We start from the raw sequence: 72,089 nt of genomic DNA on the forward strand, positions 1-72,089 counted from the left end.
TAGAATAGTAGAATGACAACTCGATACCTCTTTTCCATGTATGGTTGTAAAACTACCCAATCATAATTGTTAATAATACAAAAACACAGCACGAGGACATCTTCACTAATACCTGTAAAATTGGCAAATTAAATCACAACTAATTAGTAACTTTTTTTTTTAATCAATGTTGTTCAATAATACTACCTCCGTTTAGTTTTACTTGACACGTATTTCTTTTTAGAAAGTTTTTTTTAGTTGACACGTTTTCTTTTGGGGTAAATTTTTTACCTTGCATATACAAAGTACCCCACTTACTTTTTCACTCTCTCTCACTCTCTCTCCTCTCCTTAATATATGTGCATAAAATAAACGCGTTAACTAAATAGAAACGGAAGAAGTACTATAAACCAAAGCAGTCGAGATGTAATACCAGCACGAGCAATGTATACACATTATGACTTTGAAATTGAACGGAATATGCAACCTCTATTTCATTCAAACCTGTCTTCGTGCTTAAATGCCCTAAACAACAAATTTGGTTTAAATATTTACTATACAGATATTCAATGGAATCACACTATAACGGAGATCAATATAATAAAAGAACCCTTCCCGTAAGAATAATAATAATTACAACATTCACAATAAGCACTTGGTTGATTGAAATATACCAAATACATGGTTACACAAGGGGCTCAGTGAACAAAGCAAATTATCAGAACAAAGCAAATTATCAGAACAAATCAAGATCCGCTTTTCACAAAAAGGAGAGAGACACCAAGCAGTTACACCAGAAATTATTTCTTTTCTGTAGTGACCCCAACAACAACGTTACTAACCTGCAGAAATTAAACAGCTGCAAGTTAGTTCTTGCTTAGAAAGACCTAGAAAATTACAAATACAATCAGGAGAGGGAGGAAGCAAGGACATTACCAATTTACCACTTCCATCAAATGACATAGGGTTTTCCACCACCACGGTTTGACTTTGGGAATTTGGAACAGGCTGCATAACAAACAAGAATATGACATGGTTAATAAGAATAACAGATACAAACAAGACCTGGTGTCTAAATAATTACGTCAAAGTCCTATATATAGAGTACCGCATGATAATTTTAGAAACAGAACCAAGTCATAACGTCACATATTAGGAAGAAAAATTTATCCTTTTGGATAGTGACTAGAGACTAAGAAAGTCATAGTGACAACTTGTATTTAATCGTGATTCTAGCACTTACTGTGGAAGTTGATGAGGTGGCTACACCATTTTGTCTATGAACTGAACCTGATCCATTGGAAGTCTGGAGAACACATTAAAAGTAAAATTTCAATAAAGACAAATTTTACCTAAAGCACCAAAATAACTGAAGCACTAAGCTCCTGATACAACTAGATATTCAGGCAACTTAAATATCAATTGATTCAAAATGTGATCCATGCTAAAGTGACTTTAAACAGGTTGAAATGACCATATTTAGCTCTACATTAGATTAGATTCAGCTCATTTTCAAGGAAAATATTCAGCTACTTTTCAAGAAAAATCTACCTTATCATAGTATAAAGTAAATGATATAGCACCTTTAATAAGTATTTTTTGTGAAAAAATATTTTACCAATGTTTTTTAAACAAAACCTTAATGCTAAAACGTGGTTAAAAAGTCAGTACAGCTCCTGATGTCTCAAATTTTCCTTCTTTTTTGGCAAGTGATTCACATTTAATTTTTCTCCTCCCCCCTCACATGCTCTCTATCCCTCTCCTCATCACACAGGTCTTTTTCTTGATTTTGCACATGATCTTATCTTCCTCCTTCCTTTCCATATATATAGTCTTCCCATGGCTAACATCTAGAGCCAAATTCCATCACATACAAAGAAAAAGTTTATTCTTTTATCACAATTTTTTCAGTTTATGAAACTTCTCCGATTCAAACCCCAACTTTATGGCTTTTCTAAAATGTAAGCAAAAGGATAGTAAGACCAATTCCAGTGATAAAATTACCTTCAAACAAACATATTACCCAAGCCACAAAAGATTTGGTTAAATAAAAAAGATATTTGGTAAATTAAATATTGCTTCATGACATTTGGAAGGGAACTATGTCATCCTTGTTTCATTAACTGATTTTATTGTGAACTAATGACAATGCCCTTCACAATAACTCCTAAAAATTATCTCCATGGACACACGCTTCTTCCAACAAAATTTTCATAGCTACTATGGAAAGAAGCTTAAATTGGGCCAAAGCTACATCTGCCCATACAATGACTAATTTGAAGAAATTAGCTTTCACAAAAACTAGCCCTAGTTGTAACATTTATAAGTTTAGGCTACAAATTAGGGATAAGGAAGTTGGATAGTTGGCTGCAAAGATGGGTGATAATGATCTTCTCATAAAGACGTTTCATAATAGTTGGTAAGGGGATGAGAGAGATTAAATAAAATTGAGAGACAAAAAAAAAGTGCTAGGCAAGAGAGAGAGAGAGAGAGAGAGAGAGAGAGATGGCACCAAATATTGGTGGTGGCGATAGGTGTATAGGCATCAGGGAAGTGGTGGTTGCAATGGTAAAAACGAGTGAAACAAGCTTAAGGGAGTCAATTATGGCTGCCAAAGTACATACACAAGGGGGAGAAAGTGGAGGAATTGGGATAAAAATAGTTTTAGGATTTTGAGACACAAAAGTGAAGTTTTTTTTTTACTTCTTCATTAGCATGAAATCACAAAATTTAACTAAGAATTTAGCAGGAATCCTTATTAATATCATGAGAAAAATTTAACATAAATGGAAGGTCTTTTGTGATAAGTTATTTATTTGATTGACCAAAGATAATTTAAGGAAAAAAAAAACAAAGGACTACTATTGAGAATTTGCCTTTTAAAAAAATAGCAATAATTTCCATCTTTTGAATTCAACGGTAAAATCTAAAATTAATACATTTTTGTTAGGTTGATATTTCAGTTTTCTAGAGTCATATAAAATAAGCATTAGTTCAAAACAGAGAATTGCTGATGGGAAAAAGGAATATTGACCTAAAATTATTAATTAAAAAGCTTGAGAAGAATGAAAAGCATGTTGAGTGCAAAATTTTGAATTAAAATAAAGGAAAAAAGAGGGAGGAAGGATACATTTACAAAAAAAAGGGAGGAGGGGGGGGGGGAAGATGAGAAGAAAATAGGTAGAAGGTAGAAATGATTTTTCAATTGAAGGGACGAAACGTGGAAGAAATGAGCATGTGAGTAATATTAAAAAAGAGTTAGAATTGTTGAAGCGAATGACAGGAATATAAACTTTTTAGATAGATTGTGGACTCACTCAAAGTCACTATATTTATAACCTTAATGTATTATAAGATGACTGCTGACATTTAAAAAACTTCCAGGATATTGCAGTAGTGCATTTTGATAACTGAGTTTTTTTAGTCCTTGAAAAACTTAGGTCAAAAGACTATCACATCAAAAACTTGGTCCCACAAGACTTTAAAATCTGACAATGCAACACTTGACGATAGCAATTTGCCTCAATTCAATTGTGAATCCTCCATAGGATAAATCTGAAATTACCCTCTAAAGCATCAGAAAATCAAATTCAGGGTGGCATTCTTTATCTAACCATTACTTAAATTTTGGTTGCAAAGGAGCTTTTATAAGCTTTCATGGCTATTATTAATTGGAAATATTGTCTCTTCTAGACAATTACCATGAATTCCAGCTATTATGCGTTTCTTTCAATTGGACTTCAATTCGGGTCACTTATACAAAGTGCTATCCTTCTCCAAACTGCACCTTATAAAAGGACATGTGATCCTACTTTTCAGCAGAATCAACCACAGGGTATGTGGAAAAAATAGGAAAAGCAAGACACAATAAAATAATATAGATAAAGTACAATAAAATAATAATAAATTAGAGGAGGAGCCCATAGCAGAGCAATGTAGAGACTTAATGAACTTACTCCAACATTTGTGATATAGTGACAAACAGCACATTTGACTGATGGAGCTCCATATGGATACATTAGTGCCATCTGGCAGCTTCCACATCGCACTGTGGCAAACTGGTTTGATACTACTCATGACCACATAAAAGGAACAGAGGAAATTAGTAAAGAAAATTTCACATTCAGACAACAAATCCAAATTATCAGATTCCAACATTCCATGAAGATTTGATTATCAAAATTATAAAAGGAATTGCACATTAAGCCATTTTACGGGGGCGCATCAAACATAAATTTCAAAGAAATACTAACAATATATAAAAGTAAAACAAAACAACATTCAAATTTGAAGAACATCATAACATCAAAACTTGAGAAAGAAGTTTGAACTAACAGACAAACAAGACTGAAAGGAGTTTATATTATGACAAGAAACATATTCTGATTTCTAAGACAGAAACAGTAGAGTGAATAATCAAAGTCTCCTAATCATATAAATCCTCAGTGTTCCATCTGAGATACGTTTTTGAAGGTTCTTTCATAAGCCATTGGACACTAAGATAAAGTCATCTCATGAACTATATCCAAGATCTATTCCTAGAACACAAGAAAAAAAAATGATATCATGCCACATGTTGCCTTCTCCTCATTAACATACATTTACATGATCCTCCTCACATAAAGAGGCAGCAATCAAGACTTGAACCCTTAACCTCCCAATTTAAAAGAAAAAAATTACCACCTGATCTATGCAATTTTATTATTTAGCTTTACCAAAATAACCTATAATAAGTTCTATCTAAAGGAGAGCAGAATTAAATAGAAATTGTGTACAATACTACTAATTAATTATCATTGCTTCTATTATCTATTATCAATTGTAATTAGATTATATCATCAAAGTGATTAACTCATCTTATGATTCTTATCCCCACCTATATTCAATTGAAATGTTTCTTTTAATCTCATTTTACAAGCAATGACTCAATCGGGGGCAATGCCTAGTAAGTGTGTAAAAATTTCCGGCAGCAGCACCATGCCTTTAAGTTATTTCACTATCTTCTACATGTTACCTATGTTACACAAACTCTTCAAATGTGGAAACCACAAAAAAAGCTTTGTAAGTTTTCCAGAATATTTCCAGGAACCAACCAGATATCCTTGCCATCACCAATCAAGAAGTCTAATGATTTTAGAAAAGAACTCTCCTAATGTCATTCTTTACGTTATCCTTTTTTCCCTATTTTATAAAAATTCATTGCATTATCAGGCCAATAAAACATAAAAATTCTTTAAAAATATACTGTATATATTTAACCATAGTACTCTCTTTTTTCTTTTATTATCTTCCTACTTACCATGGAAAAAAATAAAAGGAAAAAGGAAAAATTGTCAAGAATATTACGACCTTTCAGCGGTCTTCCATAAATATAACGAACTTTGGATTATCCCGTAATATTATGACCTTTGACCCTGATCTTCCATAAATAGGATAAAAAACCGGTAACCTTTTTAAAAGGTTACCCAAGACACGTGTCGCATTGTGATAGGTTAGAAATTTTAATTTTGATTTTATATTTTTCTTTTTTAAGAAACTGATTTTTAATTAAGAAAAAATACAAATAAAAAAAAGAAAGAAAAATGTAAAACCCACCCTGTTCTTCCCCAACCATTCCGGCAGCACAAAGGGTTTTCAACAGCCACCTTCACCTCCCCTTCCGACTAGCCTCGACGTTTTCCGATGACCGGCGACCACCCCATGCCCTTCACTTCCCTTTTCCAACCACGCCACCCGTTTCCCTTCTCAATTTTGATCCTCGGTAGCCGCCATACCCTTCCCTCCAACTACCTCTTCCCCTTCCCCTTCCAACCAGCAGCCCCGCCCCATTTTCGACCGGCAACCACCCCACCCTCTTCCCCTCTCCTTTTCGACCAGCCTCATTCCCCTCCCAAATTCGAACTCTGGCAGCCCTCACCTTTTCCCTTTCATTTTCGAACCCTTGACTTTATATTCTCATCAGTTTTGAAATTTCGGCCAACCCCTAAATAGGAAACCCACCCACTTCACCTAAATCCCACCGCCATTAAAATTGACTTCCGACCACTTGATCTGAAATTTTACCCAACCCTTTCATTTTCGACCCCCGACACTATATACTTGCTTGCACCAATGGATAAAGGACGGAGAAGCGAGAGTTACGGTGGGGGTTTCACGGGGGTGGGTGGGGCTCGAGGCCATGGTGGGTTTCACAGGGGTGGTGGTTGTAGGGTGTTTCACGGGGGTGCGGGGGCAGTAGGGGCTAAGGGATTTTTTAAAAACTAAAATCATTTTTTTAATTATTCAAATCAATATTTTATATTAAAATCATTTTTTAAAATAAAAAAAATTGTAAAATTAAACAAAAAAGTATCTGACCAATTAAAAAGTGACACGTGTCACACTTAACCCTTTTACCAGGTCACCAACCGGTTACGTCCTATTTATGGAAGATCAGGGTTAAAGGTCGTAATATTCCGGAATAATCCAAAGGTCGTTATATTTATGGAAGACCACTGAAAAGTCGTAATATTCCTAACAATTTTTCCAAGGAAAAAAGGGTAAGTGAAAAGTGGGTACTTTTTTTTAATTTTTTGGTAGGAAAGGGAAAGGTGTAGATACAATGGTATTATTATATAGTGCAATGTGGACCATGTGGTGAGCTGATGAGGGATGAAGGTAGATATTTCTTTAACTATAATAGGAATAAAGCAAAATGAGAAATATTAAAATAATTATAAAAAAATAAATAAAAAAATAAAAAAGAAATTGTTTTAATGGAAAGTAGGAAGATAATAAAAGAACGGAGGGAGTAACCAATTTTGTATAAGTATATTTAAGGAAAATATAATGTTGAACAATGACTGTTTAATAAATAATAAAAAATATATGCATAGAAACATATAATTCTTCAAGGCTTCTCTCACAAAGTTAGCACATTTAAATATTTGATTAAACAATATCTGAAATGTACAAGTCATATACAGATATGACAAGATAATAGGAGTGTATCTTATAGATATATATAAAAAAAAAAAATCTAGTATGTCCTTTTCTAACCCATTTTGTATCCATGATTTCATGAATGTGGAACAGACAAACAGTTATTCTAGCATGTATTGTATGACAGGATGACTGGAGTGTATCTCTCTCTCTCTCTCTCTCTCTCTCTCTCTCTCTCTCTCTCTCTCTCTCTCTCTCTCTATATATATATATATATATATATATATATATATATATATATATACATGTCCTTTTCTAACCCATTTCGTACCCATGATTCCATAAAAAGCTGATATTTGACAGAATGTTTTCAAATAAAAGGAACTTGTGTCAACTGTCAACTAGCATTAAAATGCCATAAATAACAGCGCATACTAAGATAAACAATTCAAACTCGTAAAGATAACTCTCCACAAAACCCCTTGCCCACTAATAAAAAGATATACTTCGTACTGTCTAATGAGAAAATTGCCGTACCAAGTTTCTGATAATGATTGACACAAGTTAAAGTGTTTCGCTTCTGTAAATTATAGATCTTCTACCTTCATGCTATTATACTGTTGTAATACCAGCACAGTATGGTAGTGGGTAAAAAAACATAAGGTGAATCTCTGTCCAGGATATGGTTCAAGCAGACAAGCGAGTGTGGGAAAGCAGTTTGGGCCATATATGGGCAGCAACTAAACAGCCACGTGGGCTTGTGTCTTACATAAGTTACAGAGTTTAACATAGAAAGTACTTGATATTGGCAAATGTATTCCCAACAGAGTTACTCCTTGATTCGGTAGTTAGTTTCCTGCGTACTCAAGGGTAATAAGTTGAATATAACTTGTTACTTTCCAATAAAACAAGATACAGGTACTCAGGAAACATAATAAATATAACCCCGAGTAACAAAATCTACATGACAATATTACTGAATTACTTGCATCTCCAACTACAGATGCTTAGAAGTTCAAATAGCTAGAAAATTAGCCTACATATATGAGAAATCTTTCGTTTACAGGTTTTATCCACCACTTATTATACATGCAACATAGAATTTAGTACCTGGAGAGGAATTTGTTAGATTCACGGTGTGACAGCACAAGCATCTCACACTTGTCGCCCCCCGTGAGTACATGAGTAAGGTATGACAACACCCACATATGATCTGATCCATTTCCAAACCTATGGAACAAAAATCCATTAGAGCATTTATGTAGACAAACGATCACAATTAAGGATCACGGCAAATTGAATGCTATGAACATACAAGACATGCAGAAATTCCTCTCTTTTCACTTTATATTTCGCCATATAAACTTATCCGAACTTATTTAACCCTACTTGAGCTGAAAAGGACTAATTGTGGTTGTAAAAAGAAGACAGTAGGTCTTATATGATCTTATTGGGCCGCAAGATATGACACTAATATTTAAACAGGTGAAAATAGCATGGCTTATGTCAATACTATTAAACCCCTATTATAATGCCACAAGATATGACACTAATATCACAAATATATTTTGCTAAAATATAAAGACCATATATACCATTAAACACTTTCAATCATCCAATACATTGCATCAAAGAACAGCCAAGCAGCATAAACACATTAAAGTATATATGTCACTGCAAATAAGACAATTTATGCAAAACATTCCTCTATTCCAATTTAATTTGCCCCCTTATCAAGACAAATAGTTTTAGGTGGGGTTTGGGAGAGTGGTTCAGTTGTTATTTTGATATAAAGATAGATGTGATGAAGATATTAGTGTAAATTTTTACTTGGGCGAGAGATACCATAAAAGAATCAATATTGCTTTTTAGGAATCTTTGTCTATTCCTTCAGGTATATAACCTATGTAGCAAGTAAATGTAGAGAGGATGGTAAAGTTAATGATTTGATTGAATTACTACTCAAAATATTGTCGTTTGCCTTAAGTTAATGATCTCTTTCTAGCATCTAATGCAATCAAATGGAATAAATTTTGCTCGTAGTATTGGTTGAGGTTATCCATTACTAGATATTAGGAAAGGTGAGGACAATTCTATGTATTCATTCTATGTACGAATCTTAGTCCGTATCTACTTCCTGTAAATAACCTATGTAGCAAAATAAATATAGAGAGGATGATTGGTTATTAACCAAAATAAATGTAGAGGATGGTAGGGTTAATGGCTTGACTTGTCGATTGCCGAAGATATCTTTCAGCATGCAATGCAAGCAATAGAAAAATTCCATGCTCAAAATGTTTAGGATTGTTCTTTTGGTTCAACTGTTACTAAATACATAAGAAAACGAAAGGAATAATGTCTCTATCATAGGGTTGAAAGTTCTATGCATTTACACCTATATGTCCATAATTGCTTAGGTAATTAACCTAAGTATGTAGCAAAATAAATGTAGAAAGGATGGTAAGGTTAATGGTCTGATTGAATTACTACTAAAAATAATGACAATTGCCTAAGATTGATGATGTCTTAATCTAGGGTCTAACGCAATCAATAAGGAAGTTACATGCTCGTAGTATTTGGGATTGTTTAAAGTATTAGTACTAGATAAGGGCATGACCGCAAGGGGTTTACTCGTTACTAGATATTTATATATGTAGGGTTGGGATCAATGTGAAATTTCTTAAAATGAGAAGGATGAAATGAGCATAGGTTTTTTTCACTAATGTGCATATTTTTTTCACTAATGTGCATATTTTTTTCACTAATTCTGCAAAACTGATTTCTTTAATTAATAAAAATTTTGAATTTTCTACGGAAAAAAAAAAAAAAAAAAAAAAAAAAAAAAAAAAAAAAAAAAATTTGGGCACATTATGTCTAAAATTTATGCACCTTTAGTAACAAGGGTCCGATATAGGTACGTAAGGTGAAACGAAGAGTCAGAGCCACCCATGAGAGTGTCAAGGGTCTAATACGGGTACGTGAGACGAAATGAAGAGTCTGAGTAACAAAGTGTGCGTGGCATGTGTGTATGCATGCATGTGTATGTGTGTTTGTTCGCGAGCGCGTGTGTGTGCATGTGCGCGTGCGCGTACATGTGTGTATAAGAGTAGGCTCGTATATGAGAACTCATACTTGAAAGAGAATATTCTAAAAGTAGAACATGTGAGTAAAACTTTAGAATATCCACGTGTGTAATAATGTAGATCATTTGATTTATGAATTAAATAAGAGAGTAAAAATTTAGAAAACCTGATTTAAAATCTAAAACATATGAGTAATATGTACAATATCTATTAAGATTAAAAACATTTGAGATAAAACTTAGAACACTTGATTTAAAATTTAGAACGTATTAGTAAAATTTGGTACACATACGGGACAAATGATGATGTAGTGAGTTTAGATGGAAAGGATTTGACCATAAGTGAGTTTTTTAATATCTTTGGTCGATCATCAAGAAAAATGGTGACATTGAATAAGACGTGGCCCACAAGATTAAGTCGGGGTGGCATAAATGGAGAGCAGCTGCGGGAGTATTATGTAACTGAAGCATCCCTTTGTAATAGAAGGGAAATTCTAAAAAACTGTCATAAAACTAGTATTGCTTTGCTTTAGGAGGGAAATTCTATAAAACTGTCATAAGACTAGTGTTGTTTTGCTTTATGGTAGAGAATGTTAGGCTTCTAAGAAAGAGCATATCAAAGAGACGGAGGTTAAGGAAATGCGCATGTTAAGATGGATGTACAAGAGTACTTTAAGAGATAAAATTAGACATAAAGTTTTGCAAAAAAGTAGGGTTCAGGCATTGCAGGCAAATTAAGGGAATATCACCTACGCTGGTTCACGCATGTAAGACGGAGACCCTAGAATGCACCAGTACAAAGAGTGGAATAGTGGTGCAATGAAGAGCTTAAACGAGGTAGAGCGAGACCAAAAATAACTTGGTTGGAAGGAGATGTGAAGGATATGAAGCAGATTTATTTGCATAAGAATAAGGTATTTGATCATTAGGGATAGAGGAGGAAGATTTTTGTGGATGATTATACAAAATAATCACTTTTGGTCATGTAGCCGATCCCACTAATGAGATTATGGCTTTGGTTGATTTGAGTAAAATGTTTGAACAGAGGAGTAAAAATTTAGAGCATATAATTAAAAATCTTATAACAAACGAGTTAAAATGTAGAAAATATGAGTTAAAATTTAGAACAACTAATAAAAGATTTTGAGCATGTGAGTAATAATTTAGAATATTTGATTTAACTTATTAAAGAATTAGATAAGTAAAAATTTAGAACATCTAATTTGAAATTTAGCAGATAAAGAATGTTAATGGTGGATTTTTATAGCTATGTGTATCGTGTTAATATTTTTTTGTTTATAACTTGCATTAACCTTAGTTAGTCTCATAAATCATTAATTTTACGAAACCTCTACAAGGGGAAATTTTTGCATTACTCGAACCTAAGTTTCAGTTGGTTCTTCTTTCATTTTCTTTTCTCCAAAATCTATATTTCATTTCATACTTTCGTGTCAATATGTTCTTCACGGAATTGACCCCTACATCAACTAAACAATTGATAAGTTAAAGGGTAATAATATGTGTGCACTTTCAACACGCGTCACACACCATCCTCTAAATGGTTGAAAGGAGCTTATGCCCATGGCCTTAAAACAAAAACAAAAAAAAAATAACTTTTTTATCTTTATAGATAAGATTGTGAACTAAGTCTTCTAAAAGTAGTTAGAAAATCATTAGGTGGACAAATTCTAAATTCACTAAATGCTCTTAAGTAAACAATAATTGTATCTTAAGTTGTCATTGTACCTTAAAGTAAGAAGATGAAACCATCCGACCATCTTTACTTTATATAAGCCATTTTTGCCATCTATACGTAACATTTTCATAAGGATTTTCTACACATCTCCACTTCATATATGATTGTTCTTTACACCTAATCCAAGTATCAATGTTTTCATTTGCACATGGAGGGTAAACGACAAAGCTAGCTTATGTCACATTTCCATACATCACATTCTATTTTGATCATAAAATAATATATATATATATATATATATATATATATATATATATATATAGGGGGAGGCTCTCGTGAGAATTTTTCTTATGTGAGAATTTTTCTTATATGAGAACACTCTTTATGTTCTAAATTTTTACTCGTATGTTCTAAATTTTAAATCTGATGTTCTAAACTTTTCCTTAGGTGTTCTAAATTAAATCAAATGTTCTAATTAGTACTCACATGTTCTAAACCATAAATTAGTTAAGTTTAATATCATAAAAATTTTTTTAAATAACTTGTTCCAAAATTTTAACTTACATATTCTAAATTTTAAAGTGTGTGTTCTAAGATTTTTAATTATATGTTTCAAATTTTAAAGCGTATGTTCTATTTTTTTACTCGTATGTTCTAAATTTTTTACTCACACTTTCTATATTCTATATCAGTTTGTTCAAAATTTTTATTCACATGTTCCTAATCTTAAATCAGATGTTCTAAATTTTACTCATATGTTTAAAATTTCATAAAGTAGATTTTATGAATTTTTAATCACTTGTTCTAATTCTTAAATCAAATGTTCTTAACATATTACTCACATAGATGTTCTAAATTATTACTCAAATGTTCTAAATTTTAATTTCAGACACATGTTCTAAATTTTTACTCGTATGTTCTAAACTTTTATTCACATGTTCTAAATTTAAAATCAATTCTCATATAAGTATGAATTCTCACATATGAACTTATTCTCACCGGATCCTTCCCCTATATATATATATATATATATATAGAATATTTCATATTGCCTTGTTATTTTTCTTTCTTAAACTACCTTACATACTTTTGTCTTAGCACCACTGCTATTTAATATGTTCGGACAATTGCAAGTGTTAAAACGCACCTAGGGCCTTCCCTCTAACCCCCATTTTTGCTGTCACAAATATAACTATATAATGTTGCAGTCCAAGATTTTGTTCTCGAGCAAAAGAAATTAAGACATCAAGCATCATAAATTTTCAAAACCATTAACAATGCCAAAGCCTTTAGCCCAAAAGGATAAGGTGAACCAAGAGGTTCTCTCTCATATTCATCCAGAAAGAATCTTTTCTTCTTCTTCCAATTAGAAACAGATGCTCATCATTCTAACTCTCCACTTTCCTTATCGATGCATCTTATGCTCAAATCAACATACATAGTTATCGCTTACCTTTTTCTACAATACAACTACTTTACCCAACATTTGATCCCCTCGACGTGTTCGCACACAGCTTCAGCATACACATATTTTCTACACCTATCATCTTAATATGATCTTTCCTAGATAACAAACATTCCAACAAATATAATAATGTCAATTTAAAAGCCATGACACTATGGTCTTGTAACATCACCATCAATGCTCTCTATTTAAGGAATCCCATAGTATAACTATTAATGCTCTTGATTTGAGTCAACCGCACTAAATCCTACAAGTTACAATCATCGACAAATTCACTAAAGGAAAATACCTTACCTTCTAATGTTCATATGTCACTATGTCCTCAGCACAGTCCATGAACTCGATTTTTCCCTATGAGACACTATAATTGTTGATTCCATTGCTCTAACTTTGCTTTAATATAATCTTTAATCTCATTTTGATACATTAATGATCACAAACATCTATGACAATATTTCATCATATATAGACCTTGTTAATCCATTTACTATTATCGAAAGATGGAAGTATATAACGCGGTTCCATCAATCACGATATGCAAATCTTCAATCACTCCTCACATTCATACAGATATCTCAATACATATCCTTAACAATGTCGACATATTTTATAAGATACGCTTTTTCATTCCAAACCACATCTCTCATTATCATCTTTTCATAAGCCTTTGCCAAATCATTGAAACCCATAAGCATTGCAAAATTGGTTGATTTTGAAAAACCTCCAAGTTATACATTAATTTTTTCATTTTCATTGTCGGCTTTCAGTGCTCATTAAATGCAATTGTAGACAATAGTGACTTGACATCAACCCAAAAGTTGTCACTTTCTTATCCAGAATTCACCTTTGCAATAATATACCCTACTAAGTGAGTAATATGTCCAAGAATTTAAAGGGGGGAAAGAGAGAGAGATGGAAAATAGAAACATTTAGGCAACAACTTCAATAGATGAAAGATAGAAGCGATGGAAACAGAGGACTATAGGCCACATGTTTTTCTTGTAAATTGTAAACAAAGTATTCTTTGCAAAGATACGACATGACATACAAAGAATATCAAGCTAGTCAAACATAACACGGCCAAAAGTCGACACGACACGATAACCAGACACAAAATAAGCGGTTTTGAGTTAAGAATTATCGACCCGTTTAATTAATTGGGTCGACACGAATCTAACACGAAATTAAATGGGTTATGTTTGGGTTGAAATTTTCAACCCGAAACCGACACGCATAACCCAATTATATTAATGGGTTCAACGTCTACCTATTAACTTGAATCCGACATGCTTAACTTGTCTATTGAATTAGTTAAAATAATTGATTTTTTTTATGCCAATCTTACTAACCTACCTAACTATATAATGTAGTATATATATTTTAGTAAAAACTTTTAGTGGCAAAATTTTTGGTTTAGGAGGACAAATTTTACTACTATTTCACTTTAAAGTCTTTTATAGTCTCTTGTATGATTTAATGAAGTAAGTGGGTAAAAGGTTACTCGAACCTGTTTAATAAGCGGGTTAGGCTTGGGTTAAGGATTTTTAACCCGTTTAATAAATGGTTTAGGTTTGGGTTAAGGATTTATCAACCCATTTAATATTGACACGAACCCAACACGACATGACCCGTTTGACAGCCTAGTCAAATAGAAGAAACACAAAGAAAGGTACTACAGAGCAACTCAAGTAAAATAAGATAATGTAGATTTGTGTTTTAATGTAAAAGGGAGAAAACCTAAAAAGAACAATAAAGAAGATTGACAAATTAAATGCTGAGATCCTCTTATAATATTGGGTCATTTGTCTGCCAATTCAAAAAGATAAAAGATGCAGAAATGCTGAGCTACCATACAATCTGTGAAGCTATGTCAGGCTTAAATATCCTTGTGATTGGATAGACAATGTTCATTGGCTTTAAAATTCAATAAAAATGAGAGTCAATCAAAGGATGCAGTATGTAATTCATTTCAGCAGCTTCAGCTGCCAAGCAAATCAAAAGGAATTATAATAAAAATAATAATACTAAAAAAAGGTTTTCTAGGATATAAACAAGAAGCAAATAAAACCAGATAGAAAGACCAGTAACCAGCACCACATAAAGGCCATATGGTATAACAACTCACACAGAAAATAAAGATAATTATAACAATACTCAAATTCTTGTTCAGACTAAATGTTCATCTGAAAATACTTTGAGTTAGTGCTAGTTGAGCCAATAATACTTTTATTTGTATTAATTATACTCTTATAGCTTTATTACACTTCGAGTTCCCATACAGTTTCTTCACCATTCCCATCAAACCCTGAATAATACTCCGTAAGAACTAGTCCTAGTTCATTCCCACATTAGAATTCTTGTTCTTACTAAAATCATCCAAATTCTTTACATAAAATTATGTCACGTGAATTGAACCAATTGCACTCTTATCAGTAAATTAGTTTTACTTAATCATACAATTTGCATTCACTATAATCTTTAGAATTCCAAACATATCATTATGTATATGCTACTTGAGCCAATTGTACCTTTATTGGAAAATTAATTTAATTCAAGCAAATTAAACTTCGAATTCTCATACAGTTTTCTTGCCTACCTCCCAAGTCCCAACCCTACCTATCCCCAAACACCATAAAATTACGATAAGAACACATAAATCATACACATATTTAAAGTACCTGTAGCGGCCATCGATTGGACCGGGGTAACTATGTTACATACGGCACAACGAACATTGGTTGCACCTCTTGGGTATAAAAGAACAGTTCTACAACCATTGCACACAACTTGGCTCTGCATATTAACTGTTGCATTCAACCATCACAAAATTGATATCATAATACTGGCAAATTCAAAGGGCCTTTACTGGGTTCAATTAAACTGAAACCCCAAATCTGAATTATTTTTTTAGCATGTCTATGTCAATTAAATAAACAAAATTGAATAAAATCAAACAAAATTAGAAAGAAAATAAGACATGAATTGATTTACCTAAAAAACGGATGAGTCTTGGAATTCGATTTTCTGGAAAAATATTGTATTGACCCGAAATCCTTTCCTCTCAAAATCCTCAAATTGGAGGATAGAGGAAAGAAGGAAGAGGAAGGAAGGACGCCCTTTTTTATTTTTCAGATAGAGAAAAAGACCGAATCCAGTAAATTACTTTAACAATCGTGAATGATAAAATATTACGGAGCTACTGTATTACGTAGAACACCGTATAAGGGATATGTAATCCAATATTTCAATCACCAACTAAGGTCCTCTTTGATTCACCACAGTTTTGCTGAACTGAACTTATTTTTACTGAATTGAACTTAATTTTACTGAACTTAAATTACTTTTTACTGATTTTCTATTATAATTCTTCTTTAAGAAAACTGAATTTTACTGAACTGAACTTGTTTTTACTAAACTGAAATTATTTTTACTGAACTGAAATTAATTTTACTGAACTGTACTTATTTTTACTGAACTAAAATTATTTTTACTTAATATTATTTTTGTAAGGTGAAGAGAACGGGGCCTAATATTTAATAGGAAAATTTGATTCTAATAATCCAACCTTTCACCGGTCTTATTTTATTAATCCAACATTTCGATTATTGCTGATTAATCCCACCTTTACACCCTTTTCTATTTTATCCGGCCCAACCGGTTATCCCACCTTCTACAATGGGTTACATGTCCACGTGTCTTACTACGGTTGGTTGAGATTTTTTTAAAAAAATCTTTTTTTTTAATCCTTTTTTTACCCTCTTTCCTCTTTTCTTTCCCCTACCTTTCCATTCTTTCTTGCCCCTCACCTCCATGAAACCTGATACTACACTCCGAGCCACCCCAGTCAGCCACCTCTACCGCCTCCTGCCCTTCCCTGGCCACCCCAATCACGACCAAACCCCCACCTAGTTTCCCTTTTACAGTTTCAATGGGTGGGGTTTCGGGATTTAAGAATTTTGATGGGTCACCAACCACGACCAAGATCTCCCTCTTGCCGCCCTGTTATATAGTCCGGCGGAAACCCGAAACTCCGACCTAATTTCTCTTCTCAATTTCGGTGGGTGGGGTTTCGAATTTCAAGGGTTTCAATGACGGTTTCCAATGGTTGGGTTATTTCGAGGGTTTTTGTTGAGGATTTTCAGATTTTTTTAGTGTTGGCCGAAAAGAGAGGGGAAGAGGGACAAGTTGGCCGGAAAAGGGCGGTTAGGGGGAGGGGAAAGAGTGGGCAGAAGGTTGTTTAGTGTTTCCAACGAAAGGTTGGTCGGAATAGTGGAAAGATAGAGGAAAGGGGAGTCGGAAAGGAAGGTTAGGGGGAAGGAATGGCCGGAATTGGGTGACAATTAGGCTGCCGGAATCCATGGGGGATTTGGAGTGGCTTAGGGGAAGGTGAGTCATGGATGGTTGCTGAGGCTTTTTTAATTTAATTTTTATTTTAAATCCTTTTTGTTTTGTTAAAAAAAATTGAAAAAAAAATTACATGTATGGCTGTATAATAGGTAACCAGTTAGGTTGGCCTAATAGAATGAGATGCCCCCTGAAGGTGGGATTAATGAGCAATAATCGAAAGGTGGGATTAATAAAATAAGACCGGCGAAAGGTTGGATTATTATAATCAAATTTTCCTATTTACTAAGCTTAGCTTGGTTAAATCAGCTCCTATTACGTACACCCGGGTGAACCTAGCTCTAGGTACACCCAGTATATTTTGATAATTTCGTAATAATAATAAAATAAAATAAACATGACATACGCGTGATACCTAAAGCTCATTTCTTCTTCCTTTTTCGAGTGTTTAGAACTCAATTTTATGAATTTGAGTGTCGACAATTTGCATAAAATTTCTAAAAAGTAAAAAAAAAAATATAAATGTACTCGAAAATTCACAGCAATAATGGCAAAATTGATTGCAACCCTATAGACACCTAAAAATGTCTCCCCGAAACCAAACTCATTGATGAACAATCTTTCACCGCCATTATTGGTCGAGTCGAGTATTTAATCCCGGGAGTGCTTAAAATCAATATTCAATCCAACCTAGCTCACAAAATAGTCAACAAATAGTCCTAATGTTTAGTCAAAGCATAGTCTAATTTATATTTTGGCCCAAACCTTTTTTATTCATTTCATATTATTTATTAATTGAGCCCGATTAATGAACAATAAACCCAAAAAGCCCGGAACTCTAAAACGACACTTAAAAATATCGAGCTTAGTGGAGGTTAAAAGTGAATTTGGACGCATTTCTGGAAAAGATGTACACCGAGACACGGTGTAATATACCGCGCCACGGTGGAAAATGCCGCATCGCGGTGTCCAGTGCCGTGTCATGGTATACATACCGTGACACGGGATTTTTCTGCGTACTCTCCACGTCCAACTCTTCACGCGCTTTATCAATTTGGACGTATTTAGGGCAAAACTTTGTGTCGCGCCACAGTGGATAATACCGTGACACAGTGCCCACTGCCGTGTCACGATGCCCAAATTAGAATTTTTATGCGGCTCTTATCTTTTCTAGGGTTCCGTGCATCTTCCTATTGATTTCCTCTATAAATACGAGCCTCATTTCTACAGTTCGGGGCATCAAATAATTCTCTATTCTCTCTTATATGCTCTATCCTAAACACTAGCCTACCCTATTCTCTCACAATACTTCCCTTAATAAGCACTCCAAGGAGTCCATACTTTACCCGAGATTCCATCCTTAAACCAAGGGCGTGAAAGGTAGAATTGTTTGAGGGTTTATCCCCAAATCAACTTTATTTAACTTAATTTCAATTATTGTTTTATTAAATTCCTTGAAGTTACTAACGCGTTTATTATTTTGTAGTTGTAAGCAAATAAAATCAAAGTAAGGAATCATGTTCCTTTTGTTTCTATTATTTTTCTAACAATTTTTATTATGTTTGTCATATGTTAATTGTTAGATTATTGTTAAATTGCTTTCAATATTAATGTTGATTTTATTATATTTATGATCACTATATTGCATGTTGATAAGTCTATTTTATATATATTTTTATTCCCCGTCCCACGGTCATATTTGTGCTTATTTGAGCTCTGCGGAGCTATTTTTATTACTAATATACGTTTTCTAGTGTTTTTGTAGAGTTGGTATTATTTTGTAGGAATTTGCAGCTTTACGACAATTCCTGAGCTTATTGAGCCACTACAAAAACAATGGAGTCGGATCGTATTTTATGACCAAATATTTTAAGCCCAAGGCCGAGTTAGATTAATTTAATCCGGTGATTAAGGGCTCGATATGTGAAGAGGTCCATCATCTTACAAGTTATTTTATTACGGACCAAACTAGGAAGAAAATTGGGTCCAAGCTTGAGGAGCCCAATCCCAAAAGAGCAGCTCAAGAAGCCACGAGATTGATTGTTGGGCGTAATGTCTGGCGGGCCCAATCAATCAAGAATCATTTTGGGCCACGGAATGCGCATGATAAGCTGATTTTGGGACTTTGTTTTCCTAGATTAATTTTGGCAATTTTATCATAGTTTGAGACTTTGAGTTAAGCTAGGATTATCTTTTTGTTTCTTAATAAGATTCCTTTTCCTTATAAAAAGGGAGTAGTAGTAGTTACGGGAAGAGGCTATCATTAGGTAGTTTTTACTTTTTAGTTTTCTTTTTCTTTAGTTTAGTTTTAGTTTTAGTTTTCTTTTCATATTAAGATTTTATTATTTTGTTTCCTTATTACTTTTATACTATTATTCTCTTTATATTAATTATGTGTGAGTAGTTTCCTTTCTAGGGTTTGTGGGGATCCATAAATAATATGAAGGGGTAGTTTATTGTTGTTAATTATCAATGCTAGATTAATTTCCTATTGATTGATTTAATGCTCTGTGACGAGATTAGGCCTGATCTTTTATGCATGAGTGTGACAACATTGATTCGAGATTCGACAGATGAGAGTTGATGTTTAGGTCTAGTTTCAATAGGCAGGTTAATCTATAAATGGTTAAGTCGAGATTCGAGAAATGAGATTTAATACCGGTAAATTAATTATGTGATTGTAATACGTAGCGAAAGCCCTTTACAATCTGGTTAATTGATGCATTGATGATTGACTATTATTGATTATTGGTATTGCATGATAATTTCTTATTGAATTGTTTTAACGTTTTACAATTGCGGCTTGTAAAAGTATAGCAATATTGAATTGATGAATCGAGCAGATGTTAATTTGATATTAAAGACTATTTTCAATAAGAACTTAGATCTAGTAAATTGCGAGAGCCTGTTAGATCTATGTTGATTAATAAATTGCGAGAGCCTGTTAATCATGTTATTTATGCAATGTCAATGATTAATTATTATGTTTTACCCTGGAGTATTATTTATTGGTGAACCTATGCCCTAGATCCTTTTATATATTGTTTTCTCCCTATTCTCAATCTTAGTAGTTTAGTTTCATATTCAAATATAAATATTGGTTACTTCATAATCTAGATTATTTTAGTTAATTAGGAATAGAAAGACTTGTTTCCCTGTGGAGATCGACCCTACTTCCCTATCTACATTAGTTAGAGGATTTAGGTATTACTTTTGATTAGGGAATACGACTTTACCCTGTCACATGTTTAAAGGGAATATTTAATTGAATATCACGCCTAATAAGATAATTTGGACGACCGGTTTAGGTTCCTTTTTAATCTTGTTGTTAATTGAAGTGATCACAATATTTTAGAATTATATGTTGCAATAATATGAAACCAATTTAGCAAAATAACAGTTTGGAGCGAATTAAATATTTTGTTTGCATGCCTTTGAGATCGCCGGAATCACTTTTTACTATAAGAATTGAGTAGAGGCCAATACCGGCGAATTTGACTTCATGACTCACTTCTTACCATCATCTCTGATCCTTTTTTCGTGGTTCCAAACCATATGGAGTTAGTAATCTCATGGATTATGAATGGGGTGTAACCTTCACGGGTCAATCGTTGTTGCCTATCATTGTCCCTCCTTTATCGTGGTTGCCTTTTATGATTCGTGAACAGTTTACAAGTTCCTTAAAAACTTGTTGGCGACTCCCTACTTTCCTTGTCCCTAATCGTATTATGTCAATTCCCACTTCCTATGAGTGCCAAGCATATTGACACATGCTTAACGTAGGCGCACTTCAAACGACGCCTACAAACCCAAATACCAACTCCATTACAAACAATTGAAGATCAATCTCAACCACAATCAGGTATAAATTGAGTAATTTTTCACTTTTTAGAAATTTTTTGGCGAATTTATGATTTTTAGTTGTTAATTTTGAAAGGAATGATGTCCTTCGAACAAGTGTATTATTTCAATAGAAGGTTCAGGATTATTAGAAAGCTAATTATTCAGTGAGGTCAAGTGATTGGAATGCTCGGGTTGAGGCCGCTTCCGATCAGTAATATTAAAGTATAATTAATATTACAGCTTAATCTTGACTAAACCCTTCGGGTCACACCAAAGAAACTAATGAATCGACGCGACGAATTAGTACGGAAGGAATTAATGAGTCGCCCGAGTAATTAATATTTAGACGTCGGAAATTCAAGCTTAAAGTGTAAAAAATAATATTAGACGAGACGAGAAAATTACTAATTAATCAACAAATTTACCAAAATACCCCTACCATCGGAATGCCCCGGGAAAACCGAGTGCTAGGGGCATATGGCCTAGCAAGGTGGCTAGCAAACGCACCAAGCTGAGCCTAGGGTGGCTGGTGCGTGCTAGCGCACCTTAGCTAGCTAGGTTGGCCAGCAGCCCGCACATATGTGCATGGCATGCTAGCAGGCCTTGGCTAGCAGCCCACACATATGTGCATGGCATGCTAGCAAGCCTTGGCCAGCAGCCCGCACAAATTTGCGTGGCGTGCTAGCAGCCTCGGCCAGCAGTCCGCACATATGTGCGTGGCGTGCTAGCAGGCTCGGCCACCAGCCCGCACAAATGTGCCCGGCTTGCTAGCAGCAAGCCTTAGCCAAGCAGCTCGCACATATGTGCGTGGCTTGTTGGGCTGAAGGTGTGGCAATAGCTAAGAAGCCCATACTTAGGGTGCCTTGGTGCCCAAGTGTGGGTGCCACGTGGCACGCATGGATTGGGGCTTGAAGGTTGAGGTGGTCGGCTATGGGAGAGGATTGGGGAGCAAGTTTGGTCCCCCCTTTTTCCGAGTGGTCCTCACCTAACCTCTCTCTTGAATATGCCACTTGTTGATTTATTATTAGCTTGATGATTAATTTTATTTTTGATTTAAAAATAAAAGGAAAAATCAATTCTCCCACGTTGATGGAAGATCAAATCTTACTCTTACCTTTCCCTATAAATTCCCAAGTTGGGGTATTGGGAAAAGCACTTGAGAAAAGTGTTGAAAAAGGCATCACTATTGTGAAAACCTTTGAACACAATTAATTACTTGGGTTTAGTTCGAGCATAGCTAACTCCTAAGCATTGGACCATTTTCGGGGGGTCGAGTTGTGGGTGGATTTTGTTGGAAGTCCTCGTGCGAGTGAGGCTTAGAGCTTTCGAAGTAAGAGCTCTTTTAGTGAGCGAAGCACGCGCCAAAGGTATTAATCTCTTTCTTAATCTTGTTGTTTAAGTTAATTATGCTTTATAATTATATTTATTGTGAGTGTGCTCTTAGCTCGGGTTTTATCCCGCGGTGAGTCGGACTCACCGGAACCCAACAAATTTAAGCAAGTTCATCGATTTATTTAATTTATTGCCATGGAATTCTATGTATTTTAGCAATAAATGAAGTTAATTGTACTGCAATTTGTTCATGTTAGAGGCACTAGTATTGATTCTCATATGAGCAAACCTATATGAACAAATTTAGGTGCAATTGATATTTTTGATTGTTAGAGGCACTAGTAATGCATAAATCAGTATTGTATGTGACTTATTTAGTGAATAAATGAGTAAATGATCAAATTATTAGCTGACTTAACAAGCCAGATTCAGATTCAGTGTTGCTGCAAAAATTGTTGAGGCATAAATCAGTGTTGCTGCAAAAAATTGCTAAGTGAAGATATATTTGCTCATTTTTCTAATGATCAGATAATTTGTCTCATTTTTGTAACAAGCTAACAAAGTATAAGTTGATGCAGATATTGCATGATTGGAAAACATACACAAAGAAGCTAAAGAACCAGAGCTACTTGGTTTAAAAGTCAATACAATAAAAGAAGCATTCAAGATATACAATGAGTACGCTTTCAAAAAAGGATTTGGGATTAAATATTCTAGGACAAGGAGGAGTGAAGCAAATGGTGAAGTCAAAGGGAAAGAACTTTGTTGCAATAAAGAAGGTCTAAAGAAACAAAATAAGGAGAATAAATACAGCAAACTAGATAGAAGAACTAATTGCAAGGCTATGATATATTTTAAAATAGATAATAATGGTGCATAGGAAGTAGTTAGGCATAGGACAAAACATAATCATACTTTCTGTCCTCCTGAATTGGTGCATTATGTGCGTTCCTGTAGACACCCATTTGTGTCTCCCCAAAACCAAATCCAGTGATGAGTACCTTTTGCGTCGAATCATAATCGAATGAAGTGAAAGTGTGGAAAGTTTATTGTTGCGGATAGTTTTAATTTTCTTTTCTCTTCTCTCTGTTTTTGACAACTTATTTTAAGAAAACAGCCAATCCAGTTTGGTTGGTCCATGATATGGGTCCAATAGTAGTTTAGTTGGATGGGGCTTGACAAGAGCTTTCCAACGATATATTATAAGCCCAATTCCGATGAATAGTGTGGAAGTTATGGCCAATTTACTAAACTAGGCCCGGTTTGAGCCTTATATGCGGCCCAATGATCTAGAGGAGGGCCTAATATAGATTTATCATTCCTAATGCAATTAGGAATGGTTTTAGTCTTCTAGATTCTTCTAGAAGGTTTTTTTCATTCCTAATTCAATTAGCATTAATAAATTAACTTTTGTTGACTTTTCAGAGTTTTAATTAAAATCAAAGAGCATTTTTGAGGGAAATACGATTTTATCCTCCTGTACGGCAATTTTTATCTGATTTTAAGAAAACGCGTGATTTTCTGAATCAGCGCCAAACGCCAGCTGTAGCGCCTGGCGCCTAGCACTAACGTTGGCGCCTGGCGCCAATAGCCAGCGTTAGCGCCAATCTCGTTTTTTGTGCGCTAGACTCTGTTTTGATATTTTATCTTTTTGGCTGATTTTCTCTATAAATAACGTATTAAAAACTCCGTTTTCGACAACCAGTTTTCACCCACAATCATCAATTCTCATTCTCTTCAATAACCAATTCACCAACTCTCATCAAGATTCTCTTGATTACTCTCTCTATCTCTCTTTTCTAAACTAGCTTATCTCAAATATAAAAATTTCGCATTCATTAGATCTAGATACACCTAGCCATATTCGAAGTTGCCTTCGCCCTAGACGTGAAAGGTTTAGTTTCTGAGGGTTTGGTCCCAAATCTCTATTTTAATTATTTAATTTAATTGTTTGTTTATTATTTTCCTTGAAGTTACTAACGCGTGCATTTTGTTATTAGAAAGAGGTACGAGGCATCAAAGTAAGTACTTTAATGGTTTTTATTGATATTGTGATATAGAGTTCATGCTTAGATTGTTATTTTGATTCCTAGTATCATGTCTAGGGTAACTTTAATATCAAGTATGATTGTTATGATGCTTCCTATGTTCTTCCTAATATTTATGATTGTTACTATCATGTAAGGGTTAAAGATTTGATTTTTAATGTTTAGTGACATGCTATGGTTTGTTATTAATCTTGTTAGTATCATGCCTAGGATCTTGCTATTATTATGCTTTAACATTATTATGATTATTTTTTATGCTTTATGATTATAATTGTTATAATTATTGTTATAATGATTATTTTTAATTATGATTGTTATGATTATAATTTTATTATTTATGATTATTATAATGTTGCTTGATATTTATTTTTTATTGCTTGATCACCTTTTTATGCATGTTAAAGGGAATTTGTACTTGTAATCATGCTTAATAAGATAATTAATAATCTTGTTTAGGGTTAATGTGATTATAATTCAAGTGATCGCCAATAATAGATTTATTTGTGCATTAAATTCAACCAACATAGATAAACAGGTTTAGGGTTAATCCTATTGACTGTATGTTAGTCAAAAAGCGCACATGAATACGATCAGAATAAAGTAGAGGCCTATTATTAGGGCAGGTTCAATCTCTTTTAGGTTGGATTTGTACCTTCATCCCCGAACCCTATTTGGTTCAAGACCTTATGGAGTTGACGATCTCTTGGATCGTTAAGGGGTGTAACCTTCACCTCGTGAACGGTTTACAAGTTCCTAAAAAACTTGTTGGCGACTCTTTTGTTCTATCTTCTTCCCTTTTGGACGCCACCGTACTTTAGTGTATGATCACAGTGGGGTTCAAGCTAGGGGGTTAACGCTTGAAATATTCCCTATAGTTTTTGGCGACTCCGCTGGGGAGGATTTCTATTTTAATTCCTGAATTTGTTTCGGCAATGATTTAGAATGAGTGGATGAGACTCGAAACGTTCTAAGTATTTCATGTACGTAATTTTGATTAACATTATTGTCATATGCATAAAAAAGATCTCATTGGAAAGACCATCCGTAATGAGTTAAAAACATAGGATTTTACATGTAGGAAATTTGAGGAATATCTTTCACAACTAGGACCGAAATAACACTGCGCGAAACTGGAAAATTTTATCGAGCACATAAAGCTGCTGAGGCATGTAGGAATTAGCGTCAGCAACCAGAGCATTTGCGCCAGAATTTTAACTGTAGCGCTAGACGCCAGCATTGGCGCCAGGCGCTACAACTAAAACTTGGCGCCAAGCTCTATTTGCTGGCGCCAAATTCCTCCAATACCGAGCCAGAAATATGCGTTCTAATTTCGACCAGTTTTTCGCATTGTTTGCTCGATCCTACTTCCTGATTGAATTTTTTCTCACTTTTCTGAAACCCATATGTGTTCTACATATGGACATAACCCTCTGGGAATTCATGCTCCATCTACCTAATTGATCGCTCTGAGCAACAAAGGGTACATCCGAGAATGTTGAATTCACCAAACCATGGAAGCGAGTTTTTTCTAAAACTCGCGGTGTCCCATCCACTCGCGCTAACCCTTCACGGTTAGGCTTCCGCGCGGTGCATCCGGACAATTAACCATGGACCCTCTATTGACTAAATCATATCCCGAACTTTAGAGAACTAGAGCCGTGGTTAGGTTGCAAACTCATTGCATCATATTGTGCCTACTTGACTAATTGTGCATTATTTGTTGTGCATATATATGTTTTCTTAACCGTTTGTTTGATTAGTGTTGGGATTTAATAAATTAATGACTTAAAGAACTTTGCCTTATTAATTAATTAATTAATTAATTAGAGTAAACAAAGTCTAATATTTTAATCAAAATTGACCTAGTACGACTTTAGACATACCTTTGTTGATTAATAACACCGAAAACAGTCCCAGATTGAAGCTCCAACATTGGCGCCAAAGTCTGGACTGTAGCACCACTCTGTGGAGTGTGGCGCCTGGCGACAGCCCTGTCGTCTGTCGCTACACTACATAGTGCGACGCCAGTCCTGTCGTTTTGCCGACAGTTCGGATTATTGATCGAGTCACCACCTAGTGTCTAATTAACCAGTTTGCTAATTAATTCGGTTAAATTTCGCTGTCAATAACACCTTGTCGAGTCATTAATTGAGTCTAGTCACATAGTCTAACCACATGGTCATGACACGAGTCTTTACATGTCACCTACACTCACTAGTCTTAGCACACACTTCGAGTTTATGTCACCGTGACCATGTCTTAGGTTCATGCATGAGTCGGTTTTTTCCGTCATTTGACTTAGGGGTACATTCTATTCCTAATTCTTCATATCCCTCCATCTACATCATTTTTCTTCACATTCTATTCCAATCTTTCTTCACTTCTTCCACCCCTTGCATGTTGAATAAAGTTTGAGTCAATAATTAACAATAGATATCCCCAAATTCCTTTTCCACGTTACTTGGTCGAGGAGAGAAGGGCGATTAATCAAGGACAACCTCTTTATTCAAGTCTCACTTTTTGATAAACCAATTCGTCAAAAGAGGGAGGCTAAAAAGATAATGGCAAGTCAAGAGGAAGTTAATGAACTTAGGAATCAATTGAATGACATGACTGAGGTGTTAAAGGCTTTAACCCTCAAAATTGATGACCCTGTGAAGCAACAACAAATGAACCTCATGCAAGAAAGTTTGAGCAAGCTATCTAGTGACTATAAATTTCAGGGCATGAGTTCACAAGGGGTCTCGCTGGACAAGGAACTTCTTCCACATAAGTTCAACGCCACTGACATCCCTAAATTTAAGGCGACATATAACCCTTACTTCCATCTAAGAGCTTTTGAAACCATAATGAGTATTAAGGGTATCGATAAGAAGGTTTTCCCCTCTCTGTTCTCACTATCTCTTGAGACCGTTTGCTAGCAACGGTACTTCTCCCTTGACAAAGAGAAAATCTCTTCTTGGGAGTCAATAACGAACGCTTTCATAGATAGATATAAGTGCAACATCCAAGACGAAACAGACCATAGACAACTCGAGATGTTAAAGCAAAAAGAAAACGAAGGGTTCACGTCTTTCTTCAATAAATGGAGGGAAACTTCCGCTAATATGGTCAAGGCTCATACCGAAAAAGAATCTGTGAGGATGTTTATCAAGAATCTCCAAGGGAAGTATTCAAGGCACTTAAAGTACCAACACAACTTGAATACCTTCAAGGTTGTCTATAATATAGGCATTGACATTGAAGATGACCTTTTGAAAGATAATAGTGTGAGAGGAAAGAAGAACGACCATCCTTCTTCTTCCTCTCCCATTAATGAGGTACATGCCACGAACGCCTCTAAATCGCGAATCCAAAGGTCAAAAAGGGTGTTCACTCCACTTGGTATGAGTTATGAAACAGCTTTCGAGAAGCTACATCACAAAGGACTAGTCATGCCCATAGGGCCTATCAAAGATCCAGTTCCAGAAGCCAGGCCACCCAAGTGGGACCCCAATAAGCACTGCAAATATCACCAAGGAAAGGGTCACGACACTGAGGAGTGTTGGAAAATCAAAGAAGCTATTCAAGATCTGATCGATAACAATGAAACTTCCGAGATTCTAGCCATCGAAGAAGATCAAACATCCTTCGATCCATCACTTCTTATCACACCTGTAGGTGAGCCCATGATCGAGACAGCTTATATAACCTCTCTCGATGAAGTGGCCATGATTGGGGAGGATGAAAGTCTTTTCTTAAAAAATACCAGGGAAGACTCGTCAAGTCTAAAAGAGGACGTTCGAAAATTGCAAGATGTCGTTGCCATGCTCTTGAATATGGTAGAAGGATTAGCAAATCGGGTGATGGTCATCGAACAGAATCCTCGCCAAGGGTTTAATGAAGAACTCAATAATCCTAAGCCACGGGCAAAACAGACCATTGAAGAATATACACCAATAGGAACGACTTACAATGAAGCTTTTGACTGTCTTCATGATCAAGGCCATATTCACTCCATTGGTCCCAGTCAAGACCTTCCACATGAAAAACGTTTTCCCAATTGGGATCTAAATTCCTATTGTAGATACCATAAAGGTCGCGGTCACACTACTGAAAAGTGTCTCGCCCTCAAGGATCGTGTTCAAGACTTCATTGATGCAAATCTCCTTCATGTTCCTCCGCGCGACAAGAAGACCAAGATTAGTAACGATAGTAACAGTGGCTGTAAAAGGAAGAAGAACGACTATCCTTCTTCTTCATAAAACACCTACTATAGCAACAGTGTTGGTACTTTCGACCTTAGTGAGATTCTAGCCATGGATAGTCGAGGATTTAGAAAGCAACCGAAAAAGGAATTTACCCCTATTGGAATTAGCTACGATGACGCTTTCGATCAACTCCATGCCAAGGGAATTATTACTCCTATTGGACCTCTTCAAGATCCCCCGCTTGAGAAGAGAGTGCCTAGTTGGAATCCAAATGTGCGCTGCAAGTACCATCAAGGTAGGGGTCATGCCACTGAGAGCTGTTGGAAGCTAAAGGAGGCTATCCAACATTTGATTGACAATAACAAGCTTCCCACACCTCCAGTTAACAAGAAGAGAGAGTGATGATAAAGCAATCAATACAAGACAAGAGGCGAGCTTCAACGATGAGATTTCATGACATTTTTTTTTCTTTATTTACCCTTTCCCCAATAAGTCTAGCATAGGCACCTTTCTATTCTCTTTAGATTTATTTTGTAGGATCATTATTTCTTTTCCCTAAATAAAATGAGAATTTATTTCCTTACATATGATCATTTCATTACATTGCATTTAAAAATAAAAAAAATAAAATAAAAAATAAATAAATAAAAAATTCCATGTCGAATTAAGCACAAGGTATACCAATGATTTGAGGCACCTCTTGTAGCCACATTATATTACCTTTCACCCTTCAAATATGCGATCCTTTCTTCATAAACCACTTTGAGCCTCGTCTAACGATAGACCCTTCATTTTTTCAACCCATATCTACCTAACCTTGGGATGGGATGGTGTGTAACTTATGCAATTTCAAAAAGGCTTGAGTGAATTCAAAAAATTAAAATAGCAAAAATAAGCAAAAGCAAAAAATAAACAAAGTGTACAAAAAGGGCAAGTGTTCCAATTCTTTGATATGAAAATGTCTTTGATAAGAACACGTCTCAGATTGCGTCTCTTATCGAGTGCTCGGTACCGTGCCTGAGAAACATGAATGCCAAGTGAGTGATAGACCGCATGATCGGGATTGTCCACACTTATAAAAATGAAATAAATGTTAAAGCAAAAAAAGAGAGCTAAAAAAGAGTAGAAACTCAAGTATAAAAACAAATATTCAAATGCAAAGTTGCACACCTTGGGGGCTTATCTAGGGTCTTGATCCTTTACCCCTTTCTTCTATAAACTTTAGCCTAACCACGTTACAACCCTTAAAAAGACCTTTTTGAGGTATACACACTTGTGCAAGGTTCGGCTAGAGCTACGTTCGGCCTGATTCCTAACTTTAGCTCGAAGCCTCTCAAAAAGGTGATTTCGACCTCATACAACAATTTCGGGTTCCTTGGTACGCCAATTTCAGTTAGCCCCTATGAGCAATTTGACATGATTAAGTAGTCTATTTGATTACAATCACAATAAGTGATCGACCTGATGAAAGATCATCTCACTTAGCGGAAGCAAAGTTCAAGCGAGCTTTAGAGATCGGCAAGCGTTGGTCTTTGGAAATTTTTCTTCGGAATATTATCGCAACAAACATTCAATCATCGAAGCTCTTTTGTTCAGAGACGCGTGGACATTTCTTTCAAGCTCTATTGCTCATAAACGCGTGAACATTTCCATCAAGCTCTTTTTCTCCAAAGACGCGTGGACACATCATTCAGAAGTTCATCAAAAAGCTCTATTGTTCAAAGACGCGTGGACATGTATTTCAAGCTCTATTGTTCAGAGACGCGTGGACATATTAAAAAAGGAAGCTCTTTGTTCAGAGGCGCGTGAACATATTAAAAAAAAAAGAAGCTCCTTGTTTAGAGACGAGTGAACATCGAAACAGCAAGATGACGTTCCATAGATTGTGGAAAGTTGTCAAAAAACCAACTGAAGGTGATTTCAGGCGAAGTTGTCTTCGATCCTGTTCCCTTAGACGTGGAAGATGGTCATAAAGCGGAAGGAGATTGTTTCAAGTGAAGCAATCTTCGATAGTGTTCCCTTGGACGTGGAATATTATCAAAGCGGAGGAGGATAGTTTCAAGCGAAGCAGTCTTCTATATTGGAAGCAGTTACGGGCGTAGCGGTTTTCAAGCGGGATGTTATTCTCTTGGCAAGAGGTAATCAAAACAGTAAAGCAGCAACAAGTCAGTTACCTTCGGAGACGTGTGCTCAACGGTGCAAGATACGCGTTTCTTAACTCTCTTATTTGTTTAACTAACGCTAGTTTTGCAGGTATCGGCGTTACAAAAGTGGTTTAGGATCACAGAACGTTCTGAATCATTCTCCGTCCTTATCGATACTTTGACTTTTGTTTTTGAAACTCACGTTTCTCCAAACTCAGTCAAAGTGGGGGCTTCTGTAGACACCCATTTGTGTCTCCCCAAAACCAAACCCAGTGATGAGTACCTTTCGCGTCGAATCATAATCGAATGAAGTGAAAGTGTGGAAAGTTTAGTGTTGCGGATAGTTTTAATTTTCTTTTCTCTTCTCTCTGTTTTTGAAAACTTATTTTAAGAAAAAAGCCAATCCAGTTTGGTTGGTCCATGATATAGGTCCAATAGTAGTGTAGTTGGATGGGGCTTGACAAGAGCTTTCCAACGATATATTATAAGCCTAATTCCGATGAATATTGAGGAAGTTATGGCCCATTTACTAAACTGGGCTCGGTTTGAGCCTTATAAGCGGCCCAATGATCTAGAGGAGTGCCTAATATAGATTTATCATTCCTAATGCAATTAGGAATGGTTTTAGTCTTCTAGATTCTTCTAGAAGGTTCTTTTCATTCCTAATTCAATTAGCATTGATAAATTGACTTTTGTTGACTTTTTAGAGTTTTAATTAAAATACAAGAGCATTTTTGAGGGAAATACGATTTTATCCTCCTGTAAGACAATTTTTATCTGATTTTAAGAAAACGTGTGATTTTCTAAATCAGTGCCAAACGCCAGCTGTAGCGCTTGGCGCTACGCTTGGCGCCTGGCGCCAATAGCCAGCATTGGCGCCAATCTCGTTTTTTGTGCGCCAGACTCTGTTTTGATATTTTATCTTTTTGGCTGATTTTCTTTATAAATAACGTATTTAAAACTCCGTTTTCGACAACCAGTTTTCACCCACAATCATCAATTCTCATTCTCTTCAATAACCAATTCACCAACTCTTATCAAGATTCTCTTGATTACTCTCTCTCTCTCTCTCTTTTCTAAACTAGCTTATCTCAAATATAAAAATTTCGCATTCATTAGATCTAGATACACCTAGCCATATTCGAAGTTGCCTTCGCCCTAGACGTGAAAGGTTTAGTTTCTGAGGGTTTGGTCCCAAATCTCTATTTTAATTATTTAATTTAATTGTTTGTTTATTATTTTCCTTGAAGTTACTAACGCGTGTATTTTGTTATTAGAAAAAGGTACGAGGCATCAAAGTAAGTACTTTAATGGTTTTTATTGATATTATGATATAGAGTTCATGCTTAGATTGTTATTTTGATTCCTAGTATCATGTCTAGGGTAACTTTAATATCAAGTATGATTGTTATGATGCTTCCTATGTTCTTCCTAATATTTATGATTGTTAGTATCATGTTAGGGTTAAAGATTTGATTTTTAATGTTTAGTGACATGCTAGGGTTTGTTATTAATCTTGTTAGTATCATGCCTAGGATCTTGCTATTATTATGCTTTAACATTATTATGATTATTTTTTATGATTTATGATTATAATTGTTATAATTATTGTTATGATGATTATTTTTAATTATGATTGTTATGATTATAATTTTATTATTTATGATTATTATAATGTTGCTTGATATTTATTATTTATTGCTTGATCACCTTTTTATGCATGTTAAAGGGAATTTGTACTTGTAATCATGCTTAATAAGATAATTAATAATCTTGTTTAGGGTTAATGTGATTATAATTCAAGTGATCGCCAATAATAGATTTATTTGTGTATTAAATTCAACCAACATAGATAAACAGGTTTAGGGTTAATCCTATTGATTGTATGTTAGTAAAAAAGCGCACATAAATACGATCAGAATAAAGTAGAGACCTATTATTAGGGCAGGTTCAATCTCTTTTAGGTTGGATTTGTACCTTCATCCCCGAACCCTATATGGTTCAAGACCTTATGGAGTTGACGATCTCTTGGATCATTAAGGGGTGTAACCTTTACCCCGTGAACGGTTTACAAGTTCCTAAAAAACTTGTTGGCGACTCTTTTGTTCTATCTTCTTCCCTTTTGGACGCCACCGTACTTTAGTGTATGATCACAGTGGGGTTCAAGCTAGGGGGTTAATGCTTGAAATATTCCCTACAGTTCCCAAAGAGGGATAACAAATGAAGAAGTGCAGTACCTTGTAAATATGAAGAGAAGAGGTGTAGGTGTTGTAGAAGCTTATAGGTGTTTAAGGGTAGAAGCTACAAGTTCCCTTGCGCTTGGTTTTAGTTTAGAGGATGTATATAATGTTATTGCTAGAACAATGATTAAACAATTCGGTGGTCGTGATGCAAACACGCTAATTAATATATTTAAGCAAAGACAAGCTAATGAAGAGGATTTTTATTGGGATTTTGAAGTGGACCTTTATTCATCTTTAACGAGTTTTTTTTGGAGGGAGAAGAAAATGAATGAGGATTACATGGTTTTTGGAGACTTAGTGGGTACATTGGTACATGACATCACATATAAGACAAATAAGTATGACCTTATTTGTGGTCCATTTGAGTGAATGAATAGTTATGGACACAATTGCATGTTTGGTTGTGGATTTATCTTGAATGAAAGAACTTGCTCTTTTGAATGTTTGTTTAACACCTTTTTGAAGTCAATGGAAGGTCTATAACTTAAAACATTGATGATAGATCAGTCATTCCCCATGAGATCAGCCATACAAAGTGTGTTCCCTAGAGTTACACACAGATTGTGCATATAGCACATAGGTGAAAAATCTAGAGCACATATCAGATACTTAAGACAAAAGGATGGGTTTATGGATGTCTTTGATCGAGTGCTGAAAAATGTCATACTCCATTAGAATTTTAATACTTTTGGAATAAGTCAGTGTACATTAAACACTTTCTTTTTTATACTTTTTACACTTATGATATGCATTTTACTTTCTGCATTCAACCTTCAACATAGGTGCTGCTCATTTTATAGCTTATGCTCATTTTACTTTTTTGTTTATAGCTTTTGCTCATTTTATAGATTCTGTTTATTTTACGGTGCCTTATACTTTAAGCTTTACAAAGTATTCAATACAACAATAATTTATTCTCATGTGAACTTGTTACCTTATGAGCAGTTGCTTTGCTCATATGAGCTGTAGCTGCCCATATAAGTAGTAACTTTGCTCATATGAGTTGTTAGCTTCTAATAGGACATTTTGGTAAATCTTTGTCAAAATTTTCAGATTTAACTTTGGAAAATCTTTTATTTTGTATTCACTTTGTAATGTATGTAATTCTAACTCTAAAGAACCTAAATAAAACTTTCCAAAAAAATTTAGAGGCTTTAAAAAATGTGAACAATAAAGGACTGTTCTGATTGAATTTTATGTGTGATATCAATTTCATTCCTTCTGCTTTCCTCCTCCCACGCTATACCTCAACCTCATTGTTTCACTGCCTGTACTTCATCAGTGCTCATATGAGTAGTAGCTTTGCATAATTAAGCACTAGCTTTGCTTAATTAAGCAATAGTTGTGCTGATATGGACTTCCTCAAAGATTTCTTTGGCATTCCTTTAGTTGGCTTGCTGGTAAAATCTGAACAATTAGCTTCACTTGATAAAATTGATTGACAATATTATCCAAAGCTTTTCGATGATGGTTAACTACAAAAAAAGGACATAACAGATAATAAATTTACATCTGAAGCACAATGTGAAATCACTTTACAGGGCAAACAAAGAACCAAATCAGAGCATCTAACACACTGTATTCAAATTTATAATCTTTTAGTCCTTGGCAAAAGTGATGCATCAATTCACACATAATTTTGCACACCAAAACACACACAGGAAAACCAAGAACTGAGATCGAGTATCATATAATATACCCAATTATTAGCAAAGTAATTTTTAAAGTCATCATGTTCAAGCCATGTAGTTTTGCAACGAAAGGGATAGTTACCAAGAATATTATTATTATAAAGAGAAACCATTAAAGGATTATGGTTAGAGAAACTTCTCAAAAGATGAGTTACAATGAGTGTTAGGGAAGGTATTGAGCCCACTCGGAAGGTATTTAGATAGCTTGGATTAGCTAAAGCACTATCAAGTCTCTCCTTTATATTGCTAGCCCATGCCCTTGCATTATGCCATGTATACATGTTACCATTGTAACCTAAATCGGTTAGACAAGCCGCATCAACCAGCATTCTAAGATCTTTACATATGATTGTCGTAAAGGTCAACCACCCATCTTGTCCGAAAGAGACATGACCTCATTGAGATCGCCAAGGAGCTGAGAATTTGATCGTCCGAAGGCATATTGCCACGAAAAATCTCTCTAGATCTTGAGCCTTTTAAAGGGAGAAGGTGGAGCATAGGTTCTAGTGACTTAAACTTCATTATAGTTGGGCTTAAATTTGGATAGAGCACAGGAAAATATTTCTGTAACACCCCAAATCTCCCACTACGGTATGACTATAGAAAAATACATATAATTATACCGTAGAGATAGACTTAGGCGTATTACCACCGCGTAATTATGCAGAGTAAAGGTAAAATATAGTCCCTAAACTTTCGTATTTGTGCACTTTTAGTCCCTATCAACTTTTTTGTGCACTTTTAGTCCCTCCTCCGCCACTTTAGGTGTTTTCTAGGCAAAAGTTTAGGGACTATGTTGACTAAGCATTAGTTTAGGGACTATGAATCAGCAAAATAATTTAGGGGATGTTGAGTCATCAATAGTTTAGGGACCATGACTTATATTTTTTTTCTTTTTCTTTTTTTTTCTTCAGAATTTTTTAAAAAAGATCGAATCTTTTAATTACTTGTCATTTTTACTCTTTTTTTTACAACATTATTTTTAAAATCAGCTTTAATTATAAATCAAAAGTAATTAAAAATAATACTTTTCTTTATATAAAAAAAATTGACATGAAATAATAAAATTAAGCTTTGTCTTTTCATGGCTTCTACTTAGGGGTGATAATGAGACTGAGTTATTCGTGAACTATTCGAGCTCAGTTCGGTCAAAGCCGGCTCGACGAGGCTCGACTCGAGTTCGAGATCGGCTCGGAACCTTAATGAGCCAAGCCGAGAAAGTAAAAGCTCGGCTCGAAAAGCTCGTGAATAGGCTCGATTAACATGTATATATTTAAAAATATATATTTAAAATACAAATTTTAAAAATATAAATTAATTACTTTAAATAATTTTAAAATGAAATATATATATATTAAATACCTTTGGGATTTTTAGTGGAGCTTAGTGGTTTACAGGCTTTTCATCCCAATTGTTTGTTTTAACTTTTAACCCTAAGTTCCTAACTACATCTCTTTCTTCAAGCATAGCCATCAACACTCAATACTCAAACAAGCACAATTTCACAACATACCCATAACCCATCAAAACTCAATTAACTCACGACCACTGTAAATCGGTTCCACCGTCAGGCAGCGATAGTCGTCAAACACTCCATATATGCTCAAACTAGCACAACTTCACGCATAGCCGTCAAACACTCATTAATTCACGAGCTTGACGCAAGAATAAAACAACTAAAAACATACAAGCTCGAGCTGAGCCAAACTTGCGGTGGGGATTGAGTAGTAGCAATGGTGGTAGTTGCGGTGGGGATTGAGTAGCAGCAATGGTGATAGGGAAATTGCATGGCTTTTTTATTTTTATTATTTTAAAATAAGAATAGAGGTTTTTTTTTTAATTAAAGAAAAAATAAAGGAATTTTTCTTTTTGTTTTTATTTATTTATTGTTTTTAATGGAGGTGTTAAATAAAATTTTGACATAAAAAAATTTAAAAGACAAAATAATTTAATGAGTCATGGTCCCTAAAGTATTGGTGACTAGGCTTAGTCCCTAAACTTTTGCCTAGAAAAAACCTAAAGTGGTGGAGGAGGGACCAAAAGTGCACAAAAAAGTTGACAGGGACTAAAAGTGCACAAATACGAAAGTTTAGGGACTGTATTTTACCTTTACTCTAATTATGTAAGGCTACAAAAATTACTAAATAAAACAATACTTTGCAGTGGAAACTTCAATACTCTTTTATTAATAAAACCATAATAATAACCATTCCAATTCATGATTCAAAACCAAATTTCAATATTTTAACCATTCTAATAATTCAATAATAATAAAACCAATTCCTTTAAATCCAATTTCATTAAATATCCAAATTCCTCACCCAAGTGTGCATACCCCCCAAGCTAGTCTCCTAATATTACAAGGCTATTCTTGAGGAAAGACTCGGTCATACAAAGTCCAAACTCTTATCAAATAAACCAAATCCGCATAGTGGGATTACTAACATGCTTGTAAAGCTATTATTAATAATTATTCGGTAATTCAATAAATCCCTTTTAAATAATTTAATGATAATTCAAAACTCCTTTTATTAAATTCCACATGCTTTCAAAATCAAACCTTTAAAACATGAGTAATAATTTAATTAATCAAGACATGATATAAATTCAACATTTAATTTATTAATTAAAAACAATCCTTTAATCATACTTTTGATTTCATAAACCCTAATTCAATAAAATCATAATATCAAGATCAATTTATATAAAACACCCATTAAAATCATGCTTTATTTCATAAATCATAATTTAAGTCAATTTAACTCAATCACCAATAACATCATATAAAACATGCTATTCAAACCAATCACTTTTGAAGGTATCTATCCACCTGAACGTACCTCGATCCTTGCTTAGCAAAACACACAAAAGAACTCAAAAACCTTGATTGAACAAACCCTACAATTAAATATAACCTTAATTAATATAAGGTTAATTAACAAACAATCACAATAATTAAATTAAAAAATCCTAACTAATATGTACATGAACCTTTTAAATTATTTTCTCATAAACATCATTAAAAATCTGATTTTATTTAATTAAAAAATAGTGATAATAATTTTTATAAATCCCCCATAATAATTATAATTAATTAAATAAGAAAAGGGAAGAAGAAAAGATAGAAAACCAAGGAGAAAGAGGAGGAGAGTGGCGGCAAGGGTGGCTGCCGGCTGCGATAGGGGTGCCGGAGGTGGCTCGTGGCGGCAGGGGGTGCCAGAGTGGTGGTGGTGTACGGTGGAGGTGGTGGTGTGCATTGAGGAGAAAGAAAAAGAGAGAGAAATAAAAGAAGAGAGTAAGAGAGAATTATGAGAATTGGTTTAAGTGTTTGGTCATGAAATGAAGGGGTATTTATAAGCTAGTATGTGCATGAATTATGGTAGGAAAATGTAGGAAGAATTATGGCAAGAAGAGTTATGGAAATACTTGGAGAAGTGAACAAGTAATTATGGAAAGTTTTGATATTAAGGTGATAGTGCATAATAAAAATATGGAAGGTGTGTTGTCATAAAAAATAATGTTGCAAGGAAGATTGCTCGGGGAATAATCAAGAGAATTAAAAGGTAGGAAAATATGATGATCAAATATTAAGAAGATGGAAAATTGAAATTAAGGAAAATAAAAGATTTTTGGGAGATAATTAAAAATACAATTTACCAAAATAATTTCCCCTAAAATCACACAAGAGGGCCGAAAATCTTGAGCTTCCCATAACTCAGATTTTTGGACCTCCTTAGTAATATTTAGGAAGATTTTTGCCGGTTTTAAGGAATAAATAATTGGGTAAATAATATAGAATAATTAATTAAATAATTAATTAATTAAATACCAATTATTCACCAATAAATAACTAAGACAAATAAGATTTTCTATACATAGAAAATCCGAAATTCTTAGCTAAATAAATGGGAATTTCGGACTTCTTAATTAATTAATAAAATATAATTTTTCTTTAATTAAAATATTCAAAATATATAAATAATCCGGTTTTTAAAATAAAATAAATGGATAATAAATCTTATACAAAATCTAAAAATAATAATTAGGTTTCAAAGTGTTTTTGGCGCCAAAATTCAAATATCATTTTAGCTCCAAAATTCTAATAGTAAGTTAATTTACTAAAATACCCTTTTTATGAAAAATAATTAATTTATTAATTAGGAAAATACGTATTAAAATACAGAGTATTACAGTCTACCCCCCTTAAAAGAAGTTTTGACCAGAAACTTAGCCAAAAATAAACGAAAATCGTTTTAAGGTTTTGGTTCATGCACATCCTAATCTGACTCAAGACTCCAAACAAACTCAAGAAAGGCTCGAAATCACTAAAAAATGACTCAAAGAGCAAACGCGTAAAACTTTATCGGTCTCTACCCCCTTAAAAGGAGTTACGCCCCTATAACTTGACCACCAACCTTAGGCAAACATCTTTGGGTAATGTTTCCTCATATCAGCCTGAGCTTCCCATGTAGCCTCCTTAGTTTTCTTATATGACCATAACAATTTCACATTACTCACATCCTTATTCCTTGTGCTCCTCACTTTAGAATCCAGAATCTTTACTGGTCTTTCCTCATAAGTCAAATTCTCATCCATCTCAATGGTTTCTAAGTGCAACACATGTGTTACATCTGGAATATACTTTCAAATTTGGCTTACATGGAATAAATTGTGAACCCTTTCTAGCTCATTTGGAAAATCCAACTTATATGCCACTTTTCCCACTCTCTAGATAATTTCATAAGGCCCTATGTACTTTGGGATCATCTTTACCTTCTTTTCAAACCTCATCACACCCTTCAACGGGTGAAATCTTCAACAAAACCTTCTCTCCAACTTCATATTCTTCCTCCCTCCTTTTCAAATCAACATAGTTTTTCTGTCGATCTTGGGCTGCTTTAATCTTTTCTTGGATCAACTTGTCCTACTTCACCATATCCTCAATCATATCTGGCCAAAGTACCATTTTCTCACTTATATCACTCCAACAAACTGGGCTTCTACATTTCCGACCATACAATGCCTCAAACGATGCTATTCTAATGCTTGCATGATAACTGTTGTTGTAAGAGAACTCTACCAAATCCAAGTGGTCTTCCCAAGACTCTTGATACTCCATCACACAAGCTCTCAATATATCCTCCAATGTCTGGATCGTTCTTTTTCGTCTGACCATCTGTCGTAGGATGAAACGCCGTGCTCATTAACAACTTTGTTCCCATTGCCTTTTGCAAACTTTTCCAAAAGTTAGACAAAAATCTCGAATCTCTATCCGAAATGATGTCCGAGGGTACCCCATGGTACTTCACCAAAAACTTCACATAAGCTATCTGTAGGAGTTTATAGGTACTACGCAGCGGAAAAACATGAATCATATTCAATCAAGTACCAATCCCAAGAATCACATGCATAACACACAAGACACATAATCATACCTTTGGTGTGAATTCCACGAAGCTATTCGACAGGCAAATCAGGGAGAGAATAGAGCCCCAAGCGTTGCTCCTCTACTTAGTCCACGAGATTCGAACGAGCCGTCCACCAATACTAGATTGGTCGAGTGATTGAGGAAAACCGCGATCACCACCTTTATGGACAACTGACCACCGCACGAACCACCACCACCACGAGACACCACCGGCGCCAAGGAGGAGGAGAGAGCCGCGAGAGAGAGGACTATGAGAGGGGTTGGGTTTCGTGTTTGCTACTTGGGGTTTGATCACATTGATCAGTTAATTGCTTCTCTTTCTTGAAAACCTAGGCACCTAGTCTATTTATAATCTCATTATAATTAGACTAGGGCACGAAGCCCAAAAACACTTCTAATCCTCCATATGCCTGGCCACCTAGAGTGATGAGGCCCATGATGGGCCTCGTCCTTTAATGCTCGATCTAGCCCCTTTGTGTGACCTTTTAGGATCCGTCCAATTGGGCTTTGGGCTATTTTACTAGTCCAAAGATCGTTAGTACCTCTAGCTATGGAAAAACGACGACCCAAATGTACGAAATTAATTATGTCCATAATTTGATCCATTTATATATCTAGTAATTGCACACGACGAAGACATAACTCCTTCAATCTCCTACTTGTCTGAGACAAGGGTGCAATATTCAAATTCCTTAAGTCAATATATGTGTCGGTTTGATAATATGATTGCATCACATGTCGAGCTCATATTAATCTACAAATCGTTTCTTGAAATCTGAGTTAGAATTATAAAACCAAATGATTACTGTGTAATGCATTTGAATGCGGCCACGTATTTTCTGAATTCTCCCTCTCCAAGCGGCCATGACACATTTCCTAATTTAATAGGTAGACTCTACCCAATCTTGTGATAACATGCCTCCCACTCAACTTCTGAAATAACCGGGAAACACCCTTTATAATCTCTAGTTACGGCTAGACGTTTAGTGTACCACAGTCACAACATCCATTGAATGAAATGAATGTTCCACTCATGTCAAAGGAATCCACTAACATATACGGAAGCTCTATACTTGAACTTCAAAGTAGGTCAATAGTTCGATCATGCATCATTCATGTATATCCAAGTGACTGACCGAGCATCACCATGCTCCTATAGCCCATGAAACTGCGCTATCCAATCAATCTTACATGCTAGTCCATTTATTGAAATCATTTATGTCCACTTTAATGATCTCGAACTAGGAACTTAAATAATATATGAATTTTATTCACCTGTGGGGTTTCAATTCACCAGGTCATCAACCTGATAAGCCCATCAATTCATAATTATTTTGGACATTTTATTTAATTTCCAAAACCATAATTAAATAAGAGAAATAATAATTTTTATTTTAAACATAATTCTGCAAATTAATGCATTTCTCATGTAATATGTTTTCTCAAAACATATACAACTTAAATTACATAACTTGCTTCAATCCTAAGACTTTAATATGACTCTCATACCTTAGTCCATGGAAGGGGTTTAGTGATTTCTCACTCATAATAAAACTTTGCAGAATATGACCTTCCGCTGGTCAATGATCTCATAATTGAGGTGATATCTCATATCCTTTTGTTTGGATTTGTGATGTGACTCTGGCTCCTTTGTTCTTGGGCAAAGGTGACTTGTTAGTCACATGACATTTTAATCCGAACTTCCTCTTTAACTATCTTACTATAGTTTAATACACATATTCTGACATTGAGTATGCAACAATACTCTGCTTTGAACTCTTCAAGCTCACTGTCCTTCTCCATCCTGACACAAATATGCATTTAGATCACCATCTAGAATCATCTTGCCTTTTTAGAAAACTTGAATTTGTGTAACCTTTTGACAACTTGCTTAAATTACCATTTAACACAATAGCTAGAAGAATTCCTTTTAGTGCTTCTCAAGTACTCAAGGATCTGTTCTTGGTAATTCTCCGTCTACTTATTCTGAATTTGCTTGACACTTGCTACACATGCACAAGTCATATGCAACATCTTGCTTTGTACATTTCATGGCACAAGTAATGGACCCTTTTGTAAAATCATGAGGTACATTATCCATACAACTCAACTCTATTAGCTTTTGAAGTCACTGAGTTTTACTGAGTGTAATACCATGAAACATGGGAAGACGTCCTCTCTTAGAATCTTGCTTCATGAATTTGTCAAGATCCTTATCAACATAAGTCTCTCGATTCATTCCAATCAAGATTCACTTCATGGATCTTAATTCCCAATATGTACTCAACATCTCCTAAGTCTATCATATTGAAACAATCTTTCTAACCACTGCTTTACTTATTCAAGCATTGATATATCATTTCATATGAACTGTATGTCAACTACATACTAGACTAAAAGACCAATTACTCCCACTAAACTTCTTGTCTCTACAAGGTTCCTTTTTCGTTCTACTAAGGAAATCAAACTGTTTGATTTCCTAATCAAAACGAATGTTCCAACTCCTTAATGCTTACTTCAATCCATAAATGAATTTATGAAGTTTGCAAAAATTTCTAGGAATTTCTGGATTTCAAAACACTTAGGATGTATCATATACATGTTCACTATCAAGAACATTTCATGAAGGTGATTTTGATATCCATAACAAGAATAATCAGAATAGGCTTACCCAACTAATAGGTTTGACCCTATTTGTAAGACTATTATGGACTAACACATCTTTACAAACATGGAGTCCATACTGTTCTAATAAGAAAATTTTAGAATCCACCTTTTCTCAAAATTTCAACAAACTGTTTGTTTTGATCCCAAGTAACATACGATAGGTATGAGCAACAATAGAATTATTTTCTTCAACTCTTTGAAGCCTTTCATTCAAGTGGGACGATAGAAGCCTCGCTAGTGGAATTATCTTGCTTCGACACATGGTTTATCAAATTAGCTGATTTTATATGCCTTCGTCTCTGATGTATTGTTATCCACATCCATTTGTTGCTCGTATCAAATCTCATAGAGATCTAACTTTACTCCCACTTGGCTTTGTAGGAAGAGATTTCTTTCTATAAAGACATTATCGCGAGCAACAAACACTTTGTTTCTACACGATTGTTGGAATAATACCTCTTAGTTTCCATGAGAAAACCCATGAAGAACTATTTTTCTGATTTGGGGTATATTATGTCATATTTGTAAACATTTTACATTGATTTCATAACCCTTAATCCTGTTTAGAAAAGATAATTTTTTGGAACATTTCCAAATCATAACTCTTATGACATCTTTTCTACTACTTTTGTTAAGTATCCTGTTTAGTATATTCGCAATTGTTGTTGTAATGTATATCCTCAAAATGATATTTTTAAATCATTAAAACTTGGATCAAATAGTGGCAAGCAAAGTTTGATTCCTTCTTCATAAACATACACTTTAATTGTAATGTTTCTGGATTGTGAATTAATTCAACAATTCCCTTTAGATGATCATTCCTTTTGAGTTAAATATATATCACAACAATCATATTGTGGTGTTAAATTGTTTATCTCAAAATGATTTTACTTTTCATTTTGGAAATTTTGAACATTTCAATGTTTCCAAGCTTTACTTCATTAAGTAATTATTGATATATTTACTTAATTAAATCGTTAGTAAAAGCAATGAAATAGTTAAATCTCTTTGCTAATTTTGAACTTATTGGTTTACATACATCATATGTATGAGTACCAAAAGGTCATTTTAGCTTCTTTTACCCTTTCTACTAAAAGGAAACTTGGTCATTTTAACTTATCAAGCATGACTTTTAATTCTCAAGTGATTCATAATCATATAAGAATAAGAGTCCATCCATGACTTTGAATGTGCAAATGGTTAATGCGACCTAATCTTACTTGTTATTAGTAAATGTATTTTGAATCATCTAAATTTACTTTTGTGATCTACTTATATCAATGTCATAAAATAAAATTAACTCATATCTAGAAAAATGAAAAACAATTTATTACCTTGGTCATGGATCAACACTTGCCCAAGCCAAGTAAACCAAATTCAGTATTCAAAACAAGAAAACCGAAATATTGTCTCATCAAAACTGGAAATTGTTCTAAAACATGATAAACTAATCAAAATTTAAAACTATGAAGCTATCTTTGGCCACTCAAATACTTCTAGTGCACCTTCAAGCTTCATTTCCATGCTAGCCTCACTTGTTTGCAGTTCCTGCGCAACATTCATAATGTTAAGCATTGCAACTTGGTATCACATACCTAAGTGAAAGTTAAAATGTTTATAACATAATACCTGAGGTTGATGCTCCATTCTTCTTGAGGAGGTCAAGGTATTTCTGGAAATTTCACTTCCAATGCCCCTTCTTCTTGCAGTAAAAGCATTCACTTTCACTTGCAGCCTTGGGCTCTGGAGTCGTCTTAGGCTTTTCAGGAGCCTTGGCAACTTGCTTGCCCTTACTCTTGGCATTAGCCTTTTGCCCCTTCTTCTTGAACCTCTTTCCCTTTTGAATCATAAAAACTTCCTTCTTAGGTTCCTTAGGGATTTGTTTCTCAACACTAACCAGCATTGCATGCAATTGATTCTTAGTCTTTGCAGTGGCAGTCATGTTAAAATTCATGATAAACTGGTTGAAACTTTCTGGTAGTGAATGGAGAATGATGTCTTTTGCCAAATCATCACTATATGGGTGCCCCAGTTTCTCCATACTTTGAATTAGGCCGATCATTTTGAAAACATGATCATGAACTGTGATGCCCTTCTCCATCCTACAATCCAGAATCTCACGATGGAGCTCATACCTTTCAAATCTAGCTTGTTTCTTAAACAAAGCTTTGAGTTCTTGCATGATTGAGTAGGCATCCTGGTCCTCAAAACGCTTTTGAAGACTAGGCTCCATGGTAGCAATCATTAAGTAAGTGATAGGTATAGCTCTGTCATGAGCTTCCTTGTGCTTCTTGATCTCTGCCGCAGTTGGATTTTCTGGCAGAGGTCCTGGAAATGGGGTGTCAATGACATCCTCTCTACCTTCAGATTTTAGAACAAGCCTCAGCATTCTTTCCCTGTTGGAAAAGTTATCCCCTGTCAACCTATCCTTCTCAAGGAATGGTCGAAGATTGTAAACGTTGTTGTCATTGTGATTACGGCTACCCATCTATGTCAAAATAAGGCAAAGTTTAATAATTATGTTTAATTAAAATTAAAGTACCATAAACGCATTCATTTGGTAACTTTAAAACACTTTATTCAATAATTAATTGATCCCAATTGAATTAAAGTGATTCCAAGATCCTTTATTCGTGCAATAATTGACAAGACTTTGGCCCTACCATCAACCATTACATTTTCAAGGTGAGTAAACTCTTTACTGATTACAAATCTTGTAATTCTTGGTTGAATAATTAATCATCACATGTTTAATTATTTCCCTTTGCTTCAAGGTACTAAATTCTTTAGGTTACCTTGTTGAGCATAACCAATTAAAATTGTAAAATTTGATTTACCTCCACTCCCCAAAGATATAATATGACACCCAACTTTGACATGACCCATCATAAATATCAAAGGTTTTATCGGGTTTTTAATTGGAAAAGCAATCTCAATATTACTAGGACCTAGATTTATTATGTTGTGATTATTTAGTGAACTCTAGCGCATCATCAATCAACATAAATAAAATCTAACATGCATAATCTACTAATTCAATAAAATAAAACATGACATAGCATGACCCCTTAGTCCTAAGAAAACTAGAAATGAAAAAGCTCCTACTTGAATCATCATGGATCTCCATCCACCTTGCTCCTTCGGGCCTTCACTTCATGGGCTTCTTTGAACTAACACTATTTAAATAACTATTCTATTTACTTTAAATAAAAGTTACAAAAATACTTAACGGTACGCAGACCGTATTTAGATTACAAAAATACTTCACGATGCGTAGATCGTATTTAAGAATCTATGGGCCATACTAGTCTATATATAGCAACATAATATCATATATTATAAAAGTGCCATATGATAAATCACTCAACATGCTTGTGTAAACTACAACATCGAATGTTCATAATAAAGTCAACGCATTTCCTAATATATCTTATATTTTAATCATAATTAGATAATATCATATATTATTCATGACCATTTATAAAATATCATATATTTAATTTAGTCATGAGATAGAATCAAATCATATTTTAATTTAGAAAGACAAATCATATTTAATCTTCCATGATTATCCTAACAACTTTAGGAGATTCTATCCTAATTACTAGCCAATCAAATAATTTTAAAATCAATTATATCATAATCTAATTATGGGATAATCACATTATTTAAATCAATTATTATCCTTTTGGAATATGCTCAGAAATCCTAATCAATCTTATCCAAAATTAACCACCTTAATTAGGATAATTACTAATTTAACAACTTTAAATATGGATAATATCAAATATAACAACTTTTGAATATTTGATTTTATTCTAAAATAAAAGATTTTATCCAAATAAAACCGATTTTATCTTTTAAAATAAAAGATCATATTTTCAAAATATTTTTTCTTATCCAAAATAAATCATATTTATCTTGAAATATTTTTACAATAAGATAATTAAATTTTTTTTTTAAAAAAACCATGACTGCACGGTTGCTGGCCACCGTGGTTGGCTAGCCGGAGCTAGCCACGGTGGCTGGCTGCTTTGCAGCAGCCACTGCCGCAAGGCAGTAACACCAAAGTAGTGGTAGCCACGGCAGCAGCGTGCAACGCTTGCATAGCTGCTGCTTCAGCCACCAGGGCCGCCGCCCTCCCCTTCCCCTCCCTCTTGGACCGCCACCTGGTCGGCAGCTGTGGCTGCGCCACCCAGCCGCAATTGCCGACCTTAAATAATTTTTTTTTGTGTTTTAATTTATTTCAAATAACTTTTATTATAATTGTAGACACCTAAAAATGTCTCCCCAAAACCAAACCCGATGATGAACAACCTTTCACCGCCACTATTGGTCGGGTTTAGTATTTAATCCCGAGAGTGCTTAAAAATCATATTTTATTAAATTCATATTTTTGAACAGTCCATGGATTAGTCTTGATGTTTGGTGAAAGCATAGTTTTAATTTCAGCCCAAACTTATTAATTAATTTTAAGCCCAAACCTTTTTATTTTATTGTTTTATTATTTATTTTTGGCCCAAACCCTTTATTTATTTTTATTTAATTATTTTCTTATTTTAGCCCAAATAATAATAAGTCAGAAAAAGCCCGAAATTATCAATCGACACTTAAAATACCGAAACAAATTAGGGTTAAAAATGTATTTAGACGGAAAAACGGGCTGGAATTTCCCGCGCCACGGTAGGTACCTATCGTGTCACGGGAATCCTTCCCGTGACACGGGAAGTCTGCCGTGACACGGGACATTCCGTGTCTTTTCCGCGTAAACCCTTAACGCGTTTTTTATCCCGTTTTCTGAAAATTTCCCGCGTCACATCAATTATGTACCGTGTCACAGGAAAGTGTACTGTATGACGGTGGAGCTTCCCGTGTCACGGTACAATTTGACCGTGTCACGGGATACTTTTTTAGGGTTTTTATCATTTTAGGGTTCCGTGTGCTCCCTCAGCACATTTTCCCTATAAATACCCCCTCATTTCTGATGAACGGGGCACCGAGTAATTCTCTAATTTTATTCTCCTCTCTTCTATGCTTTAGCCTAAACACTAGCCTCCCCTTTTCACTTCAAAATTCCTTCTTCAAGTACTCAAAGGAGTCCATACTTTACTCGTGGTTCTATCCTTAAGCCAAGGCGTGAAAGGTAGAATTGTTTGAGGGTTTGGCCCCAAAATCAACTTTACTTTATTTTATTTAATTTAATTATTGTTTTATTATTTCCTTGAAGTTACTAACTCGTTTATTATTTTGTAGTTGCAAACAAACAGAATCAAAGTAAGGATCATGCTCCTTTTATTTTTATTATTTTTCTAACGATTTTATGTTGTTGGAATTGTGATTAATTTGGTTTTGATATTAATGTTATTCTATTATTGATCACCATATTGCATGTTTAAAGGGAATATGTAATTGAAAATCACGACTAATAAGATAATTTGGACAACCGGTTTAGGATCCTTTTTAATCTTATTATTAATTGAAGTGATCACCAATATTTTAGAATTATGTGTGCATTAATCTTAAACCAATTTAGTTAAATAATAGTTGGGAGCGAATTGAATTATTGTTTGTATGCCTTTGAGATCGCAAGGAATCATCTTTCACTATAAGAATCGAGTAGAGGCCAATACGGGCGAATGTGACTCCATGACTCACTTCGTACCATCATCCCCGATCCTCCTTTCGTGGTTCCGAACCATATGGAGTTAGTAATCTCATGGATTATGAATGGGGTGTAACCTTCACGGGTCAATCATTGTTGCCTATCGTTGTCCCTTATCGTGGTTGCCTTTTATGATCCGTGAACGTTTTACAAGTTCCTTAAAAACTTGTTGGCAGCTCCCTACTTTATTTGTCCCTAATCGTTGTCCCTAATCGTATTGTCAATTCCCACTTCCTATGAGTGCCAAGCATATTCACAACATGCTTTTAACGTAGGCGCACTTCGAGCGACGCCTACAATTTGGCGACTCCACTGGGGAGATTCTTAATTATTTATCGATTTGAGTGATCGGTATTTAATTAAGATGAGTGGATGAGACTTGAAAGATTCTTGAAAAAATATTCCTGTGATTAATTTGGCATTTTTGCATCTGCATAGACGTTTTAACGTCGCGTTCAAGTCTGTCCCGTAGGAAAAATTGGATAACTTGGTTGCGCGCGAAGGAAAACAGGGCACCAGCCAAATTTTCTGACTGCCGTGACACGGCAGAATCTGCCGTGTCACGGTACAGTGCACCGTCTGACGGTGCACAGTATCGTGACACGGGAATTTCTGCCGTGTCACGGCAGTCCTAAAATCAGTCCGGTGGCTTATTTTCTTTCCTCACAGTCGACTTCCTTCGATTTTTCTAAAAAAACGTATGTGTTCTACATGCGTCTTAGCCCCGGCGGATTTAAGCTCTATCGACCCAAAAACGCTCATGGCAATAAGGGTTCATCCAAGTTATTAAATCCACCCAAACCATGGAGTCGAGTTCGATTTCATCACGAACTCGCGGAGCCGCCCGTTGGCATACACCCTCAAGGGAGGCTGCCTTGCTAACGCGTCCAAACTCTTAACCATGGTACCCTTTTGACACCCAAAGCTTGACCAATAGTTGAACATAGATCTTGACTCTAGGTTGCGAACTTTTTTTACATCATCGTGCCTAAATGCTATGTGGTTGTTTGGTGCTAACCTTCATGTGTTTGCTCTTTTGTTTAACCCATGACCGAGAGTTTTTATTCTCACATAGTAATTAGTACGGATCTAAAATCGGTTAAAATCTGGAAAAATCACAAAACTAACCTGGAACTGCGCACCGTGTCACGACATTTTCTGCCGTGCCATGGTGAACAGTGCCGTGACACGGGGCTGCCTGCCGTCTGACGGTAGACTGCACCGTGTCACGATAATTTGTACCGTGACATGGTGCTCAGGAAAGTGTCCTGTCAGTTTTTTTTTTCGATTTTTGTGCGAATGCTGTGTCCTGTTTTGTGTCGTGTCTAGCTATACGGTCAAAACACGCGTCTATAACCTCCCTTAATCACTCACACATTATGTTCACACACTTTTTTTAAGTCGCGCACCACCTTTTGACCGTATTTTAGGGAAGTCTCGTTTTTGTGTCGTTTTTTTTTTCGGAGTAAGTCGGATGGTATCCTCCCATGTTTTTTAAAAAAAAAAAAAAAAAATAAGTAGAGTTTCAAAATTATAGATTTTTAATAAAAAAAAATTTTTCTTTTTAATCCGGGTAGGTTAAGGTTAAGTTTGGTCATTAAAGGTGTGTTTGTTTTGGTGTCATAGCACTTGGACAAGAAGCAGGGGTAGATTGTTATGGTTCGAGTCCATACCTGAACAACCTCTTATACCAAAGAGGCGTACAAGGAAACCACCTCAATCATCTCCACAAGATCCATCTCCAGTCTACTTTCAACCAATGGCCACTAAGGAAGACATTGAGAACCTCAACAGGACAATCGAAAGATTGTCTGACATGATGCAGACACTCACCACTAGAGTCAGCACTGTAGAGCAAGACAATAAAAACAATGTCACTACTGCTGCAATGGACAAGATTAAGGAACAGATGAGCAAGATTTCCGAAGAGTTCACTTATGTGGAACAGCCTGTCACCTCTTCGTCCATAAGAGAGAAGCTTCTTGAGAAGTTTTCCACTGCTGACATTCCCAAATTCAAGCCTACTGATAATCTGCTTTTCCATTTGAAGGCTTTTTCTGCAACTATGGATCTTAAGGGAGTAGATGTGACACTCTTCCCTACGGTGTTTCCTCTTTCCTTAGAGCATGCCTGTCAACAGTGGTTCTATTCTTTGGAATCCAAGCATGTCGCGACCTGGGAGGATGTTGCTGAAAGCTTTATGAATCGGTACAAGTGTAACATCCAGGCCAAGACTTCTGAACGTGAACTCTCCATTCTCAAACAGAAAGAGAATGAAGGCTTCACCACTTACTTAAGCAGGTGGAGAGAAACAGCTGCGCTCCTGGTGGATCCTCCCAAGGAGAAGGAAATGGTTCGCTTGTTCATTACCAATCTGACTCATAAGTACAAGCAACACTTGAAGTTTCTGCCTCTAAGTACCTTTGAAGCTGTATACGATATTGGAATCAATATCGAAGATGAACTGATGAAGTCTGTTGGTAGCAACAATAACAACAACACTTGGAAAAACAAGAAGAACGACACTCCTTCTTCTTCGTCTTCTAAGCCCAATAATGCTACCAACAATATCAACATCAATGATGTGCTGGCCCTTAATGCTCCTCCTCAAAGATTCCAAAGGCAAAGGAGGGTTTATACGCCTTTGGGAATGACTTATGATGCTGCTTATGACCGTTTGCATGGTCAGGGACTGATTATGCCGATCGGACCATTTCTAGAACCTCGACCTGAGAATAGGACCGCTAGCTATGACCCCAATGCTTATTGCAAGTTTCATCAAGGCAAGGGTCATAACACTGAGAAGTGTTGGAGGCTGAAAGACGCAATCCAAGACCTGATTGATGCTAACCAACTTCCTGTCCCTCCAGGGGGCAAGAAGCCTAACATTCAAACAGGTCCTCTTTCTGATGCTTTGGCTATCATGGGAGATGAAGTCTCCTTTGATCCGTCAATAATCATTCAACCTGTGAATGAACCTGTGCCGGAAGTTGTATTTATCTCAAGTACTGAAGAAGTGAATGGGATCTGGGATAGTGATGATGAAGACGTCTATCTCAAAGACATAGCCTGTTCATCTCTTGGCACTAGTGAAGATGTTTGGGGGGACCTTGAGGTCAAGGTTCTCACCAGAAGTGGACGGTTGCAACAACCTAACCCACTTCCACCTCCACCTCCACCACAATCACATCCGATAGTTGATCCCATCGACCCTGTAAACAGCGATGTGGTCAAACAACTGCAAAAGACCAAGGTGGAGATGAATGTATGGAAGCTTTTGGACACTTCCCACGAGCATCGAAAGGCTGTGATGAATGCTTTGGTGAAAATAGGAGTCGATGATGACATGACTCCTCAAGGATTGGTCAACTTTCTTACTACTGAGATGCCAAGTACTAGCAATCTGATTTCCTTTTCTGATAAGGATCTACCCCCGGAAGGGGACCAACATAATAAGGCCTTACATCTCACTGTAGTGTGTAGGCAGATGAATGTTCCCATGAGCCTAGTTGATAATGGCTCTGCAATCAATGTGTGCCCACTCCGTACTGCAAAGAAGTTAGGTATAAAGAATGAAGAATTGACTCCCTCCACTCAAGGGATTCGAGCTTATGATAATACTCGTCGTCAAGCCGTGGGTACTATCATACTGAATATAAATACTGGGGCCATTGAACGTCGCACCAAATTTCAGGTGGTGGACATTAAGGCCTCTTTCAATCTGTTGTTAGGACGCCCTTGGCTTCATGAGCTAAAGGCGATTCCGTCATCGCTTTACCAGAAAGTGAAAGCCATAGTTGGAGGGGTTCCGATTACTATCGATGCTTCTCCTATGCGCATTCAAGTTATTGATACTCCTATCGTCCATGTTGAACATGACGAAGAAGATGAAGATCTTTGGGGGTTTTCACTAGATGATGTTCTCGTGATCGAAGAGGAGGAAAAGTGCCATCTCGACTTCGATCCCTATTCAAACACCAGTATCAATTCCATTCTGAAGAAGCAAGGTCATTTCCCTGGAATGACCCTTAGACTCAAGAAGAAAATGGCTGAATCCTGGGGCCATCCTGGTGCACTCAAGAAGGATACTTTTGGCTTGGGATTCAATCCAACAAAAGAAGATCTGAAACAAGCTTCATTGAAGATGAAGGCTCGTAATAATGCTCGAATCACGAAGACAGAAATGGCCATGGATCCATATCCGTTCACCCTCAATGGCCAGTACATCAAAGAAGGGGAAGACTTCCCATGCTATGAATTCCCTGAGCCATTCGTCCATGATGGGATACGTGAATCGGGGTGTTCCTCGATTGTGACTTTGTTGACGAAGACGAAGAGCTCTTCACAACTGAGAAGCCAGCTAGCCTGAACTCTGATGATCTAGGAATCAACCTTCTTTTTGGAATGGAGAAAAATGAGTCCAAGACGGTCCGCAATGATAACTCCGAGCTCGTTCAAGCTGTCATAGCGAACAAGGATTTTGACCCCTCCGAGTTAATCGTCCAAGCTGACAACATTTCAAGAGGATGGCGCTAGACATTGAGGATCACTACGCCGAGTGGAGAGAAGTTGGAAATAACCGCTGGCGAGGGTCCTATGTTTGATGAGTCTGAGTCGTCTGGATCCGAGTCCAAGTCTGAGTCTGTAGACGAGTCCTTAGAGTCTGAGGCCGACCCTCTTTCTGCTATAGAGTTCAACCCTAAGTCTCTTGTTGAGTCCTCTCTTTCTAGTCCTAATAATTCTGGTGAGGTCGCAGCCGACCTTTCCTCTCTTGATGTATTAGCCAGTGAATTCAATAAAATGAGTACCTTTGCTTACGATGCGTGCCATCCCCCTAGCCCTGATCAATATTGCTTTGCTAATGATAAAAATGACAAAGAAATAATAAAAGTAATGGAAGAACACGAAAATAAAACAGCAGTTATTGAAGATATAGAAACAGTTAACATTTCCAATGATACGACTGTTAAAGAAGTAAAAATTGGATTAACACTAAGTCAAGATGAACGCAAAGAGCTAATTAACTTGCTTAGTGAATTTGTTGATGTGTTTGCTTGGTCATACCAAGATATGCCAGGAATTGACAGGGATATAGCTCAGCATACGATACCACTCATTCCAGGTATGAAGCCTGTCAAACAAAAGCTGCGCCGAATGAAACCAGATGTGGCTCTCAAAATCAAGGAAGAAATCAGGAAGCAATTGGCCGCAGGTTTCATCAGAGTATCCAAGTATATGGAATGGATAGCAAATGTGGTTCCAGTTCCAAATAAGGATGGAAGGGTCAGAATGTGTGTTGATTACAGGGATCTCAATAAAGCAAGCCCAAACGATGGGTTCCCTCTACCTCACATTGACATTCTGGTCGATAATACAGCAAACCATGCACTCCTGTCATTCATGGATGGTTACGCCGGATATAATCAGATATTGATGGCCGAAGAAGACATGGAGAAAACCACATTCATCACGCAATGGGGTACATATTGCTATACGGTAATGCCATTCGGGTTGAAAAACGCGGGTGCCACCTACCAAAGAGCAGCTACAACATTGTTACATGACATAATGCACAAAGAGGTGGAGGTCTATATCGATGATATGATCGTTAAGTCTAAAGATTGCCCAGGCCATATTATTGCCCTTCGCAAGTTTTTTGAAAGACTCCGCAAGTACAACATGAGATTAAATCCAGCAAAATGTGCATTCGGAGTCACGTTAGGTAAATTACTTGGATACGTGATCAGTTCTCGAGGGATTGAAATAGATCCTACAAAAGTAAAAGCAATCATGGCCATGCCACCACCTAAAAATGAGAAGGAGATTCGAGGCTTCATTGGAAGGTTGCAGTATATAAGTAGGTTCATATCAAAGCTCACAGCGATATGTGAACCTATATTCAAGAAGCTTAAGAAGAATGTCCCAGTCACATGGGATGATGGCTGCCAAAAGGCTTTCGACAAGATTAAAGAGTATTTAGCAAACCCACCCGTGCTAGCGCCAGCAATACCTGACTTTCCTCTTCGACTCTACCTTACGGTCACAAGAGAAACGATGGGGGCAATGCTAGCACAAGAAATCGAAAGCAAGGAGAATGCAATCTATTACTTGAGCAAAAAAACTTCAAGGATATGAGACGCGATACACACCACTTGAGAAGTTGTGTCTCGCACTTGTATGGGCCGCACAGAAACTAAGACATTACATGCTCACTCATACAGTGCATGTCGTGTCCAAGATGGATCCTCTCAAATACTTGTTCGAGAAAGCAACACTCAACGGCAGATTATCAAGGTGGATAGTCAATCTGGCTCAATTTGACTTGAGATTTGTGCCACAAAAAGCCATCAAAGGTTCTGCAGTTTCTGACTTCTTAGCAGACTTTCCGCTAGAAGAAGCTGAAAAAGAAGAAGATGAGTACGATTTCCCTGACGAAGATTTGCTCATGACCGAAGATGATAGCCGGACGCTCTATTTCGATGGAGCTTCAAACCAAAAGGGATGTGGGGTAGGAGTCTTGCTCGTATCACCCAATGAAGAGCACATCCCAAGTTCCATGAAGCTCGACTTTGATGTCACCAACAATGCCGCAGAATATGAAGCATGCATTTTGGGGTTAGAAACAGCTGTCGCCTTGGGAATTAAGAAACTCATAATCTACGGTGATTCTTCACTAATCATTAACCAAATCTCCAAGAGATGGAAAGTGAGAAGTGAAAGTCTCGCTACGTATCAAGCTCATTTAGAAACTCTCACGGAGCAACTAGATGAAGTGGAGTATACTTATTTGCCAAGAGAAGAAAACCAATTCGCCGACGCACTAGCTAAATTAGCATCAATGGTACGAATTCCAACTGATACAATCAGAATGCCACTGACCATAGAAAGAAGATATGAGCCGGCTTATGTTCATGCACTTGACGATGAACAAGAACCACAAGAAGAAGATGAAGAGCCATGGTATACGGACATCCTTAATTATGTGACAAGAGGAGAATACCCTCCTAATACTGATAAAAGGGCACGCTGTGCTTTGAGGCTCCTGGCCTCACAGTATGTGCTCATCAGGGGAGAACTCCACAAGAGAACTGCAATGGGAAGAAATCTCTTATGCATAGCCAAGAAAGAAGCACATAAAACCATGGAAAACCTTCATGCTGGTATATGTGGAACACACATGAATGCAAAGATGTTAGTCCAAAAGATTCAACGACAAGGTTACTATTGGACTACTATGGAGAGAGATTGTCACGAATACGTCAAGAAATGTATGAAGTGTCAAGTCTATGCAAACTTACAGCATGTTCCACCTTTGCTTCTCTACACGTATACTTCTCCATGGCCTTTCTCCACTTGGGGCATTGACATCATTGGAAAAATAATACCACCAGGACAAGGGGGGCATGAATTCATTCTCGTAGCAATCGACTACTTCACCAAATGGGTCGAGGCTGCCTCATATGCCAAGCTGACGGCAAAACACGTAGCTCAATTCATTAAGAAAAATATTATATGCCGCTATGGGGTACCACATGAGATGATCAGTGATAATGGAACACATTTCCAAGCCGAATGCGCGGAATTATTACAGAAATACCATATCAAGCATCATCGATCATCACCTTACAGACCACAAACAAATGGAGCAGTCGAATCGGCCAACAAAAATGTAAAAACTATCATCGAAAAGATGACAGAAAATTACAAGGATTGGCCAAGTAAGCTACATTTCGCCCTTTGGGGTTATCGAACCTCTGTTCGTACATCAACGGGGGCTACCCCTTTCTCTTTGGTCTATGGAGTTGAAGCTGTACAACCAATCGAGCTCGAAATCCCATCTCTTCGAATCGCATTGGAAAGCCAACTAGATGAAGTCGACTGGATTAGAGCAAGATACGACGAACTGGTCTTGCTTGATGAAAGACGCTTGGCAGCTTTGCATCATGTCCAAACCTACCAACAGCGTATGGCACGACATTTTAATAAAAAAGTCAAGACCAGAAATATCAAAGAGGGTGACCTAGTGCTTAAGGCACTTCGTAAAAATGTGTTAGATCCAAGAGGAAAATTCAGGCCGAACTGGTCAGGCCCGTACATCGTTAAAGCCATCCTGTTTGGCGGAGCGGCACAATTGGTAGACATGGACGGTAACGGCTTCCATAATTTAACCAACTTGGATCAACTCAAGAAATTCTATGCCTAGTCGCATGGGTTCATGACCCAATAGAGCTATGTTTGGCCTGATTCCTTTTTAGGATACGTAGGCAACCCCTCAAGGGGGCCCGACCACTTTAAAATAAAAAACCCTCCCTCTGTTGATCAAATATGCGCATCAGTTCAGCATTGCGTCACGGCTAAAAAAAAAAAAAAAAGAAAGAAAATTGCCGCGACACGGGACATCCCACCGTGTCACGGTACTGTTCACCGTGACACGGTGGGCCTGAACGAAAAAAAAGGGAAGGGAAATTCCCGTGACATGGGATTTTATCCCGTCTGACGGGAGAAGTTCCCGTGTCACGTCACCTTTTGTCGGACAAAAAAAAAAAAAAGGTTGAAAATAAACTTGCAAAATTCAAAATTTTCAAATTCAAAATTACACATCTTGGGGATTCTCTCGGGTCTTGAGCCTTTTACCCCTTTCTTCCTTAAACCATAAACTTAACCACATTACAACCCTTGAAAGATCTCTTTGAGGTGTACATACACTTGTGCAAAGTTCGGTTAGAGCTACGTTCGGCCTGATTCCTAACGGATACGTAGGCAACCTCACATCGAGGTGCGGCCACATTCATATTCATATCCATGCGTGATCGAGTCAAAGAATATCCAATGCTTATCCCTACCCATTTAGAGCTAGACTTGGGGGCTTGAACCCAAATCACATTAGTTTACCCAGCCTGAAGAGTCATCATCTTTAACTCTTCTCACATCTCTTTCCATCGCTATAACCCTTTCAGCCAGCCTTAGTATCATATTCACACACTTCACTCACACATCCATATCCATCATCCTTCCCTTTAAGAGCCCTTTATCATGAAATCTTGTTTCAACACTGTGCATATTTCATCATATTTAAAGACAACATTCAGTAGAAGAAACATTGTATACTTGCTTAGCTTCCCGACCTGAGCAATATTCATTGTTTCATGCATCGCATAATGTGCTGAGAAACATTTATATATCACTGATGTTTAATCATACAAAGCGTATCGTGCTTAGCTCCTTGACCTAAGTAACGTTCATTATGCAATAATCACTATACGTGCTTATATTAGCTTCCAGACCTAAGTGACGTTCAAAATCGCTTCTTTACACCATATATGATGCTTAGCTCCATGACTTAAGTTCATTCATCTATCGTGTCACATGATGTAATTGTCCTTAGCCTCCTGGCCTAAGAACATGCATCATGCATACATTATTTTCAGGACAAGCAATTCAATCCATACGATTCATTTCGTCTTGCTCAAGGAGGAAGTTCAAAACTTCTCTCCCTTTTCATTATTTTATTTTGGGGAAGTTTAAAAAACTTTTTCCAAGTTTTCATCGAAGGAAGTTCGAAAAAAAAAGTTCAGTTTTCACATCTTTCTTTTTCGGGAGAAAGTCGGTGCCCTCCACTCATGACAAAAATTGACGGAAATTTTTTGCTTTTGCATCTTCGTTTGCTTGTGTTTGCACACACACATATACACACACACACACACTCACAAGTCATACACATGTCATGTCACATCAAGTCAAACTTGGTAAAGTTAGTGGTCAAGTCAATCACAGTATATACGAGTCCATTGGCAAATTTATTTTTGCAGGTCTTATCTACAGCCCACGTCCGGGGACAAACGGACCATTTACAGCCCACGTCCGGGGACAAACGGACCATTTACAGCCCACGTCCGGGGACAAACGGACCATCTACAACCCACGTCCGGGGACAAGCGGACCATCTACAGCCCACGTCCGAAGACAAGCGGACCACCATCATTTCACGGCGCAAGGTTCTCGATACACAGAGACTTGCAATCTCATCATCTTTCGACTTTCCTCAAGCATGGAAAGTATTATCCGGTGGATTTTTCTTCAAGTATAGAAAACCGCCAAATCGGCTTTCCTCAAGCATGGAAAGTATTATCCGGTGGATTTTTCTTCAAGTATAGAAAACCGCCAAATCGGCTTTCCTCAAGCATGGAAGGCATTATCGGTGGAATTCTTCAAGCATAGAATGACACCATATTCATCGTCGACTTTCCTCAGGCTTGGAAAGCGTTATCGGTGGATTTTTCTTCAAGTATAGAAAACCGCCAAGTCGGCTTTCCTCAGGCTTGGAAAGCGTTATCGGTGGATTTTTCTTCAAGTATAGAAAACCGCCAAGTCGGCTTTCCTCAGGCTTGGAAAGCGTTATCGGTGGATTTTTCTTCAAGTATAGAAAACCACTAAATTCCTTTGTCGGCTTTCCTCAAGCATGGAAGGCATTATCGGTGGATTTCTTCAAGCATAGAATGACACCAAATTCGTTCGTCGACTTTCCTCAGGCATGGAAAGTATTTCGCCAAGTCGGCTTTCCTCAGGTTTGGAAAGCGTTATCGGTGGATTTTTCTTCAAGTATAGAAAACCGCCAAGTCGGCTTTCCTCAGGCTTGGAAAGCGTTATCGGTGGATTTTTCTTCAAGTATAGAAAACCACCAAATTCCTTTGTCGGCTTTCCTCAAGCATGGAAGGCATTATCGGTGGATTTCTTCAAGCATAGAATGACACCAAATTCGTTCGTCGACTTTCCTCAGGCATGGAAAGTATTATCCGGTAGCTTTCTTTAGGCTTAGAAAGGTACCAAACTCTTCAGTCGGCTTTCCTCAAGCATGGAAAGCATTTCAACAAACGTCATCCGGTGGATTCCTTCAAGCATAGGAAAATACCAAACTCATTTGTCACCGATACACTGGTGCCAACAAACGTATTCTATCCCTTTACTCTTTTATCTGTAGAACTAACATTTTTCTGCAGGTATCGGCGTATACAGAGTGATTTAGGATCGCAGAACGTCTTAAACCATTCTCCGTCCCTATCGGCTACTTTGACTATCGTTTTCGAAACTGACGTTTCTACAAACTCAGTCAAAGTGGGGGCTTCTGTAGACACCTAAAAATGTCTCCCCAAAACCAAACCCGATGATGAACAACCTTTCACCGCCACTATTGGTCGGGTTTAGTATTTAATCCCGAGAGTGCTTTAAAATCATATTTTATTAAATTCATATTTTTGAACAGTCCATGGATTAGTCTTGATGTTTGGTGAAAGCATAGTTTTAATTTCAGCCCAAACTTATTAATTAATTTTAAGCCCAAACCTTTTTATTTTATTGTTTTAATATTTATTTTTGGCCCAAACCCTTTATTTATTTTTATTTAATTATTTTCTTATTTTAGCCCATATAATAATAAGTCAGAAAAAGCCCGAAATTATCAATCGACACTTAAAATACCGAAACAAATTAGGGTTAAAAATGTATTTAGACTGAAAAACGGGCTGGAATTTCCCGCGCCACGGCAGGTACCTACCGTGTCACGGGAATCCTTCCCGTCTGACGGTGGGATTTCCCGTGACACGGGACATTCCGTGTCTTTTCCGCGTAAACCCTTAACACGTTTTTTATCCCGTTTTCTGAAAATTTCCCGCGTCACATCAATTATGTACCGTGTCACGGGAAAGTGTACCGTCTGACGGTGGAGCTTCCTGTGTCACGGTACAGTTTGACCGTGTTACGGGATACTTTTTTAGGGTTTTTATCATTTTAGGGTTCCGTGTGCTCCCTCAGCACATTTTCCCTATAAATACCCCCTCATTTCTGATGAACGGGGCACCGAGTAATTCTCTAATTTTATTCTCCTCTCTTCTATGCTTTAGCCTAAACACTAGCCTCCCCTTTTCACTTCAAAATTCCTTCTTCAAGTACTCAAAGGAGTCCATACTTTACTCGTGGTTCTATCCTTAAGCCAAGGCGTGAAAGGTAGAATTGTTTGAGGGTTTGGCCCCAAAATCAACTTTACTTTATTTTATTTAATTTAATTATTGTTTTATTATTTCCCAGAAGTTACTAACTCGTTTATTATTTTGTAGTTGCAAACAAACAAAATCAAAGTAAGGATCATGCTCCTTTTATTTTTATTATTTTTCTAACGATTTTATGTTGTTGGAATTGTGATTAATTTGGTTTTTGATATTAATGTTATTCTATTATTGATCACCATATTGCATGTTTAAAGGGAATATGTAATTGAAAATCACGACTAATTTGATAATTTGGACAACCGGTTTAGGATCCTTTTTAATCTTATTATTAATTGAAGTGATCACCAATATTTTAGAATTATGTGTGCATTAATCTTAAACCAATTTAGTTAAATAATAGTTGGGAGCGAATTGAATTATTGTTTGTATGCCTTTGAGATCGCAGGAATCATCTTTCACTATAAGAATCGAGTAGAGGCCAATACGGGCGAATGTGACTCCATGACTCACTTCGTACCATCATCCCCGATCCTCCTTTCGTGGTTCCGAACCATATGGAGTTAGTAATCTCATGGATTATGAATGGGGTGTAACCTTCACGGGTCAATCGTTGTTGCCTATCGTTGTCCCTTATCGTGGTTGCCTTTTATGATCCGTGAACGGTTTACAAGTTCCTTAAAAACTTGTTGGCGGCTCCCTACTTTATTTGTCCCTAATCGTAATGTCAATTCCCACTTCCTATGAGTGCCAAGCATATTCACAACATGCTTTTAACGTAGGCGCACTTCGAGCGACGCCTACAATAATTAAATTAAATCAGTCCATAAGATTAAAATTAAATCACATTCAACTTTAAAATTAGGGTTTTTTCATAAAATTAATCCTAATTTAATTTTAACTTTTAAAATTAAATCGATGATCATACACAAAACACTTTTATGCATAAATCAATTCGATTAAAATTATGAATTATAAAATAAATCGAATTAAATCAAAATCAAGCACAAAAATCATATTTCAGGGCTAGGATTTTCGAAAAATTCAAAAATTAGGGTTAGGGGTTCGAAAATTTCGAACATATTAGGGCTAAAATTCGGTCATCTTCATGGTTATTTGAGCATAATTAAATCACATTTAATCGATTCCTAAAGTTTAATCACATTAAAATAATAATTGAACCATAATTAAATTAATTTCTCCCTCTTAATTGATTATAAAATTAACATGGACATCAAATAATCGTATTTTTATGACTTAGCGCGTTCATGCAAGAGGCTAACTGATACCACTGTAGGAGTTTATGGGTACTACGCAGCGGAAAAACATGAATCATATTCAATCAAGTACCAATCCCAAGAATCACATGCATAACACACAAGACACATAATCATACCTTTGATGCGTGAATTTCACGAAGCTATTCGTCAGGAAAATCAGGGAGAGAATAGATCCCCAAGCGCTGCTCCTCTACTTAGTCCACGAGATTCGAACGAGCCATCCACCAATACTAGATTGGTCGAGTGATTGAGGAAAACCGCGATCACCACCGTTACGGACAACCGACCACCGCACGAACCACCACCACCACGAGACACCACCGGCGCCAAGGAGGAGGAGAGAGCCGTGAGAGAGAGGACTTTTAGAGGGGTTGGGTTTCGTGTTTGCTAATTAGGGTTTGATCACATTGATCAGTTAATTTCTTACTTGCAAACCTAGGAACCTAGTCTATTTATAATCCTATTATAATTAGACTAGGGCACGAAGCCCAAAACCCCTTCTAATCCTCTACATGGCCGGCCACCTAGAGTGATGAGGCCCATGATGGGCTTTGGGCTATTTTACTAGTCCAAAGATCGTTAGTACCTCTAGCTATGGCAAAACGACGACCCATATGTACGAAATTAATTATCTCCATAATTTGATCCATTTATATATCTAGTAATTGCACACGACGAAGACATAACTCCTTCTCTATCCCCAACTGATCCATAGTCCAAGTACTTTTCATAGGTATGAACGCTGCTGACTTCATCACCTGTCCACTATTACCTAATTAATGTCATTCCCTGCCTTGGTCTTTGGCAAGGCTCCCACAAAATCCATAGAAATTGAATCCCACTTCCATTTAAGCACCTCCAAGGATTGGACCTTTCCTTGACACCTGCGATGTTCAATCTTCACTTTCTAACATGTCAAACACACAACCACAAATTCAACCACTTCTATCTTCATATCGGGCCACCAAAAAGTCTTCTTCATGTCCTTATACAACCTATCCCCTCCAGGATGCATTGAATAAGGAGAATTATGGGCCTCTTCCATCAATCTCTACTTTAGCTCTTTACGACTCTGTGGTACACACCATCTTCCCTTAAAACGAATACTCCCCTCATCACCAATAGTGAAATCCAACACTTTCCCTTCATCAATTTTCTTTTTGATTGCCTTTAACTTCTCATCCTCTAGTTGACTTTCCCTTATCTCATCATAAATGGATGGTTGAATCACCAAGTAATTTAACATCCTAGTCACTTCACCATGCTCCATCACTTCTAAGTTCAACATCTGAAATTCAACACACGACTTATCTGGCACTGCCATCACATTCATCGAATGTTCTGACTTCCTGCTCAAAGCATTTGCCACCACATTAGCCTTTCCTTCATAACGCTGAATATCCAATGTATTGTCACTCATATACTCCAACCATCTTTTTACCTCCCATTCAAATGCTTTTGGGTGAAAATGTACTTTAAACTCTTATGATCCGTGAAATCCTACAGGTCACCCCATACAAGTAATGCCTCTAAATCTTCAAGGCAAACACTATTGCGGCTAACTCCAAATCATGGGCTGGATAATTCCCTTCATGGGCCTTCAATTACCTTGAAGCATATGCAATCACCCTTACACCCTAGTCCAAACCTTGATGCATCACTATACACCTCATACAAATCACTTCCATCAAACAGAGCCAGCATAGGTGCTGTGGATAACCTTTCTTTCAAGATCTTAAATGCCTCCTCACACTCTGGAGTCCATGAGAATTTATGCTCCTTTTTCATTAAACTTGTCATGGGCTTCGCAATCCTTGAAAAGTCTTTCACAAACCTTCTGTAATAGCCTGCCAAACCCAAGGAACTTCTCACATCCGACACATTCTTTGGGGTTGGCCAATCACTCATAGCTCAAATCTTGCTTGGATCCACTACAACTCTATCCTTGGAAATCACATGGCCCAAAAATGCTGCCTTTTCCAATAAAAATTCACACTTTGACAACTTAGCATACAACTGGTGTTCCCTTAAACTCATCAACACTTTCCTCAAATGCTCCTTATGTTCTTATTCATTCTTTGAATATACCAAGATATCATCGATAAACACCACCAGGAACTTGTCGAAGTATGGCCCGAAAATCCTATGCATCAAATCCATGAACACTGATGGTGCATTGGTCAAACCAAATGGCATGACTGTAAACTCATAATGACCATAACGAGTCTTGAAAGCACTTTTTGAAATATCTTTTTTCGTAATTCTCAACTGGTGATACCTTGATCTCAAATCTATCTTCTAAAATACTCCCGCTCTTTTTCAGCTGGTAAAAAAATCATTGATCCTCGACAATGGATACTTATTATTTACTGTCACCTTATTCAAATCTTGATAATCGATACACAACCTCACACTTCCATCCTTTTTCTTTACAAACAACACTAAAGCTCCCCAAGGTGAGGAACTAGGTCGATTGTAACCCTTTTCCAACAAATCATCTAACTGAGTCTTCAACTCGCTTATCTTAACTGGAGCCATCCTATGGAGTCTTAGAAATAGGTCCAGTACCAGGCACTAGGTCGATAGTGTACTCAACATCCCTTACTGGTGACATACCAAGAATCTCATCTAGAAATACGTCTGGAAACTCTTCCACAACAAGAATATTCTCTTCACCTTTCTCTTCCTCACTTTCAATCTTTTGAACACTACACAAAAACAATGGACAACCCTTCTTAACCAACTTCTGTAGTTGCATTGGAGAGACAATTCTCAACCTTAAACTTTTCCTTTCCCTTTTATACACCACTCAAGCCTTACTTGGGGCTAATCAAGGTAACCTTTTTGGCTGCACAGCCGATCTTAGCTTCATACTTCCCTAACCAATCCGTACCCAGAATTACATCAAAATCCTTTAAATCAAACTCGATCAAATCTGACAGGAACTCTTCCCCATAAATGGAAATATGCACATTTAAAAACAACTTGGAATAATTCTTTACTTCCCTAGACGGAATAGACACATCTAGATAAATCGACTCAGGACTTTCTTACCCAAGACTTCCAACTACTCTCTTAGAACAAAAGAGTGGGAAGCCCCCAAATCAAACAAGACTTTCACAGGAAAAGAAGTTAAAAAGAAAACACCAATTACCAAATTATTAGCAGAATCAGCCTCACGACTAATCATCACGAACACACGACCCTTTGGGGCACTTCCTGCACTGCCACTGGTTCCAACCTTGGGTGTAGGTCCACTAGACTGGGGTGGTTTATTGGGAGCACTCGACTATTTCAATTTTCCTGACTTAACGTCAGCCTCCTTCTTGAAACACTCATACTCACGGTGTCCCAACTTCTGACAGTAACGACAGGTTACTAGGTTTCCGTCACAGTCCTTCCCTGGGTGATCTTTCTCACACAACTTATAGATGTACTTCCTCTTGGTTCTATCACCCTTTGGTTTCCATTGCCCTTATCATTGGACGACTATCCTCCATTCCCATTCCCGAAGGTTCCCTTGTTGTTTCTTCTCTCAGAATTCCCCTAGTAGTTACCATTGGGCTTATGCCTTTTTTCACCCCCATGAAAAGAGTGTGAGTTCTTCCTTTTCTCTCCAGCATGCTTCATTTCCCTCCCCTTGATTCTGTACAGTGATGAGTGACGTTTATGTCACTCCTAAGGAGTAGTTTTAGAGTCTTTTCCGTGTTTATTTTCCCTTATCTTCCTTTTATTCTCTTGTTTTCTCTTTAATAAAGTTTCTAGTTTATTTTGGTAATTTTGAAGTGTTTTAGTTTATTTTCTTTATTTTATTAGCTTTAGTTTATTTCCGTATTTTATTTTACTTTATTTGTTTGTTTAGTTTTTGTTTTATTTTTATTAGTTTAGTTTTATGCCTCTTATTTTCCTATTTTATTTTATTTATTTCTATTTTATTTATTTTATTTTATGTCCCGATCCTCTCCTCGGTTTTCTTTGTGTGTAGGTTTGCAATCGTATTAAGGTTCAAAGCTCAAGTGTGTTCCGAGTTTCAAAGTCATATTCGCGTTCGGGTCCCAAGTTGAGTCAAATACCAAACGAGCACAATTCACAAGCTTTCAACATCAAGCCCCTGCTGCACTCTTATCCTACACCACACCTTTCCTTATCCTACACCACACCAAAACACCAAACTTCCCTCAATTCACCATCTCCCCTGCTCCAACCTCCAACTGCCAAAACCACCAGCCATCAACAACAACCACCAACAACAGCAACAGCAGCAAACCCCCAGCATCTCCAACCACCACTCACTCCCTCACCACCTCACAACACCAGCAACAAACTCGATCACACTACCAACTCCTCACAATCACTCACGCAACCTCAACACCACCAGCCACAACTAACACAACAACATCCACCGCCCTGAACAACCATCAGCAACAAACCCCTCAGCCACCATAAAGCCCCAGCAGCGTCGGCATCAACAACACCAAAACCGCAACTCACCACAGCAAACCCATCTCAACCACATCCACCTAATTACAACAACAGCAACACCACCAAAATCAGAGCAGCCCGCACCTCTTCCCTGCAATTCCCAGCCACCACCAACCACAATTCACCAGCTGCGCCACCGTTCTCACTCACCAAGAACCGCAACAGTAGCAGCCAACAAATCGCATTTCGCTCCTCCAATCATTCAATTTGCAATACCCTTCAGAGCGGACGCTCACTCCTCTGAAGCGGCCGCTCCATTCTTGGTTCAATTTCACCAATTTGAGGCAGAAGATCAGAGCGGACGCTCCGATGAGTATGAGCGGCCGCTCCAAGTTTCGCGTGTGATATTGTACGGATTAATGAATTTGAGCGGCTGCGATTTCTTCCATTAATCGAACGGTGGCGATTAAGTGATGATTGCTGATGATGATTGATGATGGACGGTGAAGATGATGGTTGATGATGCTTGATGGTTGGTGATTGAATTAGAGCAGCCGCAAAAGGAGAAAGATGATGAAGGTCGTGGGTCTGATGGGATTTGGGGGGTTTTGGGTTTTTATTGTTTTCTTTTCTTTTTATTTTTATTTCCTTTTTCCTTTCTCTTTTATTTTTCTTTTTATTTTCTTTTATTTTCTTTATTTATTTTTCTTATTTTCTTACCTTAGTATTTATACCCATTTTCTAGGGTAATTAGGGGAACTTTTCAATCATCCATCATTATTATTCTACACTCTCTAATTAGTTTTTAGGAGAGCTTCTCTCTCTAGGTTTAGCTTAGGGTTAGGGTAGTTTAGAGAGAGAAAGTGAGGGTTTCACCATTGTTGAACTTGGATTTTGAAGAAGAAATTGATCATCTTTTCTATTGATTTACATCTTCAATCAATGAGAATCTCTAACTCTCTCTCCTCTATTTTTATTGCTTTATTTTTGTTATTATTTTAGTTGTTGGTATTACTTGTTAATCATGTTGATTCTTGGTTATTTGTTAATTAATCTTGTTATTATCATGATTAGTGAGTAATTTCCCCATTAAAGGGATGGTTGTGGTGTAGTTGGATCTTGAGCATGTTCTAGGTTTAGAGTTGATTTATTTGTGATTAAAGTCTTCATATGCTTGATATTCTTTAATCTTCTTGCAAGTGCACATTGTTGGTTGATTAAAGGTGAATCTTTGCTAACAAGGAACGGAAGTTGACTTAGTTAAGGTTCATTATTATCGATAGTTATTTAATATTACCTCCTAGTATATGGTTCTAATGTGGAAACATAGAGGCTATGTTAGGAGAAGCCAATTGACCCCGGAAGGCGGCTAGATTGGACCCTTTATTTCGATATTTGAGCATGTTTAGTTCATAATTAATTCAATTTCTATGCCTTTGTTTATGTTCAAGTGAATGCTATACCTAAACCATTTCCCTTAATGTTTTATCTCTAGTTTTAGTTTGTTTAGACCTTTAGTTTACCTTCCCTTATTCCGGACTAGCTTAATTGTTGATAACATTTGGTGGTGTTTAACCGTTCTCTGTGGTTCGACCCCTATGCTTGCCTTATACTCGTATTAGGTTTGTTTAGGTTGTATAAATTGTATTTGATCTAGGTGTAGTCGTTTGACGACGCGATTATTCCCTTGTCATACAGATGGGATGCACGACCATACACTTCATCTAGGGTCTCAAAGGTCACTCCCCCTAACTTCCCTTGAAGGGTTAAGGTTAAGGTTAAGCCTTGATCGAATCTCTGAGATTTTATGGTTTCAGTAGGGACTACTTCAGGGGAAAACCTCATCAAATCAATGAACTTGTTGTAGTATTCAGTGATTGACATGTTCCCCATCCTTAGGCTGGTAAACTCCATGCACTTCTGCTTTCTCAGATAGGAAGGGTAAAAACTTTTCTCTCAAGGCTTCCTTGAACTCATCCCCACCCAAAGTTTGGCTTCTTAAACAACTCATATTTTCTTTGGGCCCACCATAAGTTAGCTTCCTCCCTCAGATAATAAACAACTTATCAAACTCCCTAATCCAGTTTTCAAGACTGGCGAGGTCCTCCATTCCTAAATAAATAGGTGGTTTGGCTACATCAATTCTCTTGAAAACCTCACTGTAAGAGTCAAGGTCAAAGCTTTGGTTTCCTTTGTCCACCACTTTCGTGATGTTTTCAGTAATATGGGTTAGCTTGCTAAGGACCTTCCCTAATTTGGAACCAGTGCGGTTACTTCTCACTTGGTCTCTCATTCTTGTAGACATACTTTTTGGGTATAATTATCATACTTTGAAAATTAAAACAAGTTTTATCATATAAGCATTAAATTCACTTAATAACATAAAGAAATTTCAAATAAGTCATTTTATTTCATTAATAATTAATGAAAATACAACTTTGTCATTTAGGACAATTATTGAAACTTTTAAACAAAATCATAGTTCAATCATTTAATCAAGCAACACTACGAGCATAACCATCTTCAATAGGATTAGAACCAGGATCATCTTGCTTATCACTTGGTTCAGCCATGAGAGTTGAGTTATAGCCACTATAGCTTGGAATATGGTCTGAAGAGCTTGAACCAGAATCACTTAAATTTTTGTCCGGGCCATGAGTGTAACTCGAGCTTTTTACTAGGCTTACATCACCATGAGGTTGGCATGAAGAAGCATTAGGGTTTTGGGCTCTTTCTTTGGTAGTTTGGGCACGAGTTCTGGGCCTTTTTGCAACATGGAAATGGACTTTTAAGCTAGGACGTTTTGGAGGTTCATGGCTTGGAGTACGGCTAGGAGAACAATAATTCTTACTCCTAGCAAGAGGTCGCATGGACTCATCACTAGATTCCACAAATTCATGACGCTCCATTCGATAAGAAAAAGGTAATTGGACATTTAGGTAGTACATCTGGTCATCTTCTCCAAAGGTTCAATTCTTTAAAGGCTTGGGAATGTTCATAACTTTCCTCTTGGGTTCATACTCACACTCCACATAATGTAAGTCCCTCTTAAGGCTAGACATGCTTGCTAACCACTTCCTTTCATGATGATGCTTCTCATTTCACATCCCATTTTTCTTGATCAAATCTCCATACATTTGTTATAGAGATGTTGATATTTTGCAACCCTAGGTAAATGAGCCAAGTCCAAAAGGATCATCCAAGGGGGTTTGGTTAAGATTCCCAAGTCATACTTCTCATAAAGGGTTAAGGCCAAGGTAACAATTCCAGCTATGCAATAGATGAAAAAAAAAATATTGGTACCGAGCTAAGGCCACCGATTTTTAAAAATCGATGGGGAAAATATGGGGAAAAATAGGCGGGATTTTAAGGGAAGGGTATTGGCACCAGTCTAAACTAAACCGGTGGGAAAAATAACAATCCCACCGGTTTGAACCGGTTCCAATCATGCCATATTTAAAAAAAACCCACCCCTTTATAAACCCTAACCCTAAATGATTTCCTCTCTACGGCCTCCCTCCTCCTTCTCTTTCCTCTTTCTCCTCTCTCCCCTCTCCTCCTTCTCTCTCCGACCTCTCTTCTCTGTCGTCCTCTCTCTCCGACGATGTATCTTCTCTGTCCTCTCTCCCCTCTCTCTCCCCTCTTCTTTCTCCTCTCTTCTCTGTCCTCTCTCTCCGACCTCTCTTCTCCGCCCTCTCTTCTGTCTTCTTCCCACCACCACCGCCACCACTAACCACCGCCGCCACCAAGGCCGACATCAACAACAACACCCTCTGCTTATTTTCAGGTCAAATTCGAGGTTATTGCGTGTTTCTAGGTTTAATTATTCGAGGTTAGGGTTTTTAGGTTTAATTATTTATGTTAAATGCCTTGATTTTTTTGGGTTTGATTATTGTAATATTGTTAAAAATTGATGGGTTTAATAGATTTTGGAATTCCATAGGGTTAATTAATTTTGGAATTTTTTTGCGTTTAATTGATTTTCAAAATTGATTTTTCTGGGTTTTTCAGTTTATTTGATTTCAAAAAAGTTTCTGGGTTTACTTGATTTTTAAAATTTTTGGGGTTAATTGATTTTCAAAATTTTTGGGTTTTTTCAGAGATTACTAGGTTTTTATTTTATTTTATTTTATTTTTATTTTTTGTTATTTTAAGTTTGTGAATTTTCTGGGTTTTATTAGGAGATTTTTTTTGTGTTTTCATCCTTTTCTCTTTCTCTTTCATTCATTTCTGAGTTCACGAGTTTATGGGTACGTGCATTAATTTTCTGGGTTTTATTTTTCGCATTTTTTGTGAGTTTTATTAAATTTTGGGTTTTAATTGATGTAGGTGTTAATTGATGCAACAAGGATTCATGACTCTGATTATGGAAGAGTATTTTTGATGTTGTAATTTTTTTTTGTATTGTACAATAACAATTTAACGTTGAATTTCATTGTCTGATTATAATTCATTGTAATTTTTTTTGGTATTGTACAAAAACAATTTACTGTTTAATATAATGTGATTATATTTCATTGTCTTTTTCTTATGTTATATTTTTTGTGATGTTATATTATTATAATAATTATAATTGCAGCAAAAAAAAAAAACATGTTTTGCGGTAATTAGATTTAGTACCAAAAAAAAAGAGGGAATAGTATTGCCACTGGTTAACTGGTGGCATATTAATTTATTTCCATCGGTTAACCGGTGGCAATAGGGGTTTTTACCACCGGTTTTGAACCAGTGGCTTTTCGATGAGGAATTACCACCCCTCAAATACTCCAGTTGTTCAAAACAGGTGGCATTGTGGGGTTTTGGACCGGTGGCAATCTTCTTTTTTCTACTAGTGATGAACTCACTAACTGTGACTCCATTATCTTTCAAGTAGTGCAAGTTAAAGTAATTCTTCTCATATCATCAATATTCTCCATCTGTTTCACATACACATGCAAACACAATAAATTTAATGCTAAATCACACAAACAATTCAATTCAAAATCCATTTCCAATAAGCAATTCATAACTCAACCAATCCAAGTATAAATCAAGATCACCCAACCATAGGCAATAGCCAAAAATTTCGAACCCCTATACACACTTTAAGGTTTTTTAACACCAACTTTAATGCACACATAATCACATACTCAAGTTTCAAATAATTTCAATTCCTTTTATTTTCAAATAATAATAATAATAATAATATACTTGAGACATGATTATAGGACGGTCGAGCCCGCGTCTCCCAGGAAACTTACCTACGACGTTGAGGCGAGCTTTTCCTAGACAGAGAGTCGTACCCATTATATATAGGCCTCCGTAGAGAACTCGAGAATCCCTTTCTCATTCATCTTTCCACAAATAGGAAAATATTTTTATACATAAATAGAGCTTTTGACTCACACAAATGCGAAACTCTATCTATCCTATATGCCCTCTTAAGTCTACCAACAATTTTTATTATTACTCCAATTTTAATCTTTTTAGGACCGCAAAACTGATACCACTTTGTAACGCCCCAAATCTCCCTCTACGGTATTACTAGTAAAATACCTATAATTATACCATAGGGATAGACTTAGGCGTATTACCGCCGCATGATTACGCAAAGCTACCAAACTTACTAAATAAAATCAATACTTTGCAGTGGAAACTTCAATACTCTTTTATT

General features: G+C 36.4%; 1 protein-coding gene across 1 annotated transcript; it reads right to left on the reverse strand.

Moving 5' to 3' along the window:
• Nucleotides 1-448: 448 nt before the first annotated feature.
• Nucleotides 449-16,326, reverse strand: LOC145634893 (protein LOL3-like). The gene is made up of 7 exons (XM_081686226.1): nt 16,135-16,326; nt 15,822-15,947; nt 8,011-8,130; nt 3,936-4,048; nt 1,223-1,285; nt 916-987; nt 449-821 (listed from the first exon to the last, which is right to left on the reverse strand). The coding sequence occupies exons 2-7, from the start codon at nt 15,940-15,942 to the stop codon at nt 780-782; spliced, it is 531 nt and encodes a 176-aa protein (XP_081542352.1). The 5' UTR covers nt 15,943-15,947; nt 16,135-16,326; the 3' UTR covers nt 449-779.
• Nucleotides 16,327-72,089: the final 55,763 nt, after the last annotated feature.

The sequence above is a fragment of the Chenopodium album genome, chromosome 6, assembly GCF_948465745.1.
Source record: "Chenopodium album chromosome 6, dcCheAlbu1.1, whole genome shotgun sequence".
Taxonomy (NCBI): Eukaryota; Viridiplantae; Streptophyta; class Magnoliopsida; order Caryophyllales; family Amaranthaceae; genus Chenopodium; species Chenopodium album.

Excerpts from the sequence above, each read along its gene's own strand:
- LOC145634893 (XM_081686226.1), bottom strand. The coding sequence starts at position 15,942 with ATGCAGAGCCAAGTTGTGTGCAATGGTTGTAGAACTGTTCTTTTATAC. Across the intron at positions 8,131-15,821 it reads CCAATCGATGGCCGCTACAG|GTTTGGAAATGGATCAGATC; the intron begins GTACTTTAAATA and ends TTTGTTCCATAG. Across the intron at positions 4,049-8,010 it reads TCTAACAAATTCCTCTCCAG|TATCAAACCAGTTTGCCACA; the intron begins GTACTAAATTCT and ends GGTCATGAGTAG.